The sequence below is a fragment of the Sinocyclocheilus grahami genome, unplaced genomic scaffold (assembly GCF_001515645.1).
Source record: "Sinocyclocheilus grahami isolate Dianchi unplaced genomic scaffold, SAMN03320097.WGS_v1.1 scaffold930.1, whole genome shotgun sequence".
In the NCBI taxonomy this organism is placed as follows: domain Eukaryota; kingdom Metazoa; phylum Chordata; class Actinopteri; order Cypriniformes; family Cyprinidae; genus Sinocyclocheilus; species Sinocyclocheilus grahami.
Window position 1 is genome coordinate 360999 of NW_015506109.1, and position 66400 is coordinate 427398.

General features: G+C 37.2%; 1 protein-coding gene across 1 annotated transcript; it reads left to right on the plus strand.

The window, feature by feature from the left end:
• Positions 1–22563: 22563 nt before the first annotated feature.
• Positions 22564–38102, plus strand: LOC107564394 (nicolin-1-like). The gene is made up of 7 exons (XM_016249478.1): positions 22564–22766; positions 24783–24915; positions 25028–25198; positions 30330–30443; positions 35723–35791; positions 37546–37650; positions 37725–38102. Exons 2-7 carry the CDS (start codon positions 24790–24792, stop codon positions 37764–37766), a joined length of 627 nt encoding a protein of 208 aa, XP_016104964.1. The 5' UTR covers positions 22564–22766; positions 24783–24789; the 3' UTR covers positions 37767–38102.
• Positions 38103–66400: the final 28298 nt, after the last annotated feature.

Genomic DNA, 66400 nt, shown 5'->3' on the forward strand with positions numbered 1-66400 from the left:
TATCTGCCACTTTTTACATCAAGACGGGCCTCGATTGCCAGTGTCAGGACGCTTGACAGCGGCTGAAACATTACGCCGCATAAAAGCAGGGAAAAGCAGTCTTAAATAACATCTGAAGAGTAGGTTGTGTTATTGAATTACAACAAGGGCTGGGAAACAATTAAGTACTGATTAAATTTAGTTTTCGCTGACAGGAGGCAGAGACAGACAGCAATTTCCGCTTCCCATAGATTAAATTAGCCACCATCAGCACGATCCCATTGAAGTTTGGGGGGCCAAGAGAGCCTACGAGGAGATTAGTTACTTTGTGCTGGAATGCTCTGAAGTTGGTAAAGCAAGCCGCCGATTGATTGAAAGATTTGGGCCTGGAAGGGAAATTTAAGCAAATTTCCTCTCTGACACGGGTCTCACTTGCCCCACGCATTCAAATAAGACTCTTCGGTTGATCGTTTTTCCATCCGAGGTAGACAATGACACCCCGAGCTGCCGCTTCTGACTGCAGGACAGCTTTACCTGCTCATCGTTATTCAGCGCAATTTCACAAATACGTATGTTACGGATGATTAGATGGAAACAGTAATCATGTGTTAAACATAGCGTACATGTATTTTCACAGACTCCCAGGGTTGACAAGCACTCAGGTGTTAAGTAACAATTGAATTTGGAGATGATATTACAAATGTTCATTATGACTTAATCAGGGAATAATTGGATGAAATTGACTTGAGTGACACTTCACTAAGATAGTCCTGTTGTCAGAGCAGCTCTAATTTCACCATTTTGTTTCCTGGAAAAAATAATATATTTATTTAATGTCGAGCTACTGCTGATTTTGAATACTGTTTTATTGCTCATTATATAAATCAGGATTGTCACTATTATTTAATACGATTAAATCTAAAAGAAATAACATTTAAGAAATGTAATTCTCTAAAAAATATTTTTACATACGGTGACTGAGAAGTGCTAAACAAATCACAATTTTGAAAACAAAATAACAAATTACAAATGCAAATGCAAGTCTAAAAAACAAAATAACAATTTAGAAAGCACAACAACAATTCAGAAAACATGCTAACAAGTCAGAAAACACAATGACAAATCCGAAAACAAATTAACAAGTCAGAAAACAACGACAAATCAGACAAACCGGAAGAGGTAGGTATAGTTTGAGACAGCGCCATTGGTTTGGGGTTACTGGTTTGGGATTACTGACTGGACGAGACGTCTGTCAATCAACGTATACAGGGAAGAACCAGCCGAAGAACAGCAGAGTCGTGGTAGAAAGTTCGGAGATGGTATTAAAGTAGCTCAGTTTAAATGTATTGTATGAATTGCCCTTACTATGGAATAAAAAAATACGGGGTGTATATTTAAATTTAGTTAAAAGTGGCTGTGACTCATCAGCTCCAATGGTGCAGATGGATAAGTGTGTGTCATTGGCTTTTTGACGCGATCGACCCGGGTTCGATCCCACCTTTTGCCGAACTTTTTTTTTCTCCCTTTTCAAATCTCTTATCACATCGTAAAGGCATTTATTTTCAATAAAAATTAAGGAAATAATAAAAAAGTTTAAAATAAAGTATCGGTTAGGGTTAGGGTAGGTGAAGGGAGGGCTTTATTGTACCAATAAGGTGGCATCCATTTAATAATTAATTTAAATTATAATTTACACTAAATACATTATTATTGCATACTGTTTTATAATGTACTACAATACTGAAGTGCAGATAATTGCCAATATTTGCAACAAGTAGTATACTTGACAGTAGAAATCCTGCTATTTTAACATAGTGTAAATAGGTATTTGCACTTAGTGTAAATAGCATGTTGTTAAAAATACTGCTATTTTCACTTAGTGTAAATAGAATCCATTGCTAATACGATATTTGAAAAGGGAGGGAAAAAAAGTTTGGCAAAAGGCGGGATCGAACCCGGGTCGATCACGTCAAAAAGCCAACAACACACGCTTATCCATCTGCGCCACTGGCGCTGCTAATTTATAGCCACTTTTAACTAAATGTAAATAGACACCATAGTAAGGGCAATTCATACAATACATTTAAACTGAGCTACTTTAATACTATCTCCGAACTTTCTACCACGACTCTGATGTTCTTCGGCTGGTTCTTCCCTGTATACGTTGATTGACAGATGTCTCGTCCAGTCAGCGGTGAGTAATCCCCAAACCAATGGCGCTGTCTCCAACTATACCTACCTCTTCCGGTTTGTCTGATTTGTCGTTGTGTTTTCTGACTTATTTTGTTTTCGAATTGGTCATTGTGTTTTCTGACTTGTTATAATGTTTTCTGAATTGTTATTTTGTTTTTTAGACTTGCATTTGCGTTTGTAATTTGTTGTTTTGGTTTCAGAATTGTGATTTGTTTTGCACTTCTCGGCCACCGTAATAACAGGTTATGCTCAATCGACAGCGTTTGTGGCATACTGTGGATTATCACAAAAATAATTATTTGCACTTGCTCCCTTTCTGGGAGAGAAGGGGAAAAAACTACAATGGAAGTGATTTGTGTAAACATTAATATACTAGTTAGTCAGAAGTTGTAAACAATATGTATGGTAACATGTTTTATGTTTTTAGTTAGGGGAAAAAAAAGAAAAAACCTTTCCGATACCTTTTCAGTATATTCAGTAACTTCACTACCACTATAACATACTCTATAAACACTAAAATCACCATCAAAATTTAAATTTAAACAACTTACAGTTCAGACAATACACACATTTTAACAGAAGAATTAATGTACTGTAGTTGCTTTTATGAAATTATAAGCTTCACATTTATGCTTTTAAAGCCTAAAAAAAAAAAACAAAGGATGAGTTGAAATTATTTTGGTAGCACGATTTTATTTTACAGTGTCCTTTTCCTTATTTTTAAATACTATTTTAATAACATATTAGTGGACAATTATTAGTGGATAATTAGGACTGTTGATTTTAATACAATTAACAATTAGCTTGACATTTAAAACTTGTATTAAAAAATGTATAAGCTTGACATTTCTGCCTCCAAATCTTGACCCCAAGTGCCTAAACGTAACCTCATTTTTTGCTTTTATTAATAAAAAATAATACATATAGTAATAAAACTAAATTATACAATTAGGCTGATCATAACTTGAATTTAACCCTGAATATCCCTCTACTATGCAAAAACTGGATTAAAACTTGGATTAAATGAAATGTTGTGACATGGAAATAAAACAAATGATATATTCAGGTCTGGTCGATCATTTCATCTGACATTATAACATAATATCTCTGAATTATCTTTTATTTTCACAGCAGTATGTGATCCATTTGATTAATTACCTTGTAATTAATGATGTATTACCATGTAACAACATATGTAATTAATTTTATTTTAATTTATATCAATTGACAGCCCTAATATATATATATATATATATATATATATATATATATATATATATATATATATATATATATATATATATATATATATATATATATATATAAAACAGCTCTCTCGAATGAACCCTGCAGGTCTGTGTGCGGAAATCCTCCGATCCAAATCCCCCTCCCACCGAGATCTGGCAGAAAACATCCAGGACCAAATATCAATCATGATAGTGCACTGCATTGCAATTTCTGTAGACTTGATATATATTTTTATTGAGATTTATTGTGCTGGTGTGGGCAGGTGACAGTCATCAAACCAGCCTTCAGCACGGGCTAGAAAGAGACGCCCAGCTGATCCTGACGATTAGGATCCTGCATTATCTCCACGGCCAGACTCGCTCATCTGTCCCTCTCTTCCAGTGCTTAGGACAGAGGAAATAACAGTCTCATAATGGTCATAATTAGCGAGATCGATGCAGTTCGCCAGCGGGCCACTCGGCTCGGCCGTAAACCTTCAGCGCGCTCCGAGGAAGAAAAATCGGGGGCCCTCAAGGCTAAAATTTACGCTTGATAAAATTTGACTATCCAGTGTCATATGCCATCAGTTAGAGCTTGCGCATGACTGGACATATGAACAGTAAATTTTACACCTGGTTAGACTTGATTAATATTTGTCCACCTGCTCAAATTCATCAGCAGTGAGTATGTATTCATATTCATAGGGCTGAGCGCTATATGACCGAATACTGCACGCGATGCTAGAAATCTGTCACTCAGTAGTGCTGCTGCTATCCGTACTAAATATCTTTTACATATGAAGAAACGGTTAATGTGAGAGTAGAATATGCCACAAATAAGTCACAACAATGAAGTTTAAAGGGGCATAAAATTACTCATACTGTAAGAAGTGCAAGTTAAGTGTGTTTAAAGTGATTTAAAGTAACTACTGCTGTTCACTGGTACTGAAAGTAAAAAAATTATAATAAAAAAAATATAAAGATATGAATATAATTTCAGCCTGAACCTATATTTGAAGTATCTTTATGTAGTATCTTCGCTTTGTTACTGTACTTCATTACTTTTGTTTAATGTATCAGAGTAACTTTAGTGTATTTTTATTTTGGGATTCCATTCCATTCTAAAGCATAATATCTGACTTTTTACTCATATCATAAGAACATAGCATAACTACATATCATAAAATGTATCATCAGGGTAACTAAAAACTGAAACTAATACCATAAAAAAAAACGTTTGTTACTTGAAAAGGGTTAACTGAAAAATAAATAAAACACTTATTTCAGCTATAATTTCTTATTTTAATTTACTTTAACTTGATATACTAAAATATCTTAAAACTGACAGACATATAGCAAAATTGCTAAAACTTTAAGATTAAAATGAAAATAGAAAACAAAACTGATTTAAAATATGAATAAAAACTCAATGATAGCAAAACACTGCATATCATTCCTCATTATTTTGAAATATTAAAGAAATCGCAAGAGATGTTCGATTCATAAACAAGCTCATTCTTGTCAAGGAACCTGCTGAATTGTACTTTTTATATTTTTTGATGACACTTATTTACACGGATTTAGTTTTTCCTCATTTCTAATATAATATATGGCACATCATTTCACTTATTTGCACACTTCAATTATCAGTAACCTTAAGTGATAGTTTAGTACTTTGAAGTTTAATGTTTTGGTAATAAGATCAAAAGTTTGCTTATTTGTAGAGCAAAATATTTTAAATGTCTGCACTAATCTTTCTTTTTAGTCCTGACTAATCGAACTAGTCCTGGCTAGAAGAAATAATAAACAAGATTCATCAATAAATACTTTTAATACTTAAAAGAATAGTTTACCCAAAAATCTAAATTTGCTGAAAATTTACTCCGCATCAGGCTGAGTATGTTTTTGTGTAGATCAGCTTGTTTCTTCATCAGAACAGATTTGAAGAAATGTAGCATTGCATCAGTGTCTCAGCAATGGATGCTCTGCAGTGAATGGGTGCCGTCAGAATGAGAGTCCAAACAGCTGATAAAAACATCACAGTAATCCACACCACTCCAGTCCATCAGTTAACGTCTGGAGAAGTGAAAAGCTGGGTGTTTAAGTAACTTAAAATTCCTCAAGTACTTTACTTAAGTAAAATTGATAATGATAATACTCATAATTTACTGGAGTAATATTTTATTAGGGTATCTATACTTTTACTCAAGTACTTGATTTGTGTACTTCGTCCACCAGTTGTTAAGATATCTTCACTAAGTTCATTGTCATTGTCTCAGCGTACTGCCACAGCGAGGGTGTGAAAGTGATGTTTAACACACCAGGAATTAGCGCCGACGGAGCTCTGAGTTGTTGTAATTCCATACAACTTGTCCCATGGGAGATGTTTTTGGCGGTGACTGACAGCATCAAAGCTGTCCTTTCCCGTCACTGCTCCCACGAGGCTCGTCAGATGGAGGAGCTCTCCTGAATCATAAAATCCAGCCTTAACTCCTCATAAACATTAGTAACCTCATCAGACACAGTTCAAGAGAAATAAAACTGTCAGGGTAATTAAAAACATTTTTCATGGTATTTTTAAAATGTATTTAAGTTTTTTTTTGGTCATAATCATTAGGTTTTTCTTTTTTGGGGGAAGCCACTCCGCATGACATTTCATAATCTGAAACAACCTTGTCAAGAAAATGTCAAATTATCTGATATTTATTTATTTAATTTTTTTTCTGCATGGCTCTGCAAGTTGGACACACCATGTTTTGGTTATTAATAAAAGTTTTTTCAAATATGAATAAATTAAGCATTTTTTATGCTAAACTTTTATGCTAACTATTCAATGAAAACTCATTTATAGAACTTATAGAACATATTTTAGTTAGTTGCCAAGGCAACATTTCAAATTTGTATTCAAGTTGAACTACTAAAATTACTAAAACTGAAATAAAAAAATAAAGCTAATCAGATTTTTTATGTATATAAAATACAAATAACAAAAGCACAATTACTAAATCAAACTAAAATTAAAATAAAACTAATAAATGAATGATAAACTAAAATTAATTACAATTAATTTTAATATGGAAATCAAAAATGTATTCAAGTCATTGTGTGTCAGACTGAAACTTATTTTAGTTAGCTGACAATGCAACATTTTAAATTTTTAAGTTAAACTGCTAAAATTAGTAAACTTAAAACAAAAGAATTTATTAATAAAACTAAATATCAATATTTCTAATATACATACACACGCACACACACACACAAATGACTAATACACAAACTTTTAAGCAAAATTACAATGAAAACTGGATAGGCTATATTAAATAAAAGCTAATTCAATATATTTGTAAATACTCAGTTTTTTTCTCTCTCAAAAAAGTTTCAAAACTTAAAATGTATAAGTCATTTCTGTGTATGAATTACATGATTGCATTATTTTTGAATAAATCGATAGGACAAAACAAACCTTGGACCACAAACTACACCTTCTACAGCTTTAAGGGAGAGACAGAAATCTGTTGTGTTTTTTCTAAAGCCTGCTAGCGGATCATACTATAATCACACTGATCCTGTCCCGCAGGAAGAGGCTGAACTGGGCCAGGCTTTCCAGAGCAAACAGCCAGCGACAGACAGCAACAGGTGCAGTGCAGGACCGCTTTCACATTACTGACTCGGACGCCTCTAGAGATGCATGCTCCAGCATGGATTGATTTACCGATACTGTCAACTCCTATATTTCACTCTCCTTAAGAAAGCAGCCATCGTATTGGAAAACGAACAGGTTCTCCAGAGACCTGAGGGAGCTGGAGAGAAACAAGGAGCGATTCAAGCGGTCAAGGCTAAGTTAAACCAGGCCAGAATGTCTGCCAGGAGGGATTACATGGGGCAGCTGCTGCGGGACTTTTTACATCAAAACCGCAAGGCCACTTTGGGTCACCAACTACAAGCTTATGAGCAACAAAATTGCCTCTTCACTTGACCTAGAAACCAGTCAAACCAGATTTACCACAGCTTTGAAAACCAATGACCCTTTGTGTCCATTCCTTGCCCCATCGCCACACCATTGACCTTCCCTCCAAAACACTGAAGGACACTTCCCTTGGGCAGATGATGGAGAGCAAAACGCAATAAAACCTTCCGTCACCATGACAACTTCATAGGAACATTTTGAAAGCAAATCATATGCAGGCTGTATGGAATAAATAGACATAGATAGATAGATATCCCTAAAAAAATCTATTTCTTTTAATTTTTTATTAATTAAAAGCTTTTCATAAAACAATATAAAATGTTTGTCATAAAAGAGGTGTATTTGAGTCACTGTGTGTATGAATTGCATATGAACTGCAATAACATATCACATAATGTACCATATCACAGGGTTATTTTAGTTAACAAAAAAAAAGGTTTTCTTACTTGGAAAAAAATATGAAATGAAATATAATCAAATATAACACAAATCAAACGTATTTATTTCTAGTTGCCAAGGTAACAATTTTCTATTAGTTTAACGTGATTAACTAAAATATCTAAAACTTTACCTAAAATTAGAATAAAAAAACAGAGATATAAAATATATAAAAATAATTTAGAATATTAATTAAAATCTACAGTAATATGATATATCTCAGTGATACTAAAATTTTCATTTTTGCAGGAAATAGTCAAATTGTGATATAAAATGTCACAATTATGAGAAATTAACTCATAAATTCAACTTATTAATTTAAAGAGATATTACTGTCAGTTTTCAATAAAAAAGACAAACGTGACATATATACCATAAAGGGCTATGTGCAGTACTAAAATAAATGTATGCTGATTTTAATTAACAAACAATAATTATTATCAGAATATGATGCTTTTCATAACTATATTAAAGAAATACAGAGTTCTGGCATGAAAATCTAGATGGCGCAGTCCGATAGGTCTAACTCAATCTGACCTAATGACATCATTATCACATGGCACAGCTGATTGGTTCTCTCCTATATCGGTAGCCAATGAGCTCGCTGCTCAACGTTCAAATATATGACTAGTGCTTGCCTACTTAGAAATTGATATAAAATATAAAATGTTAATTCAAAATATGACAAATTTAATATAATACTATCATATAATATATAGTATTTAATAGTATATGTATGCATGCATGTATGTGTGTGTATATATATATATATATATATATATATATATATATACACACACAAACTTTATGTCCCTAAAAAATAATCTATTTCTTTTAATAATTTTTTATTAATTAAAAGATTATCATAAAACAATATAAAATGTTTGTCATAAAATATGGAATAAATAGACATAGATAGATAGATAGATCTACTAGAAATTGATATAAAATATAAAATGTTAATTCAAAATATGACAAATTTAATATAATACTATCATATAATATATAGTATATGTATGCATGCATGTATGTGTGTATATACAGTGGGTACGGAAAGTATTCAGACCCCCTTAAATTTTTCACTCTGTTATATTGCAGCCATTTGCTAAAACGCAAACTTTATGTCCCTAAAAAATAATCTATTTCTTTTAATAATTTTTTATTAATTAAAAGATTATCATAAAACAATATAAAATGTTTGTCATAAAAAAGGTGTATTTGAGTCACTGTGTGTATGAATTGCATATGAACTGCAATAACATATCACAATGTAACATATCACAGGGTTATTTTAGTTAACAAAAAAAAGGTTTTCTTACTTGGAAAAAAATATGAAATGAAATATAATCAAATATAACACAAATCAAACGTATTTATTTCTAGTTGCCAAGGTAACATAATTTTCTATTAGTTTAACGTGATTAACTAAAATATCTAAAACTTTACCTAAAATTAGAATAAAAAAACAGAGATATAAAATATATAAAAATAATTTAGAATATTAATTAAAATCTACAGTAATATGATATATCTCAGTGATACTAAAATTGTCATTTTTGCAGGAAATAGTCAAATTGTGATATAAAATGTCACAATTATGAGAAATTAACTCATAAATTCAACTTATTAATTTAAAGAGATATTACTGTCAGTTTTCAATAAAAAAAGACAAACGTGACATATATACCATAAAGGGCTATGTGCAGTACTAAAATAAATGTATGCTGATTTTAATTAACAAACAATAATTATTATCAGAATATGATGCTTTTCATAACTATATTAAAGAAATACAGAGTTCTGGCATGAAAATCTAGATGGCGCAGTCCGATAGGTCTAACTCAATCTGACCTAATGACATCATTATCACATGGCACAGCTGATTGGTTCTCTCCTATATCGGTAGCCAATGAGCTCGCTGCTCAACGTTCAAATATATGACTAGTGCTTGCCGTAGCAGTGCAGCTTGCTTCAGAAACCCTCCACCTTCCCCAGCTCCACCTGTATAGATCTGCTACGAAGTGATTCATGTATGCTATATGGGGGTTATTTCATGTATTTTATATTTGCAGCAGCTATATTTCTTACATGCTCACAGCAGCATGTTGTGGATGTATTGGCAGTAGCAAGTCTCGGTACTTGCTCTGCCGCAGCAGCAGTGTAGCAGATCTATTCAACCAAGACCAAATACATTAACATTGTCATGTACATTACCATGCCAATCCCTCCGAGAGATGTCATGACAGAAATTAGAATTTCATGATAATCATCATTGAGAAATATGAGAATTTTAAACATACTCAAAAGTGAAACATCGGGTTGGATTACAGAAATTACATTTTTGGGAAAAAGGACATGTGATAAATGCAAAATAAATGTCACAATGCAAAAAAAAAAAAAAAAGTAAATGCATGACTTTAAATTAAAATAATTGTGAAATCAATCAATAATAATCCACATGTATAAAAACAGTTCTTACAACAGAAACATCTCTCACAAATGGTTAGAGCAAGAAAGGGTGAAGTGTATGTACAGTATATGTGTATTATTAAAAGCACAGAAGTCACAACAGAGGAGACTGTAACGTCAGTGGTCTGACAGGAGGTTAATTCTAGCGCAGATGAAGGTTAACCACAGGTGGCTGCTGGGTTCACACCTTTCTCAGGAAAAACATCACCTTCGCCAGACTGCTCAAATCAAGACGCGTGAGTGACAGGGAGAGATGTATGATTTTAATTTCTGTACCAGCCAATGTTGCTTCAGTTCTCCAACAGTGTAAATCTAGTTTGTTGAAGATTATGAAGATGAGGCAAAAATGACGTATCATAGTGATAATTAATCAATATTATTTTTTTTGTTTGTTTTTTAGAAGAAGAAATATATTAAAAGAATAAATTAATTAACTTGATTCAACCATAGTATGTTTGGGATTGATGTGCTTGAGCTGAAATAATTTTGAACTCGGATGCTTTGCTGTTAGTTAATTAGCACTCAAATGCATCCTATTTTAAAGAATTGTTCACACAAAAATTAAAATTTTCTCAAAATGTACTGACCCTCAGGTCATCCAAGATGTAAATGAGTTTGTTTCTTCATCAGATTGGAGAAATGTAGCATTGCATCACTTGTTCACCAATGGATCCTCTGCAGTGAATGGGTGCCGTCAGAATGAGAGTCCAAACTGCTGATAAAAACATCACAATAATCCACAAGTAATCCTCACCCCTCCAGTCCATCGGTTAATGATTTGAGAAGACAAAAGCTGAAACAAATCCATCAAGATGCGTTTAATTTCAAACCGTTGCTTCTCTATCCATAATATTGCTTTCTCCAGTGAATAAGTCTTCTCGTCTGAATCAGGAGAGTAATATGCGCAGATCAAGCGCAGGTTACAGTCCAAAACAGTTCAAAACAAATATGTCAGTGAATTTTGATGTGAAAGGACAACAGGAAATGGGCTTCTTCACTGGATAAAGCATTATTATGGATCATGGACTCGTATTTTGGCCAGAAGCGACAGTTTCAAGTTAAAACCTATTGATGATAGAGTCTGTTTCTGACAAACATGCAGATTTTCACTTCACAAGGTGTTAACTGATGGATTGGAGTGGTGTGGATTACTTGTGGATTATTGTGATGTTTAAATCAGCTGTTTGGACTCTTATTCTGACGGCACCCATTCACTGCAGAGGATCCATTGGTGAGCAAGTGATGTAATGCTACATTTCTCCAAATCTGATGAAGAAACAAACTCATCCACATCTTGGATGACCTGAGGATGAGTACATGTTCAGCAAATTGTAATTTTTGTGTGAACTACTCTTTTAAGATTATTCAGCTATAGGTGCAACATAAATCCGATATTACATATTTTGTCTGCACAGATGAGAGGATATGAGAGCTATACGTATTTCAGTCAGAAATGCCACAAATGAACCTAATAAACATGAAATGACAAAATATTAACTAAATTTAAAAGATATTTGCACTAAAAGACTAAAACGCTGAATTTGACCTCTGTGGATCCGTTCTCTCAGGTTTCCCATTACTGCCTTGAGTCTTAACCAAACTCCAAGCAATTTTCAAGAGAAAACCATTCACAAAACCATCCAAATATTCAAACCAGATACAAAAATAATGAAAGAAGAAAATGTTTCTTTTCTTTCAAAATGGTCCACAATACTTCAATTAGCTTAGCACAAGCATTGACTGAAAGCACTTAGCAGCATTTTTCCCCTGATGCAGACCCTGATTCACAATGCACGCACAATGAACGCATCCACAATTTGTCACCATTCTTCACACAGCGATACAGTTAATGGATCTCTTGATAATAGCATCTGCAGCAGGCATTCGCTGTCTCCTTTTTCAATGTCGCCCTGATAAAAATTGTTTCCTCGATAAAGCAGATAGGATTTTTCCGAAACTAAAACACAAATGCTGAGACGGAAGTGACATTTGAGCTCAAGGAAATGGGCCTGTAACGTTTTAGCAGCACTTTCATATACAAAGTCCTAAATGACCTACATACTGTAAGTATGCTACACAAAAAGCATCTATTATTCATAAAGCAGAGGCTCCCTTTAAATGGGAATTGGGATATAAACTGAGCGCAGCACAACCAAAAACCAGCCGTATGCAAAAATCCTTCTCATGTTTTGCTGATGTTTATATATTCCTAATGGAAACATTTGCACAGATTCAGAAGAGATATAGCATATTTGTAGAGATACTGAACATTTTACTTTTTTTTTTTCCCGAAAGTTAAAGGGGTCATATGATGCGATTAAAATTGTTCCTTTCTCTTTGAAGTGTTACAAGCTCTTGGTGCATAAAGAAGATCTGTAAAGTTGCAAAGACTAAATCCAAAGAGATATTCTTTATAAAAGTTAAGAGTCAACCACGCCTACCTAAAATGGCTCGTTCTAACACGCCCCCACATGTCTACGTCACGATGTGGGAAGATTTGCATAACACCGCCCAAATGTTCACGCAAAGAAAGAAGATGTAACTTTTATTCTCGCTGTAGTGTTGTTGCCACCGCCGCCATGTCGTGAAGGCGCTGTGTTTCGTTGTGAAAGCGAAACTACTTTGTTTGGTCTTCCAAAAGAGGACACGACTAGAAATCAGTGGTTAATTTAAAGGATTTGCCACTGACGATTCAAACGCGAGTTCTGAGCAGTGTAGAGTAGCACTTGTTGTTTCTCCGATCACAAATGCAGACGTGGTTTAATGTTTACGCAGAGCGATGCAACGCAACGTGTAAAAAGACAGTATAAGTTATTATAATCAGTAATTAGTTCCCTACTGGATGCAACAAATGCCTCGTTTATAATGGGTTTTATTGGTTTTGTCTCGTCTAGTGTCTAGAATGAATCACCAAATCGAACTGAATCGTTTGAAAAGGTTTGTGTCTCCAGTACGCACTAATCCACAAATTACTTAAGTTATTTGGTTTATAAACTTGCCTGACACTCCCTCTGACGCGAAATAAACTAATATCCCGAGTTATTCAGTTACTCCTAACAGTAATTGACTGAACTGCTAAAAGAGAACCGATGATGGGATGTGCACGAGCTTCATCCTGCTGGGAGACAGCATCACAGTATGGTAAGGGGCGCAACATTTCCGTCACACGCTTGTTGCCTGACACTCCCTCTGACGCGAAATAAACTAATATCCCGAGTTATTCAGTTACTCCTAACAGTAATTGACTGAACTGCTAAAAGAGAACCGATGATGGGATGTGCACGAGCTTCATCCTGCTGGGAGACAGCATCACAGTATGGTAAGGGGCGCAACATTTCCGTCACACGCTTGAGGCATTCGGCCAATCACAACGCACTGGATAGCTGGCCAATCACAGCACACCTCGCTTTTTTAGAACGATGAGCTTTGTAAAAATCGACGCGTTTCAGAAAGGCAGGGCATAGAGGAGAAACAATAATGTACATTATATGGAAAATAATATGTTTTTTTAAACTTAAACCGCATAAGCACATTTCATTACACTAAATACACAACATAATGTTCTTTTTAGCAACGTCATATGACCCTTTTAAAATAATTTTCTGGAGAGACAACTATTAGTACGCTTTCCATATTCCCCTGTGCCACTATCAAAACAGAGTAGTTTGATTGAGAGCTCTGACCTGCCTGCCAACAGCAACACTGCCTCAACCAATTAGGTGAGTGTTTTTTTGACAGCCAATCATTGTCATTTTACAGGTCCTTTCATGCTAGTTGTGCAGAAATGGCACAATTCAACTTTACACCAGAAATGTACTTTACGATTGTTTGGCCAGCCAGCGTCCTGCGTGTCACTGAGTTGCAAAATATGTCAGAAATCTGATTCTCCCTCAACATTAGAGGAATAATTCACCCAAAAATGAAATCTCACTCACCCTCAGGCCATCCTGAATGATGAATTTGTCAGATTTGGAGACACTTAGCATCACATCACTTGCTCACCAGTGGATCCTCTGCAGTGAATGGGTGCCGTCAGAATGAGAGTCCAAACAGCTGATAAAAACATCACAATAATCCACAAGTAATCCACACAGTCCATCAGTTAACATCTTAAGACGTGAAAAGCTGCATGTGTGTAACAAACAACTCCATCAAGGCATTTTAACTTTAGAACTTTAAGCTGTTTTGGCTTGTAAATAATGCTTGATCAGTGCATATTTCCCTCCTGATTCAGACAAGGCGACTTTTTCACTGGAGAAAGCAATATTATGGATATAAAAGTCAATCCAGGGACGTGAATAGAACGTTATGCCGAGTTCACACTGCACGATTTTCAAACTCGTCGGATCGCCGTTGTTTTCACACTGTGTGACTAACTGTGGTAGCATTCAGTTGCTGCTGTGTTCACATTGTATGATGGATCGGCGACAGGGGCTTTCACACTGCATGACTTCACAATAGGAAGAATCGCCGACAGCTCTGTCTGGTCCGCAAACCACGTTTCACAACAAAACACACGCGAGAAGTGATAAGAAAATAACGCGAGAACCCGCGTGCGTCAGAGTTCTCCAGCCAGACTGTAATTATTCAAATATATATATATAGTCTGCAAATTGTCTGTGAGCTGATTTCCAGCTACAAGGAGAAAAAGAAAAACAGATGATGCAGGAGGGAGATACAGGGAACAGGGATTGGGTGTTCTGCAAAGAGAGTTGGAGGTAAATAATTTCACAGTAACTAGCTGTTATGCTGATGTTGTGGCTGGTCAAGCAAATGTTTGTGCTTGTTTCTGTATGATATAATTGTTCATATATCTATTAAAATACTGATATTCTGGTCTATAACTCCTCCCCGAACTTCCCTCTGCCCTGTATCTTGGTCTCTCATTGGCTGTAGGTCATCGCCGATGTAGTTTTCAGTCAGAACTCATTTCACACAGCGTGATTGTCACTCGCGTGAACGAGCACCGATTTGCTTCCGATGTCGGGCATTTGTCGGGCGATTTCACAAAACCTGTCGGCGAGTGAAAAATCGGGCTAATATCGTGCAGTGTGAACTCGGCATTAGTTCAAAGTTATCTTGTCTTTAATAACGTTATCAAAACGTTAGCAACATATGTCTATACAGTGCCTATAGAAAATCATCATATGCCTTTGAAATATTTACATTTAGTCATTTAGCAGACACTTTTATCCAAAGCGACTTACAAATGAGGACAATAAAAGCAGCCAAAACTAACAAAAGAGCAACAATATATAAGTGCAAATGACAAGTCTCTGTTAGCCTAACGCAGTACACTTGGCAAGGTGTATATATATATATATATATATATATTACACACACATACACACACACACACACACACACACACAAAGAAAAACAAGTAGATAGAATATAAAAAATAGAAAGCTAGTGTTTGTTAAAGTAGAATTAAAATAGAATAGAAAGTGTTAGAGTTAGAGGGTCAAATAAAGGTGGAACAGATGTGTTTTTAGTCGTTTCTTGAAGATGGTTAAGGACTCAGCTGCTCGGATTGATTTGAGCAGGTCATTCCACCAGGAGGGAACAGTTAATGAAAACATATAGAAAATAAAGAAAGAAATAGTTACTTTATTTGTCATACAGCCTGAAATCAAACACCATTCCAAATAACTTTTCCAGCTTTATTTACAATTTTGGTCTTACAACATCAAACCAATGAAAAAAAAAACACAACAGTTCTGGAAATTAATTGAAAAATAAATAAATAGAATAGCAGGGTTGGAAAAGTAATCGTTCCCTTGATTTAATACTTCGTAGAGCCACCTTTTGCTTTAATTACAGCCATCAGTCGTTTTGGATATGTCTATTTGCCCATTCTTCCTTGCGGAATTGCTCAAGTTCAGTCCAATTCTGTGGTGAGCGGCAATGGACTGCTCTCTTCAAATCCATCCACAGATTTTCGATTGGATTTAAGTCAGGGCTCAAGGACATTCACCTTCTTTTCCGTAATCTAGTTCGTTGTTGTTTTGGCAGTATGTTTAGGGTCATTGTCGTGTTGGAAGGTGAATGACCTGCCCGTCTTCAGCTGTCTAGCAGAGGGACGCAGGCTTTCCTCAAGAATTTGGATGTACTTGGCAGCATCCATTTTCCCTTCAATCTTGACCAATCGCCCAGTCCCAGCTTAAGAGAAACACCCCCACAACATAATGCTGCCACCACCATGCCTCACAGTAGGTATGGTGTGCTTTAGGTGGTGTGCGGTGTTTGCTTTTCACCAAACATTTCAGTCCAAAAAGGTCAGTTGTGGTCTCCTCAGACCATAGCACCTTTTACCAGAAGGTATCAGACTCTTCCAAATGTGTTTTTGCATAGTGCACATGAGACGGAGTGTGACACTTTTTTTTTTTAGGAAAGGCTTCTTTCGTGCCATACAGGCCAGCTGTGTGTAAAGCTTGGGAGAGTCACATGCACAGACTGACCAGACCCAGCCATAAAGCCTTATGTAAGCCCTTCAAAGTTTACTTTGGCCTCCTGGTAGGTTCTCTTAACAATGTCCTCCAGGCTCTGGCGGTGCCATACGTTTTCCACTTCTTAATGATGCTCTGAATTACTCTAAGGGATAGCTAAAGCCTTTGAAATGTCTTTGAAAAGCCTTCTCCTTACTTGTGCCTTTCTACAACTTTATCACAGAGGTCTTTTCAAAGCACTTTCCCAACCATGGTGAATTCTTTGCCATACCATGCACTACTAACAGTGGAATCGTCAAGAAACATCTCGTTTTATTCTGAAGTAATCAACACTACTTCTATTGATGTCAGGTGGGGCAATTAGCCTGGTGTTTAATCTGGAAGTCGATTGCTTGCACCTGAGCAAGTTTATAATGGTACACTTAAAGGGGCTTATAAGGGCTAGTCATTTTACTAATTCATTTTTAATAAAAAAAATATTTTCAGAATTTCTTTTTTTAAATGATATTTTTACTTTATTAATGGTGAGGGTTATAAGTGTACATGCAACTCAAGAAAGTTAGACTTAATTTATTTTATTTTCCATGGTGTAATGTGACAAAAGGTAAAGGTTTTCACAGGGTATGATGATTTTCTATAAGCACTGTATGTTTATATATCCTCTATATGTTTATATATACTGTATAATTATTAAATGTTTTTTTTTTCTTAAACATTTTAGTTGGATGTTAGCCAGGGTGACCATACATCCTACATTGCTTGACATGTCCTGGTCTGCGTTTCTAAATTACCTAGAATATCCAGGTTTTGACTTTGTTTACCTTTTTTTCATACTTCCTGAAGATAATGACTGAAAAGTAGTTTGACCAATAGCATGCAGACATTTGGCCTCATTCATGAAACACGAGCAGAATTAATTTTTGTGTAAATCGTTCGTAAAGCCGTTCTGCCGAATTCATGGAAATGTTCGTATTTTCAAAATGTTAGCTGGTGCTAAAGAAAAGTTCCCTACCACGTGTAAATGGTGCGTAATACATTCTGTGTTCTTTTTGGTAAACTGATGACACTGAATTCTGATGCACTACCATAATAATATTTCACAAGTTAATTTGCCCTGTCTGTGTATTTTTTATTTTTTATTTTTTGTAGCTGAGAGTTTGGGTACAATGCAGCGGAGGAAGGACGGGTCAAATACTACACCGACCAACCATCCTACTTGCACATCGACTGAACAACAATGGAGACATTAAAGGGGCCATGACTTTGCTAAAAAGAGCATTATTTTGTGTATTTGGTGTAATGCAATGTGTTTATGCAGTTTAAGGTTAAAAAAACACATTATTTTCCACGTACTGTACATTATTGTTGCTCCTCTATGCCCCGCCTTTCTGAAACGCATCGATTTTTACAAAGCTCATCGGTCTGAAAAGCGAGGTGTGCTGTGATTGGCCAGCTATCCAGTGCGTTATGATTGGCCAAATACCTCAAGCGTGTGACGGAAATGTTACGCCCCTTACCATATTGTGAGGCCGTGTCCCAGCGCGATGAGACAAAACCAATAAAACCCATTATAAACAAGACATTTGTTGCATCCGTTGCATTTGTCACGCATAATTACTGATCATAATGACTTATACTCTCTTTTTATGCGTTGCGTTGCGTATCGCGCCGCGTAAACATAAAACCATGTCTGCATTTGTGATCGGAGAAACGACAAACAACAAGCGCTACTCTACACTGTTCAAACAATGCAACAATTCTACAGCGATAATAAAAGTTACACTTTCTTTCTTTGCGTGAACATTTGGGCGGCGTTATGCAAATCTTCCCACACAGTGACGTAGACATGTGGGGGCATGTTTAAACGAGGCTGTGGTGAGGGGGGCGTGGTTCAGCGAAGTCTGCAGCGGGAGAGAGTGACGGGAGACGAGCGGTGAGTAAGTAGGTCAAGTGCAAAATGATGAACACCTGTGTCTGATTGCAGTAATTAGCCTGGAGAGACCGGATAAAAGGCAGACTGGAGAACATGGTTGAGAGAGAGAGACCGGGACTCGTGGCCATCCCTTAGCCGGAGGAGGAGAACCGACCAGTTTATGCCCTGGGCAGATTGAGAATGCGCTGGAAGCACCCCGTTTGTGTTTTGTTGAACTTTAAGTAAAGAAGTAAAAGGGCCACGAGTCTCCAAACTGCCTACCTGAGTCATTTCCTTCTTCCCAATACGAACTTTGTTACATTGGTGCCAAAACCCGAAATCTCGGGCCACTGGCAGCGGCATATGGCGCATCTGCGGGCTGTCCTACGAGCTCTGAGAGGGGCCGGGCTGATGGCCAACCCGAAGAAGTGTGCGGTTGGGCGGGTGGAGGTAAGGTATCTGGGCTTACACTTGGGTTATGGGCAGGTGTGTCCCCAAATTAATAAGACGGCGGCAATTGCGACCTGTCCGAGGCCCAAGACCAAAAAGGAGGTGAGGCAGTTCCTGGGGCTGCAGGATATTATAGAAGGTTTAGCCCTAATTATTCAGACCTTACCAGCCCGCTGACTGACCTCACTAAAAAGGAAGTGCCAGACCCGGTCCAGTGGACGGAGCTGTGTCAGCAGGCTTTCACCCAGGTAAAGGCTGTTCTGTGTGGGGGGCCGCTCTTACACTCTCCTGACTTTTCTCTCCCTTTCTTGTTGCAGACGGACGCATCGGACAGGGGGCTGGGGGCCGTCCTGGCCTAGGAGATAGAGGGTGAGGAACGGCCGGTGCTGTACATCAGTCGAAAGCTCTCTAAGAGAGAGACGATGTACAGCACCATTGAGAAGGGGGGCTGCAGGCCGGAGGGCTCCCTGGCCTGAGTCGGGCGGTGGGGGTATGTGGTGAGGGGGGCGTGGTTCAGCGAAGTCTGCAGCGGGAGAGAGTGACGGGAGACGAGCGGTGAGTAAGTAGGTCAAGTGCAAAATGATGAACACCTGTGTCTGATTGCAGTAATTAGCTTGGAGAGACCGGATAAAAGGCAGACTGGAGAACGTGGTTGAGAGAGAGAGACTGGGACTCATGGCCATCCCTTAGGAAGAGAACTGACTGAACTGAGTTTATGCCCTGGGCAGATTGAGAACGCGCTGGAAGCGCCCCGTTTGTGTTTTGTTGAACTTTAAGTAAAGAAATAAAAGGGCCACGAGTCTCCAAACCGCCTACATGAGTCACTTCCTTCTTCCCAATACGAACTTTGTTACAGAGGCATTTTAGGACGTCTTATGCGTGGATGAGTCTTAACTTTTTTTATAAATAATATTTCTTTGGGTTTGAGACTTAGTCTTTGCAACTTCAGGGATCTTATCTATGCACAATCAGCTTGTAACACTCCAAAGAGAAAGGAAAACTTGAAATCGCATCATATGACCCCTTTAATAAAACTAACATAATTTGAATGCTGAGAGTTTGTTTCCTATTATCAAAAGTAACCTGTTGTGTCTTGTCTCTCAGCACGTTGTCTGTGGCCTGCGATGTTTTTCACGGCATAAGAAAAGTAAGAGTTCGCAGTGAGAGTTAGCAGAAGCTGGAAGCTACACCGGATGAGATGCGAGGCTGAAATAAATGCTTCTTTCAGTACAATTAAACAAAGAAAATGAAATAGTAGCATATTAAACTTTGGGGTGGCACCCAGGTGGCCAATCTGATGTCAAGGGTGTCCAGTTCCACCCGGAGCAGTGGGCAGCCATTTTCGCTGCGGCGCCCGGGCAGCAGTTGGGGGGTTCCGTGCCTTGCCTTGCTCAAGGGTCTCACCTCAGTCATGGTATTGAGACTGGAAAAGAGCACTGGACATTCACTCCCACCACCTGCAATCCTTACCGGACCTGAGACTCGAACCTTCGGGTTACAAGTCTGACTCTCTAACCATTAGGCCACAACTTGCTTTGAATGGTCAAAGCAATGAAAATGCACACATATAATGTATATAATGTTCTTTAAAAAAAAAGAACATTAGAATGGTTCACCTTAAAAAAATAAAAATAAATAAGAAACCATTGGACTGATGTCATGTGAATGTTCGTGGTCTAAAACAGTATATTAACATTCACCAATCTAATTAAAATGTTTATCGTGCCGAATATTCGTCTTACAACGTGACAACGTGTTTTTGATGGAAAGAAATGCTTAAGATACAGTTTTAGGGTGTGGGAAGAGCCTGAAATCCAACTAAACAAACAAACAAAATACAGCTCCCGCCGATCATGTCAACAACGCCTGGCCTAGTCAGATGCGCTGTTTGAGTCGCCTGGCTCACAGTTGCTCGTTTGGAAACATGTTTGATGATAAATCCTTCCCCTCCGAGTCGTCTTCCCTTCTTCTAGGCTAGCCTTGAAGGTGTTTTCCATTGCTTTCAGCCAGAGCGAACCATGAAGCGTGTCTCTGAGGGGGTGTTTGATTCTCTGGCCAAAAAACTCCGGTTGAGATGAAGTAACACGGAAACACGACTGTGCACAAACCCTGCGCCTAAATACTACCTGCTCCAGTAGGCCAGACACAGGCCAGCTGGGAGAATACTTTATTTTCCGTTTCTCATAGCGAACCTGGGAAGAGCTGGTTTTTTAATTTGTTACTCCTTTCTGTGCAATGAGACAGCGAGGCATGCATGAGGGTGTGGGCATTTATTTAGTAAAAAAAAAAAAAAAAAAGCAATAATAATAGTTATCGATCTTTATAGTAATAATAATAAACTACGGCTGTCAATTCAATGTTTACTTTTAATTTACGTTTCGTAAATTGTGAAATAAGCTGTGAGTCTACAGCCAGTGCAGGAAAAATAAATAATACATTTAAAAAAGAAAAAAAATTATAATAATATAATGAGTAACAATTAAATATATTATAAATAGGCTAATAAAAAATGTGTATGCACTTATAGACTTGACACACATACTAAAGACAAAAAGTATTGTATAAGCTATTAATGCTTTTTGTAAAAAAAAAATAATAATAATAATAAAATTCTCCACAGGGCCCAGCATATTAAATCAACAAAGGGATTTGTATGAATCTCATGACTAATTATGCATCCTTAATTATCACGACTTTGACAGAAACAGTATTTTATGTCATGCATGCCAAACAATAGACACGTTGGTGGAACAGAAATGTGTTTTATATAAGAGATGAAGCCAATCATAGAGGATTGAGTACATACTGTACACGGGACTTGTGAGTTTGTAACCGAAGAGCGTTATTGCTCTCTGCCGGTGACTGTGAGTAGTGTCATAGAAAAAAAAAATAGTAATAAAAAATAAAATAATTTTGCAGCATTGTATGAAGAGAAATCCTCATTTTAATATCTCATATAGATCTGAGACAAGGAAACTTCAGAACTGAGCTTGACCATAAATTATTAAATTCTGAGTCTATATTACATCATTTACGATTGAATTATGCACAAAAAACACACATTTATTAAATTCTTTGCCTTTTTTTAAACTGTAACTTTTTCATGAACTGCTTCAACTCATTGGATTCAGCATTGATGAATAAGTATTTACACAATAAGAGAGATGTAACATGCTTGAGGGGAAGACAGATATTTAGTGGTAATTATAGCATTGGTAATAGTGTTAATCGTCTTATAGTTTAAATTATTGCTGAAATGCCATTAAATTACCAACAATATATTTAAAAATACAGATATGTATATCGGAACTGCTAGTTTTTATGTTTGTTTGTTTTTTCCTTCTAAAATCATGAAAATAAACAACAGATTTCCATAATCATCATCATCATCATTATTATGCTACCGATTGTTCTGTATAATTCTGTAATGATGGTTTCTTTGATAAGACATTGACATACTGTAATGACACTGGCCCTTTAAGAAAAACACGTCGTGCACACACACACACACACACACACACACAAACACGAACAGCGGACCGGAAGAGACAGGCGGAGCTGCAACTATCAACACATGAAATCATAAAGCTGCTTCCAGCTCCTGCGCAGGAGACTCAGTGACACTGCTGCTCTAAATCGCCTCAGCACCATTTAAGGGCACGAGTCGGCTATTTTAATACAAGGTAAATTTAGTCCAAAGAGCGAGTCAGACATCTGAATATAGTAAGCACTGCAGTGATATGTAATGTTACCGTCCGTGATTAAAAACTCAAACGCTGCCTACCTAGACAGCATGTTTAGGCAACATAGACGCGTTATACTCATAACGCCCTTTTTGCCATACAGGTCCAGGTCCACCATTAATTGCATTTTTTTTTTGTTCCGAATGCTTTGATCAGATTCGTTTATTCTGCCACCCAGGGTTAACAGCAGACATACACATTGTATTAAATAATAACAATGCTGATTCAAACAAACAAGACACAATTCAGATCATTTCAAATGATTTCAAAATGCTTTGTAAGATTTGTAAATGTAACGACATGAGGACATAAATATTGCTTAAATGTATAGTTTTCATACATATTGGCAGTTTTGGTAAGTATTGTTTATAAGATTTAAACTACATAATATTTGCACTCATGGATTTTATTCTCATAACACGTATAATGCAGTTTAATTAGCATTCATGTTCCTGTGTAGTTCTATGAATTGTGTTAATTATTTTTGTAGTTAAAATTATTGCTGAGAGCTATTCAATAACAACAATTTTTTGTTAATATAGATATGTTGTAGAAGAACTACTAGATTTTCTTTTTTAATATTATTTTTAATAACATTTATGCTCAAGTGAACACTACTTATTATTATAATTACTGTTGTTGTTGTTTTTTTATTATTATACAGCTAGTAACAACAAAGATAACTAAACAATATATATATATAATATATATATCTTTTTTTTTTTATATAATTGGAAAAAATGAAATTCTATATTTAAGAAATTCTATTAATAATAAAGCCTTACGCAATGTGTCTTGATCAGTAACATGGATCCGTTACTTGTGAAGTTTACTCGTGGTGGGCAGTATGACCAAAAATTAATATCACGGTATTTTTCAAAATTATACCGGTTTCACAGTATATGACGGTATTTATTTTTTATTTTTTCCATGCATGACCGGGTGTAAACCACATTTTCTACTGATTGAGAGGAAATGGGCTACTGCAGTAGATTGACTTAGAATGCCCTATTTTACTGTCATGATGAGTGAATATTGTAGAAAAATTCCAATCTAAATAGTGACAAAACACGACCCATTTATACATGTTAACCAGGAGTTACTCTCGTTTATAATCACGGCATCGTCTGATAAAATCAACATACATGTACAGTAGATGCATGCTGAGCTGCTATGTGGTGGTTTTGGCTATACTACTTTTTTGTCTCATGCAGCGCACTGCCTGCGTCTGAGTAACAAAAAAAAAATTGCATAATATTAATAGACGTACTATGCTCATATTTATAATTCCAAACAGTCAGTAAGCGACAGGTGCTTGGAAACGCTGTTTTGTACTCATTTATTGACGAGTCGGCTGCGGTGCGCTGCTTCTCTGCCGCTCACTGCACATAACATACGCCGAGAGAGGTGACACTTCTCCGGGAAAGTCAGACCTCGCGTTCGCGGGACAGCACTGGCGAAATCTTCCAACTGAACCATAGCTAAGGTTTATCCAAAAAAGTCGCTAGGTTTGTCAGTATGAATATTCTATGGAAAAAAGCCACTAAAAGCATCTGAAAGTTGCTAAATCTAGTGCTAAAGTCGCGTTTGTGTGTGTGAGACGCGGGAGCTGATGGCAGGGGGTGGTGGATATTTGTGGCGGTCAGTGTGGATATTGTGGATGAGTTCTTCTGTGTCATCACGTTCTATTAGTTCTACAGCTTCAGTTTCTGAACTTTTAAGCTTAGTAATACATACAGCTGTTCCCTCACCACAGTGCAACAGTGAAAAGAGACCCCCCCCCCAAACGCGTTCCGAACATTATTTAAATGACACCGGTATTGCGGTATTTTAAAAATTCATATCATAAGAAAAATAAACACCGGTATTCTGTATACCGCCCAGCACTAGTTTAAACCGTTTAAGGACCGCAGTTTAATAAAAATTTTTTGAGTTTTATTTTTTTTATTATCACAGGTCAGTCATGAGTGCTAAAGCAGTGAGCTGCACAATAAAATCACCTGTCGCGCTGCAGATCGGAGACGCTGTATCCGATTCATCTCGCCCTGGTGTCTATATAACAGACATCACCCTCGCCGAGCCTGTGAACGTGAGTATCTCTCACATCAGTTCATAAAGTGATTGGAAAAAAAACTGAAATTCTATATTTAAGAAATTCTATTAATAATAAAGCCTGACGCACCTCCTGTGCTTCTGTCTAGATTCAGGAAATCTCGTTCAAGAACTACTACACAGCGTATTTGACGGTCTGTTTGCAGCAGAGAGTGGACGGTTCTGCTAAGTGGGTCACTTGTTTGAGAAACTACTGCCTCATGAGCAACCCACATGCTGAGGCCGGATCACATGACTATTTCTCCATCTACAGACAACAGGTAGGACAAGGTCACTGAGAGGGAACGAGAAACAGACAGGAATTCACATTTATCGTTTGGAAATGAGCAGCGTGAACGTTCTGCTAAACTTCTGCTTTTGTGCTCCACATAAAAAAAAATAAAAATAATAATAAAAACTCCCTTTATGGCAGTTTGAGCCTTCAATCTTTTGGTTATCAGCCTGGATCTTTAACCATTTCACAGCGATCTGACACGTCACATTAAAGCGTGTCAAATCGACATTTTTTGTTTGAATTTCGTTAAAATTGATAGAATTTGAAAACTGAGACTTTGTTTCATGTCAAAAATATCAAAGCACAAAGCTTATTGCAGTTATCGGATGGTAGGCGTGCTACTAATTATATTTAGTTTTGTTCTCTTATTAGCTAAAAACTATGGAAGCTTCTTTTCACCATTGAATAATACATGTAAAAAGTAAATGCAACTTTTTATCTCACAATTCAGACTTTTTTTCTTGCAATTATATATTTTTATTATATATTGTGAAAAAAGTTTGAATTGTGAGATATAAACTCATAATTGCCAGAAAAAGTTAGAAATGCAAAATAAAAAGTAGCAGTTACACGTTTCATTTTTTATTCCAGGATAGGGGGAAAAACAGAATTGTGAGATATAAACTCGTTTATATCAAAAGTCAAAATTAATTTATATCTCACAATTATGAGTTTATATCTTGCAATTGTGACTTTTTTCCTTCAAAGTGTTCTCTACAAGTTCAAATTGTGACTTTTATATCTCAGAAGTGCAAAAGAAGGTTGAATTGTGAGATATAAACTCATAATTTGTGAAATAAAAAGTCATAATTAGCCTTTGTGTCCATAAAAACAGCATAGGCAGTGGGAAAATGTGGTGGACCCACATTTTCCCATGGCCATCAATCCGTGACCCACTCTTTTAGGATATATATATATATATATATATATATATATATATATATATATATATATATATATATATATATATAAAAAAAATTGTTGACACACTCACAAGTACCGTCACCCTTTACTTAACATAAACATAAATTGTAAGAATATACAATTCAATACTGATGAATAAACAGCCTATAAGGCAAGGCTATTAAATAGCAGTCCCAAACTAGTTTTTGTTAATACAGTTAAGTTGGTATGAGCCACCAGTCATTTGAACATATACAAAATAACACAAAGTGAAAATAAAATGGCATTTTTGGGTTATGGAAACAAAAGTTACCATGCTGAATACACAGTACTAACATGAACTGTTATATGATACTATGAACATGATAGTTCATTTTTCTGAGGTGAAATACTTTTTAACGAGTTACAAAAATAACAATAGAATAATGAGACTGACATTAAGCCTGACAACATCTCATCTGACCGCAGATACTGAATCGGGACAGCATGTTTTTCTAGGCACTCTTTACTTTAAACTGCATCTGACAGAAGTGGCAACAGCTTTCACACACGTCTTTCAAAATAAGTCTTGCATCAGAAAACATTTAAAATTAGTTTTTTTTTTTTTTTTTTCTTTGACTGTACACTCCGTGACCCACTCAGAACGGTCTTGCAACCCACTTTTGGGTCGTGACCCACGTGTTGAGAAACACTGGACTAAAAGATCTTCATCAAAACAAAAGATAAATTAAAAACAAGAAGTCAGTATCAACAAACACTAGCGCCCACACAGCGGACACGTTTACCAGTTGTAACTTATGTTGTTTGCACAAAATAGATTCTGGTAGATTAAAAACGAGTCATCTGAGAAGTGCCAATTAAACAGTTTCAAATCGGCTTCGCCCAAAACCAAAAATAAAATTTCGGCTACCTAAATTTCTATACATTACGAGTTAAGGTACAGCCACATTATCACTATTTTGGCGAAATTTTGCTGGCCAGAAGCTTCTGTTGTCTTAAATATTAGCGAAATCTACATGGGGAACTTTTTCGACCTCAAGTGAATCTCCCAAACGCATTACTAAAAACTGAAAAGGTTTTCATTTGTGCTTTGAAAAAGTTTGCGTACAGATGACAACATTGTCAAAACGATCCCCTGATCCACGAAAACAGCTAAAAACTCTGTATTACTCATGCCTGGCCAGTAGATGGCGATGTGACTTAAGGTACAGCCACATTATCACTATTTTGGCGAAATTTTGCTGGCCAGAAGCTTCTGTTGTCTTAAATATTAGCGAAATCGACATGGGGAACTTTTTCGACCTCAAGTGAATCTCCCAAACACATTACTAAAAACTGAAAAGGTTTTCATTTGTGCTTTGAAAAAGTTTGCGTACAGATGACAACATTGTCAAAACGATCCCCTGGTCCACGAAAACAGCTAAAAACTCTGTATTACTCATGCCTGGCCAGTAGATGGCGATGTGACTTTGTAAACAAACACTACGTACCTGTGCACATATCTATAGAATGACGTCAACGTTTTCACAAATTCACGCTGTTGTAGTTTTCAAAAGTTTGCGTTTTCAGGCCCCCAAAACACCATTGTCATGTAAATGAACCTCCAAAACATAAAAAGTTTTTACGTTTTTAGTTAAAAATGGTGTCGTGAAATGACTGCCGAACAACAGTACGTTTAACCGCACCTTTATAGATTTTGATTTCTTCAAATTGTACAGGTATGACAGTTTACTTATATGACAAATACACCATCACTGCTTTTGTAAGCATGCAAAAGACACAATCTAATTTTTTTAAATAATTTCCTCTGAGACAACACCATCAATTATTAATATCATCAGTTTTTCAATTAAAAAACCCTAACAGTTTTGTCAGCCATCCCAGCATAATCGCGGCAGCTCGCAGAACATTTTGTTTGTCATCACGGTGATTTGGCCCATTTGTGGCTCTCCGGGGATCTGATGTCCTGGTCTTTGATCTGTGAGTTGCCTGTAATGACTGCTTTAATGTATTGAGATCAGGCTCCCTCAAAGCTTTTTAGCTTCGTTTCAGAGACACAGGGATATTAGACGTGAGTCCTCGACTGAACTCTCAGATGATTGGACGGTGAGTTATGTGCTGTATGGCCACCTTTAATGGCATCAAATGAAATTTGCATTGAAAAACCCACCTGGGACACCACACGGCTCTCACCCCATCTGCCATAATCTGTGTAAGCTGTTTTTTGATGACAGCGGACACTGCAATGATAAATAAGTCTTTATTAAGAAGGGGACAAATATTGAAAACAAAGTCCTTGCAGGTTTTTATAATTACAAGGACATTTCTTCTCAGTTATATGGAGGTTTATTGTGAATTTAAAGGATAAGTTCACACAAAAAGATATTAGATGAAAAATGGAAACTTAAAAATAAATAAATAAATAAAATTGAAGTGTTGCAGCTTACTGAAATTAAATGAGTTTAAACTGACGTACTAAAATTACTAAAACAAATATTTTTAATAAAGAAAATAAATTAGAGCCAATTAGAAATCTTGTTAAAAAAACTTAACAAAATTCTTAACTTAAACTAAAATTATAAAGAAAACTGAAAATATAAAAATGAAGACTAAATTTAAATATGTACATAAATATGAATAAATACAATATTAATATATATATATATATATATATATATATATATATATATGAATGTTTTCTCTGGAGATGGCCTTCAAAATCTCTGAGAAGACAAGCAGATAACTCGGCAGACTTGGCAAGCGCTGGGACTCCTCTGCATCAGAAACTTCCCAGTGTGAAAAAGTGACACATTTTTGCTGCATCACTGTTTTTGACATATTCATGTAGCTGTTCTTTGAGATCCTCAGTTGAGGTCAGTGAAGGTCACACGGCAGTCTCAGCCTAAATATTTTCAATCTACTTGGCAACATTGGTATATATATATATATATATATATATTAGTAATACTTTTCTACAACAATTATTGATCATAATTGACAGTAAATACATTTATAATATTACAAATAATATTTTTCAAATGCATGCTGTTTTTTTAACTTTCTATTCGTCAAAGTATCAATCAAAATCAATTTATCACAAAAAATATGAAGCACCATACTGTTTTCAACATTGATAATAATCAGAAATGTCTCCTGAGCTTCAAATCAAGATATTAGAATTATTTCTGAAGGATCATGACACTGAAGTAATGATACTGAAAATTCAGATTCACATCACAGAAATAAATTACATTTTAAAATATATTCAAATAAAAAAGATATTTTAAATTGTAAAAACATGTCACAGTATTACTGTTGTTACAGTATTTGTAATGAAATAAATGCAGCCTTCATTCTTCATTAAGAAACTTCTTATATGAAATATATTTGTGCTCATACTGTAATACAGTAAAAACTGTGTGTTTTAAACACAGTGGGCCTCATTTATCAATCTAACGTAGAAACGAGCGCAGATCTGTGCGCACAAATCAACTTACGACAGAGTTCACGTGTGATTTATGAAACATTCGTATGCCGCCAATCTCATCGTACGAATGATCGCATGTTGATAAATGTGGCGCCAGAAAACAATCGTCATTTGAATATCACGCCCCTAAAAACACCCAGGTTTAGAAGCCTCGCCCCTAGAGTTTACGACACGGAGAAACGAAACCCGGCCAAAAAGAGGAAGTAATCTCGCTAAAGAGAAATTGATCTTACTCCAAAAACATCCATTAACCTTGTAATTGCAAACAATTAGGCTACATTAATATATGTAATTTATATGTATATTAAAATACTGGTATTCCAGAAGATCTTTCCAGAGAAACAGTCCGACATGAACAAGCCCCAAACAGTAAATGTACAGAAACAGTCCCTCAAGTATCAGGCTGTCAGCTGGAGTAGAAGGAATCAAAGATGTTTAGCTCGCACGCTTCACAAACATCAACCCCAACACAAACGTCAAGTGTTTGGAGCAGTTCTGTTTTGCAGATTACTACATGAAACTTGTGAAATCTGTGTCAGGGTTTCATTCTGTCTAGTTAATTAAAGCTTGGAAACAAACGTCCTTAAGTGTCTCTATTCAATTCAGACGTTCATTCTGAATTTAACCTCTTTTTGTTTCTTTGATAGCTGCATGAAAGGCCCAAAATTCTCCCAAATTTGTGTCACTTCTTGCTGAGGTCTTTTCTTCTCTGTATGTGGGTTTTCAGATGTTGCTGGAGCCTGATAACGTGACGATAGTGAGACTCATCTTGCGACAGCCCTCCTCTGAATGGCTCAATTTCAGCATTGAGGAAATTAACATTTTCCCATGTGCAAAAGAGGTGCGTATGTAAAATATACTGTCATTTGTCACTCTATAAAATGATTGCAAAATGATGTCTGTAATTAGATTGTATGTTAAACCATACCTATATTTAGATTTTGTTCTGTTCTGTTTTGTGTGTTTGTTTGTTTGTTTTGTTTTTCTCTTAGAGTTGATCAGTATTTTCATAGCGAGATCTTCCAGTCTGGTTTTGATTTGCTTTTTGTTTTTGTTTGCTTTTCATTCATTTTATTCATTTATTTAATCAGGGAGAATATACATTATTAATACATACAATCAATGTGAAATGTGACAGATTTAGCCTGGGTGGCTCATTTTCATCTGCAGTTCCAAACCGAACATTTTCTAACTAAACTAAACTAAACAAAAACCAAGCAAACAAAATGCAGAACAAAATAAAAGCAAATAAAACAAAACAACCTTAAACACAGGCAAAGAAAACAAACTCCAAACAAACAGAAATCAGCATCTTCAAAAAGCTGATCAGCAGAAGGAAACATGAAGTGCTCCAAAATTTCTTGGTAAACGGGTGCAGTGACGTTGGTTTTCAAAAAACACAAATGGACCAACACCAGCAAATGACATTGCACCCCAAATCATCACAGACTGTGGAAATGTAACACTGGACTTCAAGCAACTTGGGCTATGAGCTTCTCCACCCTTCCTCCAGACTCTAGGACCTTGGTTTCCAAATGAAATACAAAACTTGCTCTCATCTGAAAAGAGGACTTTGGACCACTGGGCAACAGTCCAGTTCTTCTTCTCCTTAGCCCAGATAAGACACCTCGGACGGTGTCTGTGGTTCAGGAGTGGCTTAACAAGAGGAATATGACAACTGTAGCCAAATTCCTTGACACGTCTGTGTGTGGTGGCTCTTGATGCCTTGACCCCAGCCTCAGTCCATTCCTTGTGAAGTTCACTCAAATTCTTGAATCGATTTTGCTTGACAATCCTCATAAGGCTGCGGTTCTCTTGGTTGGTTGTGCATCTTTTTCTTCCACACTTTTTCCTTCCACTCAACTTTCTGTTAACATGCTTGGATACAGCACTCTGTGAACAGCCATTTGAGAATGGGTTTGAGAATGTCTTGTGTGTTAACCGTGAACATACTCTGGGTTGACTGAACTTACTCCCGGACGTATTTTTGCAACCAGCATACCTCAAGTAAGCAAGGTTTGGGTTAATCAACTGAGAGTTCAGGGTATATGTGACGGTAACTTAACCTTGCTTTCTGGAAAACACCCCAGGAAAGACAAAAAATAACATCCACCAATTAATTCTGTTTTGGTACTTCTTCAAACAAAAAAATCAAGCAAACAAAATGCAGAACAAAATTAAATCAAATAAAACAAACTTCAAAAAAAAAAACATAAGTAAAAAAAAAAGAAAGCAAAAGACCTCCCAGATTCCTGGAAAGAAAAAGATAACATCCACTGATCAACTTTGTGGGTTTTGGTAAAATACAAATATAAACAAAAAACTTCAAAACAAAAGCCAAAAAAAAAACACTTCACAGAAACAGAAAAACAAACAATAAATAAAAATCTCTCTGACCCCTGGAAAGACAAAAATAATATCATAAATAACAGAAATAAAACTTCAAAATATTGCTCTAAACTAAACTAAACAAAAACCAAGCAAACAAAATGCAGAACAAAATAAAAGCAAATAAAACAAAACAACCTTAAACATTTTTTCCAGCAGGATTTGGCACCTGCCCACACTGCCAAAAGCACCAAAAGTTGGCTAAATGACCATGGTGTTGGTGCGCTTGACTGGCCAGCAAACTCACCAGACCTGAACCCCATAGAGAATCTATGTTGGCAGATCTACTTCCAATTTGTTGAGATAGTGAATTGGTGGGTTTTTGTTAAATGTGAGCCTAAATCATCATAATTAAAAGAACCAAAGACTTAAACTACTTCAGTCTGTGTGCATTTAATTTATTTAATACTCAAAACAATTTGAGCTGAATTACTGAAATAAATGAACTTTTCCACGACACTCTAATTTATTGAGCGTTTGACCATAATTGTAAAACAAGAGGACAGTAGCTACGATTAATTTCAAATCAGAAACACAAAGATCCAGTCAACTTAGAATTACGCTTAAAGCACTCAGAACTTCTGAAACGATACAAAAACACACTGAGACAGAAGAAATTGTATTATTATAACAACGCACTTCAGAAGATGGAAAACACAATTGATTAGGGTCAGTTCTGGAGCATGTGGAACAGTCTAAAAAATACAAAGCCACAAGAACTAGCTATACAAGATTGTTATTTTGAGAAGCTCTGTACACATCAAACTGACCCTCTGAATAATCCTAACCAGTTACTGAATGCTCTTGAATCATGTATCAAAAACAACCAAAATCCACTAGATTATCCAATAACCCAACAATAACTTATTGGAAAACTGAAATCCCTCAAATGTAAGAAATCCTGTGGCCCTGACAACATAAAAAAACGAGATGCTTAAAAACAGCTCTCCTGAATTTCAGACTGCATTACTCAAACTTTTTAACTTGATTTTGAGTTTAGGCGTTTTTCCTGAGGTCTGGAACACAGGTCTCATCTCTCCTATCTTTAAAAGTGGAGACAAAACAGATCCTAATAACTACAGAGGGATCTGTGTAACCAGTAATTTGGGAAAAGTATTTTGCTCTATAATCAACTCGGATTTCATCTTCATTAAAGCAGCACAATGTCATCAGCAAATCTCAAATTGGCTTCCTCCCTAAACATCGAACCACTGACCATATTCACACACTACACACGTTAATAAATGAACATGTACACAAGAAAAATGGAAAAATATTTGCATGCTTCATAGATTTTAAGAAGGCCTTTGACTCCATTTGGCATAATGGACTGTTTTATAAAATCATTCAAAGTGGCATAGGGGTAAAATATATGACTTAATTAAAAACATGTATAACCAAAATAAGTGTACAGTAAAAACTGGACAGCAAAGGACAGACTATTTCTCTCAACAGCGAGGAGTGTGAGACAGGGCTGCTGCCTCAGCCCGACTTTATTTAACATATATATCAATGAAGTGGCAGATCTACTGGACCAATCAAACAGTCCAGGACTACAATTATTCGACACAGAAGTCAAATATTTACTGTATGCAGACGACTTGCTAATTCTACCTAAAACAGCAGAAGGTCTCCAGAACAACCTTGACATTTTAAATAAATACTGCCATGATTGGGCCTTAGACGTCAACATCCAAAAAACTAAGATTATGATATTTCAGAAAAAAAAACAGAAATCTAGAACATAAACATTTATTTACTTTAAACAACACCACACTTCAACATGCTTTACATTATAATTATCTTGGTCTGGTTTTAACTCCCACTGGAAATTTCAAATTGGCAATTAAAACATTACTTATAAAAGCCTGCACGGCACTGCACGCCATACGAACGAAATTATTCAAAATAAACATCCCCATCAGAATTTGGACAAAGATTTTCTGGGATCTGGGGCCCAGCGAGTAACTACAGCCATAAGGACTGGCACAAACACCATTTAGAAGCTCTGCATGTAGAGTTAGAGCAGAGTTAGGCCGTCTCCCCCTAAATCTAATCATTAAAAAAAGCGTTTTAAAGTTCTGGATCCACTTAAACTCTAGTTCGTAAGATTCTCTTCATTTTAAAGGGGTCATATGATGCGATTTCAAGTTTTCCTTTCTCTTTGAAGTGTTACAAGCTGCATAGATAAGATCCATGAAGTTGCAAAGACTAAAGTCTCAAAACCAAAGAGATATTCTTTATCAAAGTTAAGACTCTGCCACTCCCCCCTAAAACGGCTCGTTCTAACACGCCCCCACATATCTACCTCACTATGTCGCCCGCGTGTGTGTGAGAGAGAGAGAGAGAGAGAGAGGGTCACATCACAGTGGAGTCAGCTGTCTTAACCGTGGCTTGTGTACTGCAAACACATACCAGCTTCATCACTGTGTCTGTCACGCGACTCTGTTCCCCTTTCAGGCTTGAACTGATGGTAAAACTAATGACATTATTTACTGTCTTTACATTTATTTTGAAAGATGAAGCTCACGATTATGGTAAGGGGCATTACATTTCTGACGAGTGCTTGCGGTGTTCGGCCAATCACAATGCACTGGGTCAGCTGGCCAATCAGAGCAGACTGCGCTTGTCGGAAGGAGGGACTTTGTAGAAAACGAAACGTTTGAGAGAGGCGGGGCATAGAGGACCTACAATAATGTACAGTATTTGAAAAATAATGTGTTTTTTGAACATTAAAGCATGTCAACATATTCTGTTACACCAAATACACAAAATAATGATCTTTAAAAAATCATCATATGACCCCTTTAAAGCACTCATCTTTGTCATCTTTGTGTAATGGTGTCAGATCTGACTAACAAAGCACTCAATATCACCAACCCTGAAAAACATGGAAGAATCAAAGAAATTATGAATGGAAAGAACAAACCACATAAGACATAAGAACACGTGGTTACCTAAAGAAGAGCAATTCTGTAATGAATGTAGATCAGGATCAGTAGAGACGGAGGAGCACTTCCTCCTCCACTGTGACAAATACGAGACTCGCTGTACAGTCAAATACAGCAGAACAAACTAACCCTGAAGCAGTACCTACTCTGGAGCAGGTTATGTTCAGGGAGTAAGTTGCTATGGCTACTTACATATCCTGAAAGTTACCTCCGTTTTTGGAACCGAAAGCTGAGTTTATCCGTTACTTACCCTTAAACATACCCGAGTATATGTCACGTAACCTGCTTTCTGGAACACCCCCAGGTCCAGGACTCTGGTTTTTTTGTGTGTTTGTTGTTTCTTTGGTTTGGTTTGGTTTTCTGTATTTCTTTGTTGTTGTTGTTTTTTATTATTGTTTTTTGTTTTGTTTAGTTTGAATCAGTATTTTACCAAAACCTACAAAGTTGATAAGTGGATGTTAGTTTTGTCTTTTTCAAAGAGGTTAAATTTGCTTTTCTTATTTTGCTTTTCTGTGTTTGTTGGAAGTTTATTTTATTCACTTTGTTCAGTGTATATATATATATCAATATTATTGTTCTACAATGTTGTAGATATTTTGTTCTACAATTTGTTTGTTTTCTTTTCTTTAGTTTGAAGCAGTATCTTACCAAGAATTGATCAGAGTATTTTTTTTAAGGTTTTGTTTTGTATTTGTTTTTGTTTTGAGCATTTTTTTAGCTTGGTTTTTGTTTTGCATTTACCAAAACCTTCATAGTTCATGTGTTGCTTTTGTCTGCCCAGGACTCGGAGCGAGACGTTCCTGTCTGGTTATCCACTCTCACACCTATAGATGAATCTCTAGATTTGAATGTGAGTAGGCTATTTTGTGTCTTACTGTATAATTTGCTGTTATAATAGGCAACAGTTGTCATCTAATGAATATTGAAAAACTTGTTGTTTAACGGCATACCCTTGAAAGACTGTTAATACCATTTCATTTAGCAACACACAAGCGTCTCTGTAGTTTCTATGTATTTATGCAGCTGTGAGGTGTTAATTAACACTGTGGCTTCAGAACAGACTGAAAAGATAATTACGAAAATGTATGAAACTCGCAGGTTGTCGTTTTTTTCAATCACTCAGCATTGTGGCCATGTCCCAGTTCTCATTTATCTGTCATTTGCATTAGAAATGTAAGACGCTTGTTTGATGGTTTGAAAGTGTCTCTTTAGCCTTATTGATGAATGCTCAACTTAATGTTTATTTAAACAGTTTCACCACCTGAAAAGCAATCAGAATTGATCATTTGTTGTTTACCTGCAGTATTTCATTGGGGGAAAAGACATGTTCATGCTAACTTTATGAGGAGCTTATGAACTTTATGAATTTTTGGAACTGTGTATACAAGTTTTCATTTAATGTCAGGAATATGTGTGAACTTCTTTCGTGATGATATTATATTGTCTTATCAGGGTTTCTGCAGGTTTTATGAAGGTAAATGTAATACTTTTTAAGACCATGAAAAGAAAATTAAAGGATTAAATCGAATGGATCACAATACATCAATATAGTCTCTAAATGCAAATGTCTTGTATTAGCAACACTTCCAAGTTGGGAAAATACAACTTCTAACAGATCTTAGATCTCCATTAATTTCCCCTTCTCCCTAGCACTAGAATACGGAAATAACTGCAAAAAAGTGATGTTCTTCCTCTGTATTTTTGTCTTGTTTTCCAGTCCAAATGCCTACGTTTTGATCAAAATGAAATGAGTTCATGATTAAAACAAGAACAAATATGGACCGATGTGCACAGAAAAACAACTTAATTCAAAGGAAAAACAAGCTTTAATACAGATATGTGTTCTTGTTTAAAGCATAAACTAAAAATTAAATTAAATTTTCTCCAATTTCTTAGAAAAGAACAACACTACTTCAATTTGCGTCTCAAGAAAATGTCTTTTTATTTAAGGATGTTTAGATATTTGTACTGGAATACAAATCAAAGATACTCAGGAAGATATTCACTTTTTTACAATGCATGCAGCATTTCATGCCATGGCTTTATGAATTCAAGACGTTCAGCTCTGATTCAAGGCCTTTAATGTAGATGAATTAAGACTTTTTAAGACCTGCAAGAAACCTTGATTTTATATATATGACCACCCAGATTTGTTGTTGTAGACACTAAAAGCCCATTAATATCTACCAACAGTCACAATCATCATATAGACTGATACTCTGAAACATCATATGGAGATTTTAATTTATTTTTTGATGAATGTTTTTATTTGAAAATGAACACGATATACATGCTTTAAAACAAATATTTAAAGAATATGAATTCTTACAATCATAACTATTCTATGATAGTACTTTACTGCCACTTGCTGGTCATAATCGAATCTGCAACTTCACAAATACAGCGATTCTTCCCACTTTATTTATTTTTTATTTTATTTTTTTCACACACACTGCTCATTGCTGCTCTATGTAAGCAAAATGCTAAAGGTTAAAAACGATGTCATGGTGAGTAAAGGGTGATGATTTCTGAGTGCACTGTGCCTTCAATAAACAGAACGATGCTGCAGGTAATGTTTGTGTGTGTGTGTGCGCATTTCTTTAGGGACTTCCTGATCCAGACACAGTTTCCTCCAGTATTCAGCAGATGTGGGCACTCACTGAGATAATGCAGGCGAGCCAAACTGCAGCTTCCATCGGACGTTTCGACGTGAGTCGCGCTTCTATCTACCTATGCCATTATCCTTGTTCTGCACTGAATTAACATGTTTATTCCATTTGCAGGTGGAAGGCTCTTATGACGTCAAATTACTGTCACACACATGACGGGAAAGCTGAAAACTGAACCTTACTACAAGTCCATCGACTGTTTATAATTTAATATCTTGAGCTACTGACTACTTGCACGGGGATATTTTTATTTTAATATTAGAATTACTATTTATATACAGTGTGTTTTAATGCTATTTTAATCCACTTAATTTTTATTTTAAGGTTCCAGAATATTTTAACTTGCTTTACATGAAATCTGGTCTATCTATGTATGTATCTATCTATCTATCTATCTATCTATCTATCACAGTATTATAACACACAAACGATTGAAAATTCATTGGTCAAAAGTTATGGAGGGCCTGTATCTTATAGGTTGATATGTACATTAGCAAGATTGCTTTATGCATTTGTGTTCTCACATTCAATAAAATAATCTTCAATGAGTGCAAATGTTTCTCATTCATCATAGACTTCGTAAATACTAATTGTTAATAATACTAATTTATCTTAGTATGTAATTACATTAATGTACAGTGATGTAGCCTTCAGTATGAAGATTTATTGTCATATTTTCAGCACGGAATCAGATAAATAGGCTACTCTTGTTTGCCGATATGTGGAATTGTCTACCACGTAAAGGCAAACGAAATATTAATATAATCTTAATGCCGAGGTTTCAAAGCGATTCGCTCTTGCCGTACATCTTTTGACGTCTGTTTTCAAATGTTAATGAAATGCGTCTCACTTTGTGTTAATTAAAACTCAATGCACATGTTCATGGTTGCAGGCAGTAATCAAGAGCAGCGCTGCTTCCTAATGCTAATCATTGGAAACCAATGGTCGGCGTCCAAGAGGAGCCTCCATCTGTCTCTGCTGGCATCTCGCGTGCATCAGAGAGACCATCATCTATGCAACATTAGTCTGCAAATGGAGCTCCGTGATTTCGTCCTCACACTGTGGGACAAGAAGAGCTGCCTTGTGCAGAAACCGATGGCTAGGCCTTAATATTCGTCAGTCAAACTATCTTAAGTGAATAAACGGCGTTATGCGTCAGTTTGAGTCATGTTATTATCTGCAGCTGGAGTTATAAACATTAAAATAGCCTAAACACTTTTAAAAGAGCGTTCATTCATACATCATTACAACTTTTTCAAAACACTTCAACTTAACTTTATCCACTTTACTTGGCAATATGTGCACGGTTCATGTCTCCAATAGATGGCAGTAGATAAACACGTAAACAACTGCCGTAAAAACCGCCCACACTGACATATTGATAGATTTAACGAATTATATATAACCTGCTAGTTTAGAGATAATGGTGATTTTAATTAATTCACATTAAATAGTCAAATTACTCGGCTTCACCACATTATTTTAAAACCCACATGTAATCCATTTTGACTACACTACAGGTCAAAAATTTGGAAACATGCTTTATCCACTTAGGTAAAAAAAAAAAGTATTATTATATATATATATATATATGTGTGTGTGTGTGTGTGTTTATTGTGATGTATTCAAGCATAGGTTAGATCAAAGTGTTTTTAAAGGGATATATAGTTCACTCAAAAAATGAAAACTTATTGACCATTAAGGCATTCTCACCCTCAGGCCATCCATGATGTAAATGAGTTTGTTTCTTCATTAGATTTGTAGAAATGTAGCATCACGTCATTTGCTCAGCAATGGATGCTCTACAGTGAATGGGTGCCATCAGAATGAGAGTACAAACAGCTGATAAAAACATCACAATAATCCACAAGTAATCCACACCACTCCAGTCCATCAGTTAATGGCTTGAGAAGTGAAAAGCTGCGTGTTTATAATAAACTCCTTTATCAATGAATTTTAACTTGAAACCTTTGCTTCTGGCTAAAATGTGAGTCCATAATCCATATTTCTTTCTCCAGTGGAAAAAGTAATTTCATCTGATGGTTTAAAGTAGAAATCCATTAGGATTCGTTTTCTTTTTCAAAATCTGTTTCTATAAAGATACTCATCTGCATCTTGGATCGCCTGAGGATGAGCCAATTTTCATTTTTGAGTGAACTATCCCGTTAAGATAATGATAAGCATTTAAATTAAGGGTCTAAACTTGTAACTAGTACAGTGTATGTGAAAAATATATTTCCTTCTGTGCTGTGGGCTCTCATGATGCTAGTGTGGATGGTTTCTCTAGTCATTTTATTGGGTCTCCAATAGATGGCAGTAGCTAAACATACTGAGCAAAAAAATACCGGCAGAACTAACATGGCCTACATTGATGAACTGGTCAAATCAACTAAATACAACCTGTTAGTTTAGTGTTAATGAATGGATTTTATTTCATGCAAAAATGCAGGTAAGACCCATTACTTGCCACATTAGGTTAAAGGATGTTTTGGGTTCAATACAATTGAAGCTCAAGTTAAGCAGTATCGACAGCATTTTAGGCATAATGTCAATTACCACAGAACATAATTTCGACTCCTTTCTACTTAAAATGGAAGGCAATGGGACAATTGTTCAGTTGTAAGCAGGTAATTGTCAATGTGTTTGTTGTTTCACAAACTGGTGGATGTCTTTTTTTTCTGTGAATTTACATAAGCCTTACAAATGCAGTTGATACAGCTTCTATTGGAACCTACCGATCCAAGATATTTCTGTAATATCTTCATGGCCACATTATGCTTGAGATTCAACATAACTTCATGTAAACATGGATGATTCCTGCAGACATAAGATCAGGAAGTTGCAAATACATTTAGCTCTCATTTAAGTCTTTGAGTTCAAGCGTATGTGTGAAATTGACTTTTACACGATTTCAGCCCACAAATGCTAAAATGTTAAAACCATGTTAAACATTAAACACGTAGTCCAGAAACATAATATTGAAAACGAAAATTATAAAATAAACACAGAACAATATACTATTATTAAACATAATATAAGCACATATGGTTTGAACATTATGTCCTATACAGTGAGAACAACTTCACAAACCAAAGTCTTCATTCTGTTAAATGGCTGATATGCTAAATTTGCAGATGGTAAATTAACCCCAACCAATTTAAATGTAATTTGAAAGAACAATATGTTCTTCTTGATTGTGTTTAGTCAATCTTCAAAAATGGCAACAAAACTCCATAAAAGTACGATAAAAGTGTTTTTTGTTGTTCTTCTATATTTGGATTTTTTTCCCCCTGGATGTCCATCGAACCAAACAAAAAAATGGAACGATTTCACCATATCATGTTTTTCCTGAGGCTAATGCTCCGAGGTTTGAATTAACATGAATAGTGGCAATGTTAGAAGTCATTTGAATAGGAATTGATAGGGTGTCCTTTACAATAGGTCTTAATTGGCATCTTAACAAGTTTAGAGGTTGGCCAGAGGACAAGTATCTGTCACTGAGAAGCAGAACATCATCCTGAATGGGATTTTACTTGAAACTGAATTATTGAGAGACTTGTTCTCGACTGACAGAGTAGATTTGTCTGGACTCCGCTGTATTTGAATTCAATATTGACATGACTTGTGCGAATTACACTTCTCGGGACGACAGATTAACTGTGAAGAAACAATTCGTTTCTGCATTAAACAGACACAACTTCTGAAAATGAAGCAATTATCTTCCTCGGCAAACTCATCAGGTCCTTTATTAAGTAGAAAAGTGTGAGGCCTTTGACCAGTATTTAGTTCACACTTGGTTTGCTCTCAAACAAAAACGGGAGCGTCAAAACCGCAAGGGGTTGGACATTTTGTGAGAACAAAACGATCCATTCCCACCCTGTTAAGATGAACTGACTCATTCAATTAAAGCAGCTCAGGCAAACCTTTCACCCTTAAACGCAATCAACTCTTAGTCATGTCTGCCTCCATCAGATTTTCAATTCTTTTTGAATCCTAAACTCATGCGAGTTTCATTTCTTTCAAATTTTTACAGCTAGGAGTCTTAAATCTCTTTCCAATCTTCAAAGCGAATCTCAACTAGCGCTATGGTAAAGTTTTGGGTCTGATTAGAGTTGTTAGACTCACCCTCATTTCATGCCAATCCTGTATGATTTTCTTCTGTCTGAGAAATTAGACATTTTTCCTTTCAATGGTTGCATTAAGCAATTTTTGCACCACAACTGGCATTAAAAGAAATGCTAAAACTAATGACAGTTTTTCACTAACGATCCCCAGTTTGGCATTGGTAGAACAAACAATCATTCCATTGGCAGAAAGCCACCTCCAAGTGAACTGATTGGCTAACTCACACGGTTCACAGGCAGATTTCTTTCTGTTTACAAAACAGTCTTGGACTGTTACAAAAACAAGTGTGAATTCTCAGGGTTGGGTTTTTTAGTGCTCTAACAGGCAAAAGGGATGTTTTATGTGATATTTGCCCAAAATAATAACTTATAAATAATAAACTAAGGTTCCCTTTCATGGGAACTTCGAACTGTGTCCTCTAGGGGTCGCTATGGGGAACGCCTCGTCGTGACCCGTGTCTGAAGCATACATTGAAAAAACACCAACTCGTTGGCCGGCGACAGCCATGACGTCACTACCAGTGCGACTACAGTATAAATCGGCGCCGGGAGCTACACATCATTCTCTTCTTCGTCTTCATTGACTGTTTTGTTTGAAGCGTGCATTTCTGTGGTAAGAGCGATCTCTATTTATCTCATTATGGCGAGCACTAGCAAAGCATATAAGGATGTGTGCATCCGTGTTGACGTTGTTTAACATCTGATGACACACACGATCTATGCGTTGTTTTGTTTGGGCAAAGACCACGCACGCAATGCCTCCGAGGGGGCAATCGGCGTGCACTGCGAGCGTTTTTTCCAAAAATAAAATGCTCCGCTCTCGTTTGTCTCTCTTTTCGAGGAAAGAGGGGTGGATCGCGCCACGGTGAGGCTTTACTTGCCGTGAAGCAGGTGAAAAAGTGACGTCACGAAATATCTCGATGAACGTTATTTTTCTGGCCATAAACCCTCCAGCTCAGGTGAGCCTTCCTTTCTTCCTGTTTTTTCATATACAGATTGAGAAGGAATGGAAGAGGCCGTTTTCTTCACGTGTCCATCGATTCCAGCATACAAGTTATGCCAACATCGATGCGATGCGCAAAGGCGGTTATGAGAAGATGCCCCTATAGAGAGAAGCTAGCCAGCTATCTCTCTATGGGTGAGACGTCCTCTAAGACTCCCCTCCTTGACATCTCGCTCGGATGCCAGGGCATACGCAGCAGCAGCAGGTTGGACCTATTAGGTTTGGTTGGTTCTACGGCTTCATAGTGACCATCTTACTGATGGTCCGGTCTAGAGGCTTCTTCGGACAGAGCTCCGACGTGGGAACCATGGTGGGTAAGCAATCCATGTCTAAATATATGTGTATATTGTAGCGTCTCGACCAATCGGACACACTAATTTTAATTTGATTTAACAAATCAATTATTCATTAGGTTAACAAATCGTCACAGTCCCCTCACTCAATTAACTGGATGCCAGGATGTCTGCTGAACACCAGGCGCTCTGGTCACCATGACAACTAATCATGATATCACTGGTTTTATGACCCCCCAGGAATGTGAGAAGGATAGCCCACTCTTGTCCCAAGGAAAAGCAGAGTAGAAATGGACTGTGTTCTAGTTAATTCATAGAAAAAACGTTATTTGAATGAACACACATATTTCTTCAGGCCATTGAGTATATTATTGTCATTGTGTATTTTGTCTTTGATATTCTTAGACTATTTTAGTATGCTTGTGAGGGGACCCATTCCTGATCATCCCTTTTCACTATATGTAATCTTACCTTGTTTAGTATCTATGAATTTGCCTTCGTATGATCGAAACAAGCGTGTATATTATATGGTGGTACATAGGCAATATATATTAGCACCCTGAGAATCGTTAATAGTTTCGATTGAGTAGGGAATGAGACACTGCATCCTCTAGGATTCTTGCCATGCTGCGGACGCAAGCTTCAGACGAAGCAGTGAATGATGTGTAGCTCCCGGCGCCGATTTATACTGTAGTCGCACCGGTAGTGACGTCATGGCTGTCGCCGGCCAACGAGTTGGTGTTTTTTCAATGTATGCTTCAGACACGGGTCACGACGAGGCATTCCCCATAGTGACCCATAGAGGACGCAGTGTCTCGTTCCCTACTCAGGGAACCATGGTTACACAAGTAACCTGAGACGTTCTTTGACGGTTCCATGAACCTTTAACATCCATAGAACATTTCCTTTGTACAAAAGCCTCTTTAAAGTGGTTCTTTAGATTATTAAAATGCTCTTCACTCTAAGAAAATAATGATTATTTTTTTAGAATGTTTCACTGAAAAGTTCTTTGGGAAATCAAAAATGGTTGTTTTATGGAGTCACTGTGCAGTCCAAATTCAAAATATCGGAGAGTTATTTCTTCATCCTTATACTCGACGCTCACTCGGGTTGCCACATTAAGGACACATAGCAGGAAAGAGCGCAATTATCAATGGAAGGTGACAAGCCTTACACTTTAACTTGATGAGTTTATTAATCCGTGTTTTAATATTCCTCTGGTCATAGAGCTTTTTTACATGGATGCCGAGGCTTTTTAAGTCGAGTAGAATCTGCAATCTCTGACCCATTTCATCTGCTGGCTTCGATGGTTACAATATGATGTGTTTTCCACCAACTGGCAACCCGGGTGTCAAAATAATATTGGATAAATTGGCAGTTGGCGGAATTACACAGACTAAAGCAAAAACAGACATTCCAACACAGAATCCACATTTAGAAGCAGAATAACTGGCTGTCGTAGTGTTTTTTGGAGAGAAAAAAAACAAAACAAGTATGTGAACTTGAGCATGTTTTCTAAATATCTGCTAATAACCAGAACGGATATAGACTGGCCATGCTGCAGCCAATTACTGTAATGAATTAGTCACCACTCAGTCAGCACACTGAGTATTTATTGGTACTATTATGCTTTAGTACAGTCAAAAACAAAATTGAAATACAGCACCTTTAATATCCATGGAACATTTCCATTCCACAAAACAATCTTTTAGTGGACAAAAAGGCTCTTCATATTATAAAAATGTTCTTCACACTAAGAAAAAATTGTTATTTTAAGAACTGTTTACTGAAAGTTTCTTTAGGAAACCTAAAATGGTTCTCCTATCGCATCGCTACAAAAAAAATTTGGAACATTTATTTTTAAGAATCTTGCAGTTTCAGGTTAGTCTGGGAGATTGTCCCTGTAACAAGTCCTGCAAAAGTCTTGGAAATGAATGATGTGTGGTGATCAATAGATTAAATTCTATGAGAAATAGCAGAATGTCCAACCAAGCTCCATCATATAATTTAGCCCCGGTATCATATGAAAACCAACAGCACACTGAGTATTGATTGCTATATTGGCTTTTGTCATACTCCAAGCTGCTGGATTTGTATCAACCTTACCACAGTTGTATTTTAGGGACCAAAAGCTCTTCTAGAGTTTGCGCGGTTCTTGAAACTCCCACATTAGCATGCATAAGCTTTGTTCTCAACCAGAACAGAGATGGACTGGTCATGCTGCAGCCAATTACTGTAATGAATTAATCACCACTCACAAGCATTTTTCTCAGAGCAAACCACATCCAGATATCCGTGTATGTGATATTCAGCGAGTCCCGGTTTTTGTGGAACTATTAGAAATTGGGATACAGCAAATGTATTTAAGACGTTTCCACAACATAAATAGCATCATGGCTTTTCATTGTCAGACTTTGCAATGTCCATTATTCCTAATACATATTCTAGTGGTTAGAGACAGTTACCGAGCACAAGATTAAGGTTGTTATTCCTTCCAACAGTTACTTTACAAATGTTACACTACAACCAATTTGCATTGGTTAAAGCTATAGCATTTAATCAGAACTGTACAACCTGGGTTGTGTGCTTTAAATCATCTGTCCTAACGCCCCATCAATTCCCATTTTACTATGGGATAATGGGGAAAGTTTATGAGATATAAGTGCTCTTTGCTTAATTCATTCTGCTATTTAGACGGCACATCATCACACCTGCCCCTTTATTACTATAAAGCAAATTAGTGTGAGAAACTTCCCCATCAAGAGATGCCTTCGCAAGAGACATCAACAAGCAAAACCGGCATTAATCAGACCAATTAAACATCCCACCGTCTGCATTTTAGCGTCATACATTTTGATTATCATTGCCGACTGGTAGAAAAATAGCAGTAATTGCGGTCATCTCAGATAGCAGTTCTGCACTGGGTATATATATATATATATATATATATATATATATATATATATATATCTGGACCATTACGTCTGGACCATTATAATTTTAATTGCAAATTATTCTGCTTATGTTACTAATAGCTGCTGAGCAATGCATTAAGCAACTTATTAAGCAATGCAAATCTAGATGATAAATACAGAGTATTTTGTAGTCTGTTACTGATTCCACAACAAAAATTGTAGTTAGGGTTAGTAATCCAACATAATCCATTACATTGCATATTTTAGGTAATATAATCAAACTACTTTTTGATTTCTTTTAGATTACTTTTGAACAAACTTATTTATCACATTGATTTAAATAGAATATTCTTGTATCTAATTGATATAAAAATGCAAAGATAAAGAAAATATATTATATTTGTTGTTACTGACAACATGAAGTGCATTAAACTACAAATACATACAAGGTTTCCCAAACTGGGGTTCGTAAAGGAACTGTAGGGGGTTCATGAGTTTAATGAAAAACTAATCATTAATTAAAGGGGTCATATGACGTAGATAAAATGCATTATTTTGTGCATTTGGTGTAATGAAATGTGTTTATGCGGTTTAAGGTAAAAAAAAAAAAAAACATTATTTTACACATACTGTACATTATTGTTTCTCCGCTATGCCCCGCCTTTCTGAAACATGTCGATTTTTACAAAGCTCATCGTTCTGAAAAGTGAGGTGTGCTCTGATTGGCCAGCTATCTAGTGCATTGTAATTGGCCGAATTCCTCAAGCATGTGACGGAAAGGTTACGCCCCTCACCATACTGTGATGCAGTTTGCGCGACGAAACAAAACCAATAAAGCCATTCTAAACGAGGCATTTGTTGCATCCAGTGGGGACATAATTACTGATTATAATTACTTATACTGTCTATTTATGCGTTGCGTTGCATCGTGCCACGTAAACATAAAACCATGTCTGCATTTGTGATCTACAAACGACAAACAAGCGCTACTCTACACTGCTCAAAACTCGCTTTTGAATCGTCAGTGGCAAATCCTTTAAATATGAAAACGTACTTACAGGCTGTGAGTCAGCATTATTTGTCAGCATCATAGACCGTATAGGGTCAGAATGCGCGCCGAAGGGGAAACAGGGGAACTGAATTCACCGGAACACTGGCATTGTAGGCTTCTCCCAGGAAACAGTCATCGTCCTCCGTAAAATATGTTGCACACATCTGAATATTTGGGTTGAACTGTTCTGGAACAGTGTTGGAAATACAACTTAACCACTGACCTCTTTTGGAAGACCAAACAAAGTAGTTTCGCTTTCACAACGAAACACACAGTGTCTTTACGACATGGTGGCGGCAACAATACTACTGCGAGAATCAAAGCTACGCCTTCTTTCTTTGCGTGAATATTTGAGCGGTGTTATGCAAATCTTCCCACACAGTGATGTTGTCACAAATCCGATCCATGAACTTCCGTCTTTTTGCCATCAGAGGTCACCCTTCTCCCATTACATTGACTCTCACACCACACAGACTGTTACGCATCACCCTGGACTGCATTTCCCATCAACCATTGCACTGATTACACGCACATAGCTGAATGCACTGATCACACACACACACTTAGCTGAATCCAATCAGACATGCTACATAAGCCATGGACTTCCTCTCTCTCACTGCCGAGTATTGTCTAGCGTGTTTCACTCTCCAAGTGTTAGCTACTTTACCAAGCCATTCCATGTTTATGTCCTGTTTGGTCTCTAGTATTGTCTAGCGTTTTTCACTCTCCAAGTGTTAGCAACTTTACCAAGCCATTCCATGTTTATGTCCTGTTTGGTCTCTAGTATTGTCTAGCGTTTTTCACTCTCCAAGTGTTAGCAACTTTACCAAGCCATTCCATGTTTATGTCCTGTTTGGTCTCTAGTATTGTTCTGCGTTTTCCACTCTCCTAGTGTTAGCTGCTATACGGAGCCTGTTTATTGTCTTAGTTTTGTCTTTTTCTTAGTTCCTAGTTTAGTTTAGTCTAGTCTTGCCTTGCCTGTTTTCCCCTGTATATATCGCTGCCTTTGTTTTTGGATTGCCCTCTAGTTTTGCCGTTTGGACTCTGTTTGCCCATGCCTGGACCTTTTCCTATGTTCCTGGATTTATCCCTCTAGTCTCGTCCTTTTGATTCGGTTTGCCGATCGTTGACCTTCGCTAGCCCTAGGATTATTCTTGTGTCTTGCCCGCCATATACCTGTTTGCCATTGTTCGACCCTGCCTGTGTTTCTGACCTCTCTGCTGTAAATAAAGCTTGCACATGGATCCGCATGTCTCACGTCTCGTCAGCCCCGTTACAGACGTAGACATGTGGGGGCGTTTAAACAAGGCGTTTTATTTTTTGATTTTTTGGGGGGGGTACCTGCATGTCATGTGACCATTAACCAACATCAGAGAACTGTGAACACGCAAATGTGATACTTAATTATCAACTTTTAAATATATTAGCTGAAAGAGGTTCGGCTGACAAAAAAAAGTTTGGAATTTCCTGCATTACATGTAAATAAGAAATAACATGAATGTGCATTTTAATGTGTTTGAAAGTCAAAAGCCATCCAAAGAAGTAATGCATGGTTTAAAAATCACTAATAGTGATAAATCAAATAAAATGTAATGTGTTCAGCAGTAGTTCATGCAATGTTGAAATGCTGAGAAGAAACATCTTAAAACTGAAATTATTTTTTGTAAATTCAGTGGTCAAATGCTGTGTGGCCTCACAATTTTCTGTGTACTTAAAGCCATCAGACTAGTGACTGGTTTTTGTGTTAATGTCCACAAAATTGGAAGACTTTCTGAATGTATATAAGCAATAGGCTATTTTAGAAAGGAAAATTTAAAGATGAAAAAGAGGAATTAGGAAGAATCAATAAATTATGAATAATTTATTGCTATTGTGTGAATAATATGTAATCATGTAATCAATGAAAAAGTAACTATAGTCTGATTCAGAGTATTTTAAAATGTATTTTAAATTAAAAATCCAGATTACATGTAATCAGTTAGTACCCAGCTCTGCACACACACACACACACACACAGGTTTGTTTTTGTGAAAAGTGGGGACATCCCATAGGCGTAATGGTTTTTATACTGTACAGACCGTATATTCTATTGCCCTACACCAACCCTACACCTAAACCTACCCCTTACAGGAGACTTTGTGCTATTTCAGATTTTCATCACTATCCTTGTAGGAACTCCCCATAGGTGTAATGGTTTTTATACTGTACAAACTGTATTTTCTATTGCCATACACTTAAATCTACCCCTCACAGAAAACTTTCTGCAGTTTTACAATCTCAAAAAAAAAAAAACTAATTCTCTATGATTTATAAGCTTTTGTACACATGGGGACCTCAATTTAGGTCCCCATGGTGACAGAAGTCCCCATGAGTTGGTGTGTATTCAGGTTTAAGTCCCCACCAGTATAGAAAAACATGTACACACACACACACACACGCAGTGTTAATTACAGATTACAAGATGTAGTTAGAAACGTAATCTAGGTTACTCCTTGTCATTAATGTATCCTGACTCCTTTTTAGATTACTTTTAGATTACTATTTATCTAACTTGTTTTAAACCATTACCATTAAACATACCATATTGACATAAAAAGCAAAGAATGAGAAAATTAATTACTGCAATGAATTAAAGTAAACTGTGAGAAAATGAATTACTCTCACAGACCTGTTTGTGCAAGAGAAATGCAGTTGTGTATAGCTGCCAATATGAAAATACATTACTGGTGAAATCTGGAGTACAAATCTTAGGGAGATTGTGATATATGTCTCTGCTCACTCTATATCTTTATTATGTTTCATATTTTTTTCCCAACCAAAATTGATTTGATATTTGGCAATGCGCTGTGTAAAGTTAAATATGGATTCATTCCTCCCTCTTTTACATTGTCTTTATCCTCTTCGTCTTTTCTTCTTCACCCACTCATGCTCTTTGTATTTTCCTCCTTTTCACCTCTATTTTCTCTGAATTATGTGGTAATTGATATGGTAATTATGTTCATGCAGTTCAGCAGTGAAATGCATCTAACCAGCACAGCTGCACATGCTGGATCTCTATAGATGTAATGATTATAGGCAGTGGGAGGATGTCAATCAAATGAACTAGAATCATGTCAATCAAGTAAACTTGATTCATTTTGTTTTCCAGTGTCGGTCATTCTGGGATTGCCATTTGTCAATCAAAACTGACCCTATTTACTTACCTAATACTATGTTCTTGATTGATCTAATTGGAAATGATTCATTGTTGCAAGTTATACTTCTATCAAAATACTACTCTGCAAATAACTATTTTGGGTATTTTTCAACCCTGTTACCACACATTTTTCCCCTTTTAAAGTAATATACTGATTCATAGATCAAAAACTCTTTGTCATAATAACAATAGCATCCTATCAGGAAGTGAACTCTTCAAAGACAAACAAATGTGTTCTTTATTTAGCACTTTACCTTACATTTTATGTTTGTTGGTAGTGGGTGAACTTAAAATGTCAATGTCAAAATGCAAAAGAAGTGGAATCATTAAGCCTTTTGTGATTATCTAATTAGATCTCTTTCCAGAGATCTAATTAGTTTCAGAGATATTTTTTAGTTAGCAATGATATGTTAACTAATGTGCCAGATCCTTTCTGTCCTAGCATCAATTTTACCATATGAAATCCATGGACATGACATCAATCTACTACAGCTCTGTTTTCGCAAATTTTGAAGCAGATATATTTAGTTTTGAAAACATATGTTTCTATTAAGTACATTGATAAGACAGTTTGGGTTGTGAGTGTGTGCAGTTTATGTTGTAGAACGAAACGTAAAAGCAGACCCGGCGCCAGACACAAATTCACGGACGGGCATTTCATTTTTTCAGGGGGGCACAAATGAGATCAACCTCATTGCAATGCATAATATCATTAATTATGAATTAAATTGACAAAAAACGAGGAAGAATTGACGTACCACTCCATTGACGCAAAACAACAGAGTCTTAAAGATTGGACCTAGCCTACTGAAGCAGTCTAAACACACCGTCGCAGGGCAAGACATCAACTCTTGTCCGCTTATCCGGGACAAGTGGATTTTTTAAAAGGCCAAGTGAAAGAGAATTTTACTTGCCCGACCGGACAAGTAGCCTAGCCTGATTAAAACGCCAATAACAATCACCAAAACGCGATAATGATTCTGCATCCTTTAGTCTAAATGGCGATCGATAGTGCGTAATGTAATGTCGCTAACAAGGCTGCGCTGCCTCTCTCTCTCGAGGAGAAATCGAAACAAATGAGCGCAGCAAACACAAAGTGAGTCGGGACTGCGTAAAAGTACCATAAAGTTATTTTTACCACAGGCTTTATTTTACTCATTAACTGAAAAAAAACCCATAGGAAAATCTTGAAGGAACCAGTGGCAAATTAGTCTTCTGGGTTCTGATGTCATACCTGCACCACTCCACTGGGTAAAATAGTCTATTTTAATTAGACCTGAAAAGTGAAGCCAAAGCATTTTGATTGCCAACTGGTGGCTGGCTGCAGTATAGGTCCATGTAAATGAATCGGTTGTGAGCCAAACTTAAAATAATCTAATTACACTTCAAATAATTTTTTCCCCAAAGATGGTTTCCGTCATTTTAGGTAGTCCTTCAAGTGTTTTTATTATAGGTTTGCTTTTAGTTAGTTATTTGATACTATAAAAACGGGGTGTGGTGTCATGATTGTGAGCTTGTGATTGGGTCTTGATACCCTGTCTCCAGCTAATGATCACAGATGTGCAGACTCTGGCTCCAAATTAATCAATACTGCGCAGACTCGGCCTCCAAATGAATCAATACTGCACAGACTCAGGCTCCAAATAAATCAATATAGCGTTCTTGTCTGTACTTGTGTTCTCGTGGACTTGTGAAACGTCATCAGTCGTCGCCAAAGTACTGTTCCAATTCAAAGTTCACATCTAGCCAAGTACAGTTCAAATCCCCGGATGTGTTCTTGCTCCGCCCCTTTTATCAAGGATGCATCCTGAGGTGACTTGTGCGAACTTGAGGCAGCCAAGTATCCCAGAATGCTTTTCGCACCAACTAGCGAGTGTTAATAGAGCAGGAAAAAACCCGCATCATTTTCAAAATATTACTGTTATTGTGTCATGAAATGCAGATCTAAGAGTAATTCAGCCGAGAATGTAGTTGTTTAAAACTCAAATCTTTTTTCAAAATCGGTACTCCTTCTGACATTTGCCGCTGGCTCTGATGTCTCTGTAGTGGTTAAACATGAGATATAATTCATTTTGGGTAAATCTAACAGGCAATCTTTGGTCTCATGAATTTATTTCTTCCAGGTCATATCATGACCTGTCAATTATTTATCAATCGTAATACAACACGGACTTGTTGCATACATTTGACTGAATTGTTTGCTTTTGTCTTATTTCCTATTACATAAGTCTCATATACTTTATAGTTATACTTTTATAATGGCTATTATTGTTCATTAAAACTGAGATTTAACAAAAAAGGCAGTTGTGCTTGTCATATTTCCCTATATGTGCACATATATGCCACAGCCATATCACCCTGCAGCCCAAGACTGGTTGCCTACTGAAGCTAAGCAGGGTTGAGCCTGGTCAGTACCTGGATGGGAGACCTCCTGAGAAAACTAGGTTGCTGTTGGAAGAGGTGATGCATTATTCATTCATTCATTCATTCATATTACCTAAACCACATATTAATATGTTTTATATTTTTAAAATTAAAACGAAAAGGGTTTTGTTTTATATTTTGAAGAAAACGATAAGGTAGTGGTGTTTGATATCATTGTTTTATTGTAATGCTTGTACGTGCTGCATGAACCACATTTTTATGGCTGATAATATTTTAAATGAAACAGAAAAGAGGCAATGCTGTTTGATATATTTCGTTTCACTGTAATGTATGTACGTTCTCTGAACTACATTTTTGCAGCTATTAATATGTTTAAAGGAAAACGAAAAGAGGCAGTTGTGTTTGATTTCATATTTCGTTGTATTGTATACATACAGTGAAGATAACCGGAGTACCCAAGGCGAGCTGACTGACGTTATCAAGTACTCTGCTGTTCCATTTGCAAAATTACCGGACTTGCGTCCTCCCGTCCTCAGGAGTTCGCACTTCCGAGTCGAACTTGCGAAGTCTGAACTACCAAGGACGCAAGTCGCAAATGCGTACTTGGTATTGAGAAATGGCCTAGGGCTCCAAATGAATCACTGCTGCGCAGACTCGGGCTCCAAATGAATCACTACTGCGCAGACTCGGGCTCCAAATGAATCACTACTGCGCAGGCTCTGGCTCCAAATTAATCGGTACTGTGCAGACTCGGGCTCCAAATTAATCGGTACTCGGACTCCAAATGAATCACTACTGCGCAGACTCTGGCTCCAAATGAATCACTCCTGCGCAGGCTCTGGCTCCAAATTAATCGGTACTGTGCAGGCTCGGGCTCCAAATTAATCGGTACTCGGACTCCAAATGAATCGGTACTGCGCAGAATCGGGCTCCAAATAATTCGGTACTACGCAAACTAGGGCTCCAAATGAATTGGTACTGCTCAGACCTAGATCTAGACCTAGACGCTAGATGAGGCAACCAAATCGTTCCAGCGGGTGTGGTTTTCTGCCAGCCGTCTGGTCTCACTCCATCGCCGGTTGACAATTGCGAGGTCCTTCTCCACGGTCTGTCGCCAGTTCATCTTGGGTCGTCCTTTTTTTCTCCGCCTGCTGGCATCCAGTCTAATACTTGGCAAGCCAGTCTGTGGGAGGGGAGTCGCAGTGCATGACCTAGCCACTGGAGGCACCGTTTCAAGATGGTATCTGACACCGGTGGAAGGCCTGACTTCTCCCTGACTTCTTGATTTTTCACTTGGATTCCTTGATTCCAAGGATTCTCCTTAAGCATTTGTCAAAAGCATCCAATTTCTGTAAAAGTCTTTAACTGCCAAGTTTCGCTGCTGTAAAGGACTGTGGACAGCACATTGGACTTATAAAAGCATAACTTGTTTTTGAGCGTAATTTTCCTGCTTTGCTATATTTTCTTCAGCTGATTAAAGGCTCCTGCAGCTTTTCCTATGTGGCAGTTAACTTCCTGATTGATGCCCCCGCTTCTGCTGATGGAGCTGCCAAGATAAGTAAAATTATCTACCTCTTCTACTCTGTTGTCATCTATGAAGACCTCTCTTGTTTGTTGGGATTGGGTGGTCACCTTGTAGCATGTTCTTGGTCTTCTTTCCATTGACGGTCAGGCCGATGTTGTTAGCATAACTGCTGATGTTGTCCACAAGTAGCTGCAGATCCTGGGTGTTGTTTGCCAATGCAGCTATATCATCAGCAAAGTCTAGATCTGACAGTTTTCATCCCTCCAGCCATTCTATCCCCTTGCCAGTTGTTGCATTCCTCATCACCCAATCAATGGCGATCGCGAACAGCATCGGGGACAGGATACATCCTTGCCTTACACCAGTCACCACCTCAAACCAGTCACTATATCCATCTTCAGTCCTCACTCTGCATTTGGAGGTGTTGTAGATCTGCTCAATGGCCCCTACGACTTTTAGTGGGATGCCATAGGCAAGCATAATCTTCCAGAGTGATGGCCTGTGCACGCTGTCGAATGCTTTGTAGAAGTCGACGAAGCTGACAGCAAGAGGTAGCTGGAGTTCTCAACACTTCTCAACAATTCTCCGCAGCGTGAAGATTTGTTCCGTGCAAGAGCGTTTTGGCCAGAAGCCTGCCTGTTCTTCACGCAGCTCAGAGTCTACATTGTCACATGTTCTATTGAGGATGACCTTACAGTAGACTTTTCCAGGAATTGAGAGCAGAGTGTCCCCCCTCCAGTTATCACACTCCACCAGGTTGCCTTTCTTCGGAATGCACACCACCTCACCATTTTTCCAATCCTCTGGTACGACACCCGAGTTCCACACCTGGTTGCACAGACTGCACATCCAGGTGATCACACTCTCACCGCCAGCCTTCAGCATCTCAGCTGTTATGCCGTCGTGCCCTAGAGACTTGTTGTTCTTGAGGCTGGAGATGGCCTTGCGGATTTCGTCCTCCAAGAAGTCAGATGTATCGATGGGAAGTACCTGAAGTGGGTCTTCCACAGTGACAGGGCATGCTGGTTCCGTTCTATTGAGGACCTCTTTGAAGTGTTCAGCCCACCTCGCCAACTTGTCCTCACCTCTGGAAGTGTTGTGCCATCCTTTGCTTTCACTGGTCCTGACCCTGTTTTCACTGTGCCACAGATCTTCTTGGTGGTCTGGTAAACCGTACGCATGTCATTACAACTAGCTGCTTCTTGGGCTTCCTCAGCTTGTCTGTCCAGCCAGTCTCGCTTGTCCCTCTGTGCACTGCTTTTTACTGCCTTGTCCATCTTGATGTATCCTTGGTAGGTATCCTCACCATCAGATGGACTAAACCTTATCTGATGTAGCGCTTTCCTCTCTGCAATCAGCTCCCAGGTACGGTCACTGACTCAGGTCTACTTGAGAGACTTCTTGTGGCCAAGAATCTTCTCCCCGGCAGCTGACATGGCATCTTTTAGCTGGTCCCACCAATCCCAACGATCCCGGCACCGGATCAGCCAGTGCTGAGAATCTGTTGCTTAGGAACAACTGGAACTGGGCGCCCTTTACTGCATTATTTAGCTTGCTTGTGTCATACCGCTGGGGCTTGGAGTCTTTCTTCTTTTTCCGCTTCAGCTTGACTTTGAACTTTGCTTTGGCCAGATGATGGTCACTGCAGATATTGGCTCCGCGGTAGACACAGATGTCTTGCAAGCAGGGTGTTCTCCATCTTGGGCCAATAGCAATGCTGTCAATCCGAGTCTGGGTTTTGTGGTCATTAGATGTCCACATTATCTTGTGTATGCCTTTATGTTTGAATAGTGTAGAACCGACCTTCATGTTGTTCATGGCACAGAACTGCACCAACCGATCACCGTTGTCTGTACGCTTGCCATGTAGGCCCAGGACCTCTTCAAAGCCGGATCGATCTTCACCAACCTGTGCGTTTAGGTCTCCCATGAGAAGGACATCTTCTACCAGCATAGTCATTATGCGGAACGTAGAACTGGACAATGGTTACCTTGACATGTGAGGTGACGAACCTGGCCGTCAGAAGAAGCTCGTTGACTGGCGTCCACTCTAGTGCCCCATATGCCTGGCGATCCAGGATGAGGGCAACACCATCACGATGTATGTCGTCTTGGCATCCAGAGAACAAGACAATATTGTTCCCCAAGTACTGCTCAGACTGGGGCTCCAAATGAATCGGTACTGAGCAGACTCAGGCTCCAAATGAATCACTGCTGCACAGGCTCGGGCTCCAAATGAGTCACTGCTGTGCAGGATCCGGCCCCAAATGAATCACTGCTGTGCAGGCTCGGGCCTCAAATGAATCGGTACTTTGCATATATAGTACAAAAAAAAAAGCATGTTTATAATCTGCATTTCTCACAACTCCCCTCCCCTCTTCCTTAAAATGCCATCTAGGCTGGTCATTAGGTTTTATTACCAATATCTCAATAAAATCACTCAAGGGATTACATAGCACTAATGGTATTTATAGAGTGAGTTGATTGGCCATCGGATGACATGAAGACAGCGTGGGTCTGATAGCATAAAAATGAGCTGATTATTCACTCTCAAGTGAACACATGCTACTGTCATTTAAGACACAGGGATAGATGTGTTCATTAGCCAGTCACCATAACATTCATCTCTATGAATGAAGGCATATCTATCATATTGGATTTCACGCACATGGATAATGCAGCATTCGTTTCCATATCATTTATCTTCAGTAAACAATCCGTAGTTTAAGCACAGATAATAACTGAAAATAAAGTGAAGGAAATGCCTGTGGGAGTCACAGATGGGAGTCTGTAGATTGTGTATAAAACACATAGTGCAGGCCAGCACAGGCTTGGATTTGCACCATAGATTGCATGGTGTTCCTCAAAAGAAAATAAAAGAAAATATTTCAGTGTCAGTATTAAAAAAAAAAAAGCAGGCTTATGTTTAGGTACATAATGAATAGATTATGTAAAAAAAATAAAAAAAAAATGCCCAAGCAAAGTCTGTCGTCAAAGTATTTCTGTATAATTGTCTCCCAGAAGTATCTTACACGACAGCTTTCCCAAACAGCAGCATCCGCCTCCGAAGCAATGACTGCATTTGTTATGTTTCGTCTGCTCCCTTAATAATGTATTATATATGATAATTATTATATTCAGTGGCTTCTCCTACTTTATCAGGAAGTTATTATATTGTTCTCTTTGACTCGTTGGATGGAAACGGTGCTTATTTGCACAGGTTTTACACGATATTCCAATTTTGCGCGCAAGTTAAATTCACAACTTTGTACAGAAACCTGGCTTCTGTTACCTTCAAGCAGCTAAACAAAGAGATTCACAGCAGGTAGAGTAGTTATTCAAACATCTAGTTGCTTTATTTGTTCTGAGTGAGCATAGTTCATTTTTCTTGATTTGGGGTTTGTAGTAAAAATGCTGAAGTAGATAGATCCGTCTCAGTGTTTCATAGAAAATCAAGAATTTCGGTTGGACTGATGAGCTTCTTGGGAATGCCAGAGACTTTAAAATGAGTTGCAAATGAAGACAAAGCTCTGTCTCAATGAGTTTGTTTTCCAAGGTGAAATTCATCAATAGCAATTTCAGTTTAACTTTTCTTTCCCTTTCAGCCTTTGACATTGTACACTCAACTTTCCCTTTAGCAGTTTTAGAAATGGGTCTTTCTCAATCTAGTGTAATGAAGGACCTTTAATGCTGAGGGGAAATGGATTAAAAATGCTTCTCTTCATTTACTGTTTCACGTAAATGAAAAAAATCACTCTTTTAAACGTCCCTCAGACCCGCACATCCTGTGTAGACTTTGTCCAAGTTACAAGTGTTTTTCGGATAAACCAACCCGTAGACAGCACATAAATACAAAACAAACTGTGATTGGTCACTTTATACGGTCAGTTACTCTCTACTCTCTTCTACACCTGAAAAGATGTTCTTAAAACTCATCTTAAATAACCTCTTAGACATACACCTCCAACTTGTTTTAAATCAGATAGATAGATAGATAGATAGATAGATAGATAGATAGATAGATAGATGGACGGACGGACGGACGGACGGACAGACAGGTAGATAGATAGATAGATAGACGGACGGACAGACGGATGGACGGACGGACGCACAGACAGATACACAGACAGACAGATATAGGTATGAGTGGTTATGAACGAATGAATGAAACGCATTTGTCCGTGTTTCAAAGCGCTTGAGAAACAGTGTCTCTTCTGTGGCTCGGTACACTTTCAACACTTTTTTTTTAGTCTGGAGCAAGACTGTATGACATTCAAATTACATGATTTAACTGATTTTATGTAGAAAGGGTGACAGCGCACCGCATTAAAAGAAATGACAATTCATGTTTTCATAACCGCTGGCCAAATTCAAAAACAAAACTAAAATTAAATCATCTTTGAAAGCAAACACCCTGGTGTTTCGGGGCCAAACGCAGCTTGCGTATAGGGAGGATCGGCTCTGATCATAATCATCCAAACGTGGTATGATAATCGCTGACACGTCTTGAAACGCGCATCCCTGCAGTCGACGGCGTAAAGGTCGACATAGCAGGTGCATCAGGCTCCGTTCCTAATGCTGCTGTCGGGACGTTATGATGGATAGCGGAAGAGATGTGTCATTACCCATCAGGCTCAGAGAAATTTCCACATCTACGAGTGTCGGCTCAATTGGGAGGAAGTAATGCAAATTGATCACGCTTCATTGGTCTTCTAATTGATGTTTGGCTTTGGTGACTGTTTTAATGGGACAAACACATGAGGCTTGTCGCCGAGAAAAAAACAATACTAAGAGGACTGGTAAAGTCATTTTTCCAGATTTCAAGATGCAATCAACATTACTCCATCATCATTGTATGCTTTACAGTGTACTCAGTTTCTTTTTTAAAAGGGGCATCCAGGTCTTCTAATGGATGAATACTGTCTACATACAATCTTTTGTACATACACTGATGGCATTTTGTCGTATTTTTGTCTCTATTCTGCAGCTAAAGACTGATGACAGGCTTCGAATGATCTATTAGAGACCCTTTCCACAAACGAAGAATTGATATGTTGTGGATCTCCTAAAAAAGTTAGATTTTTTTTTTTTTATAAAAATGTGTTTGTGAAATATCCAACGACCACCATTTAATACACAAATCACAAATAAAAATCTACTACATTAGCATTAGGACAATGAACAACAATATATTTATATATTTAACAATTACATATGTATATACTTTTAGAACTATACTATAGCAGAGTTTTATGTTTACGAGGCGCGATGCAATGCAACGCAGCGCAACGCGTAAAAAGACAGTATAAGTCATTATAATCAGTAATTATGTCCCCACTGGATGCAACAAATGCCTCGTTTGTAATGGGTTTTAATGTTTTTGTCTCGTCGCTCCGGCCTGACAGGGTATCATTACAATGTGGCAAGGGGCGTAACATTTCCGTCTCACGCTTGAGGTATTCGGCCAATCACAGCACACCTCGCTTTTTCAGACCGATGAGCTTTGTAAAAATCGATGCGTTTCAAAAAGGCGGGGCATAGAGGAGAAACAATAATGTATAGTTGAAATAATGTGTTTTTTTACCTTTAAACCGCATAACCGCACATTTCATTACACCAAATACACAAAATAATGTTACTTTTAGCAGCATCATATGACCCCTTTAATATAAATAAACTGCATCTATATAATGAAGGTGGATTTTGTTTATTATCCCTCACAAAATGCTACTGTAGCAGTACCATAGTACAGTGATGATATCAGATGGTACATATAGTGTGATACTCAAATGCATGTGCCATATACATAGTACTCTGGTTCATGTCCAAAACCCCATGGTAATACCATGGTATTTTTTGGAACAATTATTATTAATTGCTAATTTAATTATTAATATGTAAACATTAATTTATGTCAGTTTATACAATCAAAAATGTTGTGTATATGTAAATGTGATTATTAAAGCAGATTAATAAATGCTGTAAAAGTTGCTTATTGTTATTTCATGTTAGCTGCTGCATTAAATCATGTTAAGGTACAGAACCTCATTGTACAGATAAAAAGAGGAAAACACTTTGTGCCGCAACTAAAAGAAAATGACTTAAAACACTCCCTCAACTGTCGCATTACTAGAAAAGCATTATATGTAGCTGTTAAGTGTGCAGCTAAATTGACAAAGAGTCTGTAATAGTGATGTTTCATTGATTTCGGGCCAGTGAAGCGCGTCCGCTAACTATTCTTTCTCTCTGGTCCGTCTATTAGCTCCCAGAATTGGATTTTGTTCATAAATTTAGTTTACGACCTGTGCTAGCAAGTCAGCAGAAATCAATTTTACTGTAATGTCTGTAAACATCTACACGCAGCTGAAAACTACACATCATAATTACTGGAGGAAGTAAAAAAAATAAAGCAGTGTTTGAAATATAAAATCTGTTATTCTCATTCATGCATTAAGATGATTCACACCACCTCTCGGTATCATAAAAATGTCCATGAAACATGAAAATGAGGCATTGCTTTCCAATCACACATCTTTCGTGTCTTGTTTTTGTGTAATGGACAGAGGTATATAATTATAATTCACCTCGCTGGAAAGCGATATTGAACACATTATCTGTAAACAGCTAATCGTGGCTGTCAGCAGTCGGATGAAGTGTCAGGACTCGACAGGCTAAGCCACTTTGATGAGTTTCATGCTAAACTTCTCCACCTGCAAAGGGTTGTGGGTATACAACTGTGATTTAGGCAAACAACGACAAGCGTGAGCAAACATGCCAAAGATTGGATGGATTTGGAGCAAGCAGAATGATAAATGCTTCTGGGCAGTCTTGAGGGAATTAGGTCGACGTGAAGAGTTCAACTAAAACTTTGTCGATGAATTATGAAGAAGCCATTAAGGAAGCTTTAAAGAGTTCACCAATAAATAAATAATTAAATGTATACAAATACAGTACTCATTAGTGTCCCATGATTTCCTTAGAACAGAGGTCTCCAAACTCGGGCCGGTGTCCTGTAGAGTTAAGCTTCTCAACAAACCTGCCTGGAAGTGTCTAGTATGTCTAAGGCCCCGTCCACACGGATACGCGTTTAGCTGTATATGCAAACATTTTGTATCGTATAGGCGTTTCGTCAACACGGATCCAGAGTTTTGGGAGAGTGAAACCGATATTTTTTGAAACCGGGTCCCAGAGTTGATAAATCTGAAAACGCCACCCTCGTTTTTTTTTATGTGGACAGCGAATCTGTATATTTTCTGAAACGATGACGTCTTCAGCCCATGTCTCGCCCCTAGTCAGACACCGCTACGTCACGTAACAGCAACAAAAACATGAACAAACACGGAGCGATTTTCTTTTTAACAACTAACATTAACAGATTAATAAATGTATTGTTCCATGTCCGTTTGTATAGTCCAAATCTTTTTCTCCGTTTTTAGTGCATCTCTGTGGCAGAATTACAGCGCCACATGCTGGTCTGGCATGTATACTACATCGTTTTGTGTCGGTTTGTGGTTTTGTGTGTACGCAGATATTTCTTGAGACGAGGGGGAAATACAAGATAGGGAAAACTCTGGCTTTGTGTGGACGTAGCCTAAGATCTTGATCAGCTGGTTCAGGTGTGTTTAATTAGGGTTGGAGCTAAACTCTGCAGAACAATGGCTTAAGAGTACAAATCCCAGGTTTACTATTAGATTTGTTGGTTTAACTATTTTCTAACATAAAATTAACTTAAAAGTAAATTAGCTTACATGACGTTTATGCTCCCCAACCCCATTAAAATTGTGATTTTGGATTTTATGATAACAAAAATATTCTATGACAATATAAATACTATAGGTAAGGGGTAATGATGCTGCGCGTCGGGGTCCTGATCACCCTGTCGGGGGTTATTCTGTGATAACAACCGGCTGGATGTACATTATCCCGCTTATTAAACGGCTACTTGCACATAAGTAAATAATTAGACACGAAATATTGATTTGAGTTGAAATATTTGAACACAAAGCTTCCATGAAGAAATCAGTTGCGAGCAAGCGGCAAGTTCAAACTAGACGGACATTTAAGGGATACGGTGTGGTCAAACCACCTATTACACAATATTTCACCACAAATAATTAAGGGGATAAAATATATTGACTTAAGACTAAACTGTTTTAAAATCTTACCAGTTTGTTACTTATCTTATAATCCATTACAGTGTACAAAACAATCGTGGCAAAATGGCATCTCAGAATGTCACAACTGACCAATCAGAATCAAGTATTCCACTGAGCCATGTAATAATATTCTATAAAGTACATGCAAATTAATTAAAATATTTTTTTCGTTTTTCATTACATTTGTATAATTATATTTGTCATGCGGAATTATTTAGACCCTCTCCTGGTACCAAAATACTGTGAGAAAATCATTTTCCCCCTATAAAATGTATGCAATTGATTTAAAATATGTTTTTAATATAAATATAAAATATTTTTAAATATTAATATATATATATATATATATATATATATATATTAAATTCATTGCAAGTCATACCACACAAGCCAGGGTTTTTGGTAACAGGGTAACTTTCAAACCTTATTTAAAATGAATAGAAAACAAAATGGCTCATATAATATTCAGTTAGACCTTCTGAAGTGAATGAAAACTTTCTGAAGGCTACGTTATTTTCTTCCCAGACCCTTGAAAAACATATAAATAAAATAATGTTGATGCATTTTCATTGAAATAAGAAAAATATAAAAGTCTTATCTCTCCCCTTATCTCAACAGGGTTGTTGTGCACATTTGTTGATCGCAAAAGTAGTTCATCATGCATAAGAGTAAGGACAAAAACCTTAAAAATGTCTAACTCATTATATATTGATAACCCTGCTAAACGCATATTAATTGACTCCAGGCCAATGAAAATTAAAAAAGGGAACTCAAAACTGAGGTGTAAAATCTTCCCTCAGTATTCATAAAAACAGTCTTTTGCTTTTTTCTATAGGCTGTTTTTCATTTCTGCCTCGGCCGCAATCCTCCCCAAGACCAAAGTTCAGTGTCTGTTAGAGCTCACGGAGCCTAATGGAAGATGGGATTTGTGCCACCCAGGAAGTTGAACAGGAGAAAACCTGCTGTGGAAATCAATGAGTCGAGGATTAATGAGCCTTCGTCGCTTTGTTCCGCCAGTCTGACAAGCGGGTCTGCGATCAGCGCCGAGAATGGCTGCAGGACCGGATGGCTGCTTGCCTGTGCTGGGTTACCTCCACCCCCCTCTCCCCCTACCCTGTTGCAAGTCGTGTGTCTCACGCTGTATTGATGTGCTTATGTTGCTTGCATGATATTTGTGGTAATATCAATAAAAAAATAAACAATTAAATAAAAACGATATACTTTTATTGTTAGTAAATATTTCCTTTTATCATGTATAAGATGTTATTAATATTATTTTAGTAATTTTATTACTTTAAAAGAACCACTTAAAACGTATTACTTATTAGTAGGAAATAATTCATTTTATCACATAAGATGTAATAATAATACCGGTAATAATAATAATTACTATTGTAATATTTTTTTAAGAACCACTTAAACATTTACATTTTTTATTAGGTTAGGTACACATTACTTATTACTGAAGGTTAAACTTATAACGCAATGCATAAGAGTAAGGACAAAAACCTTAAAAATGTCTAACTCATTATATATTGATAACCCTGCTAAACGCATATTAATTGACTCCAGGCCAATGAAAATTAAAAAAGGGAACTCAAAACTGAGGTGTAAAATCTTCCCTCAGTATTCATAAAAACAGTCTTTTGCTTTTTTCTATAGGCTGTTTTTCATTTCTGCCTCGGCCGCAATCCTCCCCAAGACCAAAGTTCAGTGTCTGTTAGAGCTCACGGAGCCTAATGGAAGATGGGATTTGTGCCACCCAGGAAGTTGAACAGGAGAAAACCTGCTGTGGAAATCAATGAGTCGAGGATTAATGAGCCTTCGTCGCTTTGTTCCGCCAGTCTGACAAGCGGGTCTGCGATCAGCGCCGAGAATGGCTGCAGGACCGGATGGCTGCTTGCCTGTGCTGGGTTACCTCCACCCCCCTCTCCCCCTACCCTGTTGCAAGTCGTGTGTCTCACGCTGTATTGATGTGCTTATGTTGCTGAGGTGTTTTTTTTTCCTGTTCCCACACTGTGCTCCCCATAGGAGCATAGTCTGGGGTCTGTTTTTTTTATCTCCTCCCCTCCCTCATGTTATGCTGTATTTCTTTCTTAAATTCCCTGTCCTCCTGTCCTTGTCATATTGTATGTATGGACAGGTGGATGGCTAATTTCGCTGGTACCTGGGACCAGTGACAATAAAGGGCTACAATAAAAATAATAAATAATAATTAAAAGGTTAAATCAGGGTTATCTGCCTTAAGGGGGAATTAATTAATTTAGTGGTGCACCAGAGTTTGAGTTTTGAAAGTAAGGCATGTTTGTCAAGTGACCAAATGAATGGAATATATTCCTGGTTTAACCACACTGTCTATATATTTTGATATATACACTTTTTCTCCTGGAAAAAATTAATAAAATTATATATATATATATATATATATATATACAATATCACAAAGAGTGAAAAATTTAAGGGGGTCTGAATACTTTCCGTACCCACTGTATATATATAAATAATGCATGATATTTGTGGTAATATCAATAAAAAAATAAACAATTAAATAAAAACGATATACTTTTATTGTTAGTAAATATTTCCTTTTATCATGTATAAGATGTTATTAATATTATTTTAGTAATTTTATTACTTTAAAAGAACCACTTAAAACGTATTACTTATTAGTAGGAAATAATTCATTTTATCACATAAGATGTAATAATAATACCGGTAATAATAATAATTACTATTGTAATATTTTTTTAAGAACCACTTAAACATTTACATTTTTTATTAGGTTAGGTACACATTACTTATTACTGAAGGTTAAACTTATAACGCAAGGACATTTTATATCTGATTAATTAATATCTGATGTGTTTCTGTGTTCAGCAATACTGATGTTGATAAATGAATCTTAATTTTCTTTAAATTTAATCTGCTTTTTATAAAAATGCACTGTTTGTATGATGAAGTAGAAATATAACATTATTGCTGGAGAAACTTAGTAGGCCTAATACCCATCTAAACTTTTAATTTGGCTCATAAAAAAATCTGTTATTTATATTAATGGTCATTTACTTAATAATAATCATTTCTGGTATCACACAAACACACACAATCAAAGAAACATGCAGGCTAATAAATACAAGTAGCAATTATAAGGAAATATTTCAATAGGCCTATCCCTTACAAAAAAAAATATTGAGGCAGTACTGAAATTTATGTAGCCTACCATTAAATGTGCATAGCACTCTCTGATTAATGTCTAAAACACTATGATAATGCCATGATACGTTTGGCACTTTGTTGTATGTGCCATGTTTAATGTACAGAGTGTAACTCACTTCAGTGATGTCACAGTGAGTGGCGTTCTAAAAGTTTTCTCATCTGCATATGAGTGGGATTCTCACTCTGGCGCTCATCAGTCAGTGTCTCTGCAGCCATGGGCGTACCCAGACTTTGAAAATTAGTGAGGTCTGGGGGTAATTTTGTTATAATAACCCCTACAAATACAACTCATTATATACACTATAAACACTTTAAAGGGAGACAGACATGTACAGGTGCATTTCAATAAATTAGAATGTCGTGGAAAAGTTAATTTCAGTAATTCAACTCAAATTGTGAAACTCGTGTATTAAATAAATTCAATGCACACAGACTGAAGTAGTTTAAGTCTTTGGTTCTTTTAATTGTGATGATTTTGGCTCACATTTAACAAAAACCCACCAATTCACTATCTCAACAAATTAGAATATGGTGACATGCCAATCAGCTAATTAACTCAAAACACCTGCAAAGGTTTCCTAAGCCTTCAAAATTGTCTCTCAGTTTGGTTCACTAGGCTGATAAGCCAGGGTGATGGCATCCACTATCCAGTGGGCCATCCTCTGCTTAGAGACGGCATTCCCCTTCTGCCGGCCTCCGTGAGAGACAAAGAGCTGGTCTGAGGTCCAGAGGGGGGCTGTGGAGGGTTTAACCTTCTCGCCCCCTTAAGGAACCTGACGACCAGGTCATGCTTCCCCAGCGACCTCTCTTCTACGGGGTCGTGGTTAGCAGCGATTGCAGCGACATAAACTTTAAGGGTGGAGGAAGACAGCCTTCTCTCCAACCCTTGCTGCAAAAAGGACAGCACAACTCCGATCGGGCATCTTC

What these genes read in the sequence shown, in the direction of transcription:
- LOC107564394 (XM_016249478.1), top strand. Translation starts at nt 24,790, where the DNA reads ATGAGTGCTAAAGCAGTGAGCTGCACAATAAAATCACCTGTCGCGCTG. An exon ending in TCTCCATCTACAGACAACAG is followed by an intron (nt 25,199 to 30,329) that starts GTAGGACAAGGT and finishes GTGGGTTTTCAG; the next exon opens with ATGTTGCTGGAGCCTGATAA. An exon ending in TTTTCCCATGTGCAAAAGAG is followed by an intron (nt 30,444 to 35,722) that starts GTGCGTATGTAA and finishes TTGTCTGCCCAG; the next exon opens with GACTCGGAGCGAGACGTTCC.